The following is a 71821-nucleotide window of genomic DNA, read 5'->3' as shown; positions in this document are numbered from 1 at the left end:
ATCTGACTGCTTGCCCTTTTATAATCCAATGGCATTTGACTATTTTCCCACCGGATTGGTGGACCTAAGTGAAGCCTATGCTCACTCCAATTCAATATGCAACACCCCTCCCCTCCTGGACAAAACACAGTCCAATCAAAACACTACATTATTTACCAACATAGTCAAATAGGTAGGTGGGGCTTTGATGAGCTCTAGATGACCTGCACAGTTCAGTTGTTTTTTGGGCATTGTCCTGAGTAGTTAGATTTGTAGTTGGTTCAGTACTTGCCAATGAAATATTCGGGATTTCATCATGAGGCGTGATTGGAGTCTCTAGGCCCAGCCCATCCAGAAGTCTGCGCTGGAATCTTGGTTCTTCAGATGGGTTTTCCCACTGTACAATTGGGTTTGAGTTATTGTTAGACATTTGTTTATTTTGTAGGCTAGCATGTGTAGGAATCGACCTTGGGTCGGGTTGAACTGTCTATGGTGGTTGTAGCAGTGAGTTCTCACTGCGGCCTCAGAATTAGTCCAAGTACCGTCACTAGAATCTACCATCCTCCAGCTCAACTTTATATGAGCAAGGGCCAGATATTTCTACTATTTCTGGACGTATACTCGGGCCCCCATATTAAATGACCAAATTTTTCCCAAGTCCAAGGATTTTCTGGGCCATTGAATCAGCCGGTAGCTGTAAGCTGCCAGAAAAATAGTCCACCTGGTAATTCTGGGGGACAAGATCATAGGAGTGGGGTGGTCTCTGGTCAATAAATCCAGGTGGGGTTTATGGTCAGTGATAAGCACAAAGCCTCTGCCATACAGGTAGTCATGGAACCTCTGGACTCTGGCGACTACAGCCAGCGCTTCCCTGTCCAGCTGACTGTAGTTACGCTTGGCAGAGGACAGGGTCCTGGAGTAATAGGCAATAGGTGCCTCACAGCTATTGGGAAGTTGGTGGCTAAGGATGGCACCAACCCCATAAGAGGAAGTGTCACAGGTTAGCTTCAATGGCAGAGTCTCGCTATAGTGAACTAGCACACAGTCTGAAGACAAAAGTTTTTTTACTGCTTCAAAAGCTGAGCACATTGTAAGCCGCCCTGAGTCTTCGGAGAAGGGCAGCATATAAATCAAATAAATAAAAAAAAAGTGGCTTCAGCACAACCCCAAATGCAGGAAGCCTTTTTTCCTAACAGCCTATGCAGAGGTTCCACCACAGTTGCATTTTGAGCCAGGAACATGCTATAAAAATTAAGCAACCCCAGGAATGCTTGCAATTCCTTCTTATTCTTGGAGGTGGGTGCCTCTTTGATCACCATTACTTTGCTTTTAGTTGGGTATATCCCAGACCCGTTGATCATGTATCCCAGGAATTCTACCCTAGGCACAGCAATCTGACATTTTTTGCTTTTGACCTTAAGCCCAGCTTCTCTGAATTTACTGAGAATGGATCTCAAACAGTTGAATAGAATTGTTTTGTTGGCAGCGGACACCAGGACATTGTCAAAATAGGGTACTACCCCAGGAATACCCTGTAAAAGCCGTTCCATGACACTCTGTAATGGTCCTGGTGCCACACTCACACCAAATTATAGCCGGTGACATTTGAATGCACCTCCGTGCGTGACAATCGTTTCAGCTTTGGCTGTGCTGTCATCGACTGGCAACTGCTGGTAAGCCTGTGCCAAGTTGATCTTAGCAAATATTTTTCCTTTCCCCAATGAATGAAGCAAGTGTTGAACGATGGGAACTGGAGAGGTGCTCTGTTGTAGGCCCTTATTGATGGTGTACTTGTAGTCCACACAGACGCGGACTGATCCATTGCCCTTGATAGGTGTGACTATAGGGGTTGAGAGCAAGGGGGACCCTTCACGATTAAGCCTAATTGGGACAATTTTGGGGTCTAGGATGAAAGAAATAGGCGTTCCTTTATAGTTGCCCAGGCTGTTGCTAAATACATCTTCAAATTCTCGAATGAGGTCATTTGCATCATCGTGGTGGACAGTGTTGATTCCAGACACCCCCAGTCCCAGGGCTTTGAACCAGTCCAAGGCGAGCAGGCTTGGTAATGCTCCGACAATGACAGTTAGTTTTAGAGGGTCCGGAGAACTCCCTAAATCTGACCCAAAAGGCTTTGCTCCCCATGACAGGGATGTGGTTCCCTTTGTAGTCTTTTAGCTGTATTTTTTGGGGACATAGGTCTCTCTTTTTGAGGCCAGGCACAGCCTTCCGGATTGTCTCCTAGGACACGATTGTCAAAGATGAGCCCGTATCGATCTCCATATCACATTGTGAGTCTTCTATCTACACGGCAACCTGTATTTTCTTTGCCTTTGATGCACTTGTTTGTCTGATATTGGTTTGATACATGTCCTTTTCCTCTGTTGGCTTGTCCTCTCTATGCCTCGACTTCCAGGAAAACGGCTTTGTGCAAGGATTTTGTTGCTCTGGCCTTATCGAGTGCTATCTGTAGAGTGAGGTTAGGATTTGCTAACAGCCACCTTTGAAAGCTAATGACCCTCACTTCGCTGATGAGCTGCTCGAGCAACAGCTCTCTAAACTCATAGTAGGCTGTGGCCTTCCTCAGTGCCACTACATAATGGTTGATGGGTTTGCCTTCCTCCTGCACTCTGCTATGGAATTCATGCCAACCAAAGAACCTGGATGGCACTGGAGCATAGTTTGTTTGTAGTGCATTCTGGACATTGACCCAGGGCACCGTCTGCACAGTGGCTGTTGCAGTGAGTGCCTTCGCTGTGTTAAACACCTCGTTTCCACAATAGCTGAGAAATAATGCTCTTTTCCAATTGTCTGATAGTTCCAGGAGGTCGTTTGCTTCCATGAAACACTCAAACCTGGTCATGTATGAGTCCCAATTATCTGTGACTGGGTTGAACGGAGTTGGCGGGGCATGAGCAGTCATCGTGATAGCTGATGCAGTTCAGTCGCTGTGGTTGTAGCCTGTCGATGCCTGCCGGTGGTCCCCTCTTCCGTTGGAATTGCGATCTAATTCAGCTCTTTTTGTTCATTCCTCTTCCAATCCTACCTTTGTCTCCAGTGTTGGATTGGGTGATGGAAGAGACAGGACTCAGTGCTAACAGTAACAACAGCTCTTTATTATTAGATCGGTGCAACCCAGCAGCTGGCTCATCTGACTGCTTGCCCTTTTATAGGGAGCAGGCTGACAGGTTGGCCAATGGGGTTTGAGTATTTTCCTGCTGGACTGGTGGACCTGAGTGAAGCCTATGCTCATTGGAAAAAGAGCTGTAAATTCCTGGAGAATGACTGAAAGAAGCTTTCCATGAAATGCTGAATCAATCGGTTTCAGACTGCAGTGGTTATTTGAAGAGGTTGAATTATTCAGAGTACCTCCAATCCAGAATAATAGCAAGAAAAAAAAAACATAGAATAAAGGCTCAAACTGTAACGAATTTTCTGTTTCTGCAGCTTCATAGGTTCCTGAGAAACTTCCAACATCACAATATTTCCAGAGATGGGATTTCTTTTGATGAAAATGGAGTTCCTGTTGGTGACTTTGATATCATGCAGTGGACATCCATTTTGAACAAATCAGATGCGGGGGTGAAAATTGGGACTGTAGAAAGACAAGCCTCCTCGGAAGTCAAGATTTCTGTCAATCAAAGTGCCATCCAATGGCCAACTTTATTTAACAAAGTAGTTGAGGCTGCTTGGATTTTGCTATTTATCTCCATCTGCTCAGAAATAATTCTTATTGAGTCCAATTGAGATAACTTCCATATAAGAAAACTTAATTTATTACATATCACTTTACTTTAGAGGTTTTACAATAATCTATCATATGCTGGAACCTGTGTTGTATTGCAGGATTTGCAATTTATATTAGTAAACTGGGATATGTTGCCATAATTTATAGTACATCAAATTATCTTGTTTTCAGTAAGAGAAAATCTAGAATGTCTATGGTGATTCTCAGTCATCCAGGTTGTATCAAAGGTGCTTTTTCAAAAGGCAACTGGACTTTGTTTTCCCTTGAAGATGTTTCACTTCTCATCCAAGAAGCTTCTTCAGTTCTGGCTGAATGTTGGAGGATGGAAAGATTTGGAACTGCTGACAAGACTGTGTTGTAAACAGGATATAGATTCAGCAATTGCAGGAAGATTCAACAACTATTTGAACTATTTGCGTGACCCTGAGGGCACAGATAAATTCCAAGTGGCCTCAATAACTTTCAGAAAGACTGTTAATGACCAGATGACAGCAAGGAATATAAATCCATCCATACTTCACCATTCAGTCAGAACTGAAGAAGCTTCTGGAATGAGAAGTGGAAGATTGATCAGTTGTCTTTTGAAAAAGCACCTTTGAGAAAAAAATCCAGAATAAGAAGGGTTTAACCCACTGAATTGCATAAGAGAAAGATATCACTAAGAATGTGATGAGGGAAATGAGGGCAGCTAAAAGTGTCATTTAAATATGATGATACAATGATCAGTTGTAGGAGAGAAAGATAGGGACTGTAAACAAATCTAGATGTTGGAGGTTTCCTGAGAAAGCAAAGATGGAGAATATATATACATATACTGTACTTTTCAGAGTATAAGACACACGCCCCCAACCAATGTGTTTTTGCCCTCCCCAGCCCCCAGGAGCAATCTGCAGGCCTCCCAAACCCTCTATTCATCCCTTTTTTGGGAAAAAGAGGTCTGCTATTTGCAAAAAAAGGGATGTGCAGAGGTTTCGGGAGGCCTGCAGAGTGCCCCTATGGGACTGGGGAGGGCAAAAACTTTTTTTTCTTCTTCTTCAAAATCTTGGTGTGTCTTATAGTCCGAAAAATACGGTAAGCATTCTCATACATGCCCTAAGGAGAAACACCTTTTGCAATGGAACTACTGATGAGGAAATGAGTCTGGTTTGGGATCTACAATGGAGATTGATAGAGAAAGAGAATGACCTTTCATTTGCTCCTTGCAAGTAGAGTAATTAAACTTCATGCCACTACTTTTTGACTGATTTTGCTCAATGTCCTCCTGAGTTTCTGGAAGCCACTTGATTTCAGTAAATACTTCTAATTCATACAGTATATCACCCTGACTAATCTTTCTGTTTATGTTTAGATGGTGCCTTATTCAAGATGTACAGAAAGTTGCTCCCCAGGTTATGCCAAGCTTGTGAGAGAGGGAGCCCCAGTTTGCTGCTATGACTGTTCTCTGTGTATGGAAGGAACATTCTCTGGGCAAGAAGGTACAGTAGGTGGCTCCAAAAATAACCCGAAAAAATAAAGATACAATGAATATACTATCTTTTTTTTGGGGGGGGGGGTATTTGATCAAGAAGCAAGAAAAACATAACATTTCATGAAGGCATCCACAAACTTCAAAGACTGGGCACTATCACCAAATTCGGATGATGATGTGAGCATTAAAATAATGAAAGGTTGCTGATTTCTACTGAGTTGTTACTTTCTTGCTTGGTTTTGGGAAAGAGGACATCATCTTCAGCCTTTAAAAAGACTATTTGATTATTTTGACTAATGTTGTGTCGTATGGATATCCCTGGGGAGAAATATTATATTATTCCTTGAAAATGAAGTAACTGATTTCTGATGTGGTTTTCATGCTCCTACAGCTGCAGAAACAGATTCATGCTAACCATTTTTTTTCTCAGATGCAGCCCATTGTGAAAAGTGTCCAGATGACCAGTATTCCAATAAGAAGCGAGATCGGTGTGTCCCCAAAAATATAAGCTTCTTATCCTATCAAGAATTCTTGGGATTCATCCTGGCTTTCTTTGCCATCGCTTTGTCCCTAACCACCGCCTTTATTCTGGGAATCTTCATGAAATACCGAGACACTCCCATAGTCAAAGCCAACAACTGTGAACTCACCTACATCCTCCTGGTTTCACTCCTGCTTTCTTTCTTGACCTCCCTTCTATTCATCGGTCGCCCCGTGAAAATCACCTGTCTCCTTCGACAAACCATTTTCAGTGTTGTTTTCTCAGTTGCTGTGTCTTCCTTGCTGGCCAAGACTGTCATGGTGGTGGTGGCCTTTCTGGCCACAAAGCCAGGCAGCAGCATGAGGAAATGGCTGGGGAAGAGTCTGGCCAACTCTATTGTTTTATCCTGCTCTGGTATTCAAGTAGGCCTCTGTATGATGTGGCTGGGAGTCTTTCCCCCATTCCCAGATTCTGACTTTCATTCCCAACCAGAACACATCCTGTTGCAGTGCAATGAAGGCTCTGTCACCATGTTCTACTCTGCTCTTGGCTACATGGGTTTTTTGGCTGCCATCTGTTTCTTGGTGGCATTTCTGGCTCGAAATCTGCCAGGGGCTTTTAATGAAGCCAAACTGATCACCTTCAGCATGTTGGTTTTTTGTAGCGTTTGGATCTCCTTTGTTCCCACATATCTGAGCACCAAGGGGAAATACATGGTAGCCGTGCAGATCTTCTCCATCTTGGCCTCTGGCCTGGGTTTACTGGGCTGCATCTTTATCCCCAAATGTTACATTATTATCCTTAGACCTGCCATGAACACCAAAGAACATATGAGGATAAAAATTCATTAAGGTTCTTTGTGCTCGTGTTCATTTTTGTAGCATAACACGCAGCATAACATCACATACTTTGAAGTAATGTTTTATGTCTTGTCGCTTATCTTTCTTCATTCCATGTGAACTTTGAATTATAGTAAGTGAGTAGTAAAGTTGCTAAAAAAGAACCTCAAACTATTTGAAATAATCTTATTTATTTATTTATTTATTTATTTATTTATTTATTTATTTATTCGATTTATATGCCACCCTTCTCTGGTGACTCCGGGTGGCTTACAATGCGTTAAGCAATAGGCTTCATACTTTTGTATATTCCTGCTTAGTAGGGCTTTCGGCCCCCCCAAACGGTGTTCTTTTTTAATATACAAAGTCAGCTTATTGCCCCCACAATCCGGGTCCTCATTTTACCTACCTCAGAAGGATAGAAGGCTGCATCAATCTTGAGCCTGGTGAGATTTGAACACATAATAATTGCAGGCAGCTGGCAGCTAAGTGCTACTTAACAGCACTTTAGTCCGCTGCTCCACCAAGGCTCTTATCCACCAAGGCTCTTATAATAATTGAATATCCTTCAATTGTCCTAATCTGAATTCATATTATGACATAAATAAAATTTCTGAAACCAGGCCAGATAAACAGTTACCAGAGATGTTCTGATATGGTTTTAGGTTAAATTAAAGGCTATGGTTAATGATGATGTGTGTTGTTGTTTTTTACTATATAAGTTGGTGTGCTGGTGTTATAGTTTATTTTTTTGGTCTCTAATGGATCGATAATGTAAGATCATTCATAGTTAGATAAATGAGATAGATAAATGAAATAGAGACAGAGACAGAGACAGTAACAGAGAGAGAGAGATGGATGGATGGGAGAGATCAAGAAAGAGAAAAATAGAGAGACAGATAATATTCTATATATTAAGAATAGATAAAATATCAACATGAACATTAGAGCAACTTTAATTTTTTTCTCCATCCCTTTAAATAAATTAATGAGACAAATTATTATTTTTGACAGTCTTCAATCAAAAGAAAAATATGTACAACTCTGCATGATTTGGGGGGAGAAATCATGTAGACATGCTGTGACAATGAAGATGTGCTTATGAGTATTAAAATTGGTTCCTCTTTTTATCCATTTCCATTTCTATATACTGTACATACAGGGTCTGTGTGTCTCTGTGTGTGTCCTGCCAACCTAACAATTCAAAAGCATGTAAATACAAGAAGATAAATAGGTACCACTTCAGTGGGAAAGTAACAATGTTCCGTGCATCTTCAGTGCATAGTCATGCCAGCCAAATGACCATGGAAGGATCTTCAGATAAAGGCTCTTCATCTTCAATCTTCAATCAAAAGAAAAATATATACAACTCTGAATGCTTTGGAGGGGAAATCCTATAGGAATGATGTGACAATGAAGATGTGCTTATGAGTATTAAAATTGGTTCCTGTTTTTTATCCACAGTCTGTTACTCAAGGTCATTCTTTGTTCTTTCCACACGTACAATAAATAAATAAATAAATAAATAAATAAATAAATAAATAAATAAATAAATAAATAAATAAATAAATAAACAAACAAACAAACAAACAAACAAACAAACAAACAAACAAATAAATAAATCACCATTAAATGGCACTATGTAACTTCACAACTTATTCCATTGATATTGTCTATTTGTTCTGATTAGATCTTTCCAGTATATATTTTAAAGTCCAAAATTCATTCGTATTTCAATCTAAATTCACTCTGCCCAATCTGCTTTCCATTATTTTCCAAATCAGTTCATACTCTTTAAATCAAATGTCAGTTTGATTCTCACCGGTTCAAAGTTGACTCAGCCTTCTGTTTGTAAAAACACTTAGAGAGGGCTATAAAGCACTGTGAAGTGATATATAAGTCTGTTATTGCTATTGCTATTGTGAAGAAGTCAGTAATGGGCCATTGTTTCAGATTAATGCCCCAGGGAATTTGGACTAGATCTTCTTTGTAACCATTAAGACTGATAGTCTCTTCTACTTTTTGAAAGATACAACACATTTAAGAGAGGGCTCCAATAGCAATAACACTTAGACTTATATACCACTTCATAGTGCTTTACAGCCCTCTCTAAGCAGTTTACAGAGTTAGCATATTGCCCCCAACAATCTGTGTCCTCATTTTACCAACCTCGAAAGGATGGAAGGCTAAGTCAACCTTGAGCCTGGTGAGTTTCGATCTGACAAAAAGCTGGTAACCGGTGATCAACAGAAGTAGCATGCAGTACAGCACTTAACCACTGAGTCGCCATGGCTCATCATCAACAACAATAGGTTTTTCAATATGTCATGATCTAGGGTTAACCATTCTGGAGTATCTAACCTTCATTGAAGAAGATGGCCTCATCCACACCAGACAAAATAAGAAGGAATTATACTGGCCCACTGCCCAGTTCAAGAGTGTTGAACTGTTTATCCACATTTTAATCTTTACAATCTCAAGAATAAGTTTGGAGACTAAAAAACAATCAAATTTCTCTGAATTGTTTCTTTCTCGACTCTCAAATTAGGATTATTCTCCTGAGTCAAAGAAAACTCTTTTCTCCAATGGCACACTTTTATGGCCAGGGCTCATCCCCAATTCCCTTTCTAATTATTAAAATCATGATTATTTATTCTCCCTTGAACAATTCTCCACCATCACAATTAGTGGCCAATCAATCTGACAACAAATGGGATAGACATCTTGAGATAATCTGATTTGTAACAGTCTCCTGTGATGAGATCAGAGTTTGGGGTAAAGCTGGCAAATACTGTAGCAGTCTGAAATTGCAGATAGCTCTTCCAAATCTGAGGGCAAACTGGACCTTCTTCACTGTAGTTGTGGTCTTTTTGTGATCTCTGAGATTTAGCTCTGTGTTGAAGAAAGAACTCTAGAAAGGTTCTCCTGCAGTATACTGTATGTCAAATGTTGCTGCTGCTGCATATCCAGCTTTTTCTGCTTCAGTTTCTGTCTCAAATTCCCTGTGCCAGTACACTGATGAAATGTCCATTTAAGGTGATAATAGAAGAAAAGGAGTGGTTCCATTACTACAAGCCAGGAGACTACTGGATTACGGGAATAATGTCTGGAATTGGAGCTCTATTGTACCAATTTTCGTTCTCCAAGCCTCCAACCCACCAATTGAAAAGGTAATTGTCAGCTCATCCAAGGGTTCTGGTGTTTGATTTTACCTGCTCCAATGTCTTTTGTTTATATATATATATAATTATATATTTGTTTTCGCAGATTTTCACAGGTAGAGGTATGCAGGTTTTGGTGTATTAGGGTCTTTTCCCATGTAATATTGAGAGTGTGTTGTCTGACTACAAATTTTTGTGTCATGACAATTAAAATTTACCACCATATTCATTATTTTTATTTATTCTTATATTACTACTGATATTTAACATACTTACTCTTATAACATTTCTTGTCTTAATTTATTGGATTTTATAATGCATTGCTTTAATGTTTATTCTCCAACCATTGATAGAATAACTCCCATATATTGTAATAACCAGGTTTTTAATCGTTATGTTGCTGAGTCATCTTCTCCAACCACATACCTCAATGTCTTTTCTAGGAATGATTTTTTTCCCCCTATTCCTCACCTTGAGAAAGGCAAGTCATTATTGCTCATCCCAATTTGCTTTAAAGGAAAGGCTCCTGGGGAACCTGATGATTTTATAAAAAGTTTCTTTTTCAGTTCTTCCACAAGTGTCAGCCTCAACAATGGGTAATACTGGGCACTGCCAACACTGTCCCACGATGAATCTTGCCTGGATGGGGTTCTGCTTGCTTTCAAAATGAATACCTTGGTACTTGGTACTGTGGAGAGTCAGCAACTTATTTATTCATATCTATTTTATTTATTTATTAACAAAAGTTAAACAGTAACTCCCAGTAAAGTGATTCAATGATACCTTAGAACAGAGTGAGATTTCTTGAATTTTCTCCCTACTGTTCTTTCCCCTTCCATACATTTAATCTATAATTCCTACCACCCTCTCCACTCTTTCTTTCCACCCTTTAACACTTTTGCCACTTTTGTGGCTTCTCTATTCATTTTGGTTGAAATAAAAGGGATACTTTTTAAAAACCAAATTCAAGGAGGGGAGAGACTTTATGTGATAAGTTAATGTTTAGTCGCAGAGGAATCACATTAAATGTGGTTTACTGTAGAATATAGGACAATAACTCTAAAACCATGAATATTGTTGTTGCAAAGTCATGTCCAGCCCATTGTAACCCCAGGCCTTCCTGTCCTCTACCATCCTGTGGAGTCTATTTAAGCTCACGCTGACTGCTTCAATGAATCTATCCAGCAACCTCATTCTCTGCTGTCCCGTTCTTCTTCTGCACTCAATTGTTCCCAGCATTAGGATCTTCTCCAGTGAGTCATTCCTTCTCATTCAGTGGCCAAAGTATTTAAGTTTCATCTTCAGGATCTGGCCTTCTAAAGAGCAGTCAGGGTTGATCTTCTCTAGGACTGACCAGTTTGATCGCCTTGCAGTCCAAGGGACTCGCAGGAGTCTTCTCCAGCACCATAGTTCAAAGTCCTCACTTCTTGAGGACTGGGAAGATATGGATCGTGTATAGTTCTTCTGTGTAATTTTGCCATCTCTTGTTAATCTCTTCTGCCTCTGTTACGTCCCTGCCATTTTGGTCCTTTATCATGCCCATCTTTGCATGAAACATTTACTTCATATCTCCAATTTTCTTGAAGACATCTCTGGTCCTCCCTATTCTATTGTTTTCTTCTATTTCTTTGCACTGTTCATTTAAGAAGGTATTCTTATCTCTTCTAGCTATTCTCTGGAATTCTGCATTCAATTCGGTGTAACTTTCTCTTTCTCCCTTGCCTTTCACTTCCCTTCTTTCCTCAGCTATTTGCAAAGCTTCCTCTCACAGCCATTTTGCTTTCTTGCATTACTTTTTCTTTGGGATGAGAAAGTGTGGAGGTTTCTTATTATTGTAACCATTTTCCTTACCCGGCTACTGAACTATATGAATAATTTTTCTCATTTTTTTTTTCCCAAGTCATAATGTGGAGAAAATGTTAGGCAGAATCAGTACTGGTGATTTTGAAAGGATTTCTTTGATCCTGACATAACAAGCTTGCTATCTCTCTCTGATATTTCTTTTGGCAAGAAGCTCCTAGTGGTATCAATGAGACTGTTCTTCTCATAGAAATTTCAAAAATGTCTATCGCTTACAAAGTTCAAATAAATTGAATAATGTAATTGAAATGTCAATTTCAATTTGTCACAAAGCATCCCTGGCCTGCTCTCGAGTTGCCATAGGCAAGGGCAATGGGAAACCAACAAAACAGCACAGCAGCCAAAGACAGATGCACATTCCAGACTTATCTCTCTCAAGGCTGTATCCCAGGGTTATGGCAGTGGCTGGAGAGGAGTGATCTCTACAACCTGCGAAATTGCTCCATTGGTGAATGTGATTGATGACAAACTCTGGAAGGAGGGAGGAAACTGGGTCATGATTGGGGCGGAAATTATGTGGGGTCAGAGTTGGCTTCACTTGGGGATGTGCCAACATGAAGCTCCTAATAAATAACTGGATTTGTTTTGAAGCTTGGCTCAAGGCTCATTATTTAATTATGGCATCCGTTGGATCCCTGACATGAATAATGAGAAGTTGATTATCTTTTTAGCATTGCACTATATAGATAAAAAGCTACAGTAAATATGACATGCTTTCATGAAAATCCAAACTGAAGATATATTTCTTTCTTTATTGGAATTTGTCAAAAAAAATGAGAACAAGAATAATAGAATAAATATACAATGACAGAGACGATAGCAGTGGCAAAATTCAATTTTTTTTACTATCAGCCTGTGGGCGTGGCTTGGTGGGCGTGGTGTGGCTTGGTGGACATGGCTTGGTGGGTGTGGCAGGGGAATGATGCTGCAAAATCTACATTGGCACCCCAATCCAGGGGAAGGATACTGCAAAATCCCCATTCCCACCCTACTCTGGGGCCAGCCAGAGGTGGTAATTCTAGTTCTCTGAACTACTCAAAATTTCCACTACTAGTTCTCCAGAACCTGCTGAATTTTACCCCTGGACGATAGGCATATTAGTGCACCTCCGCATACTCCCTTTACTGACCCCTTAAAGCATGAAGTAAGGTCCACGGAAGTCAATTTGTGACTGAAACTGTGAAAATTTGTAGCTGAGACAACTTAATCAGGTAGGGCATTCCAGACTTTGACAACTCTATTAGAGAAATTTTTTAGCAGTGCTGTTACAGTGAGCTTTGGAGCAGAAATTGTCTGAGATAAGTACTCTTAGGTTCTTAACAAGGTGAGGGTCATCTGCTAGATCAATGCCACCTATCTTATACTTGACATTCTGATTACGTTTATCAATATGTAAGACAGAGCATTTGTTAATTGAAATTTGAAGTTGCCAAATAGATGACCATTCAGACACCATTCAGAAACGTAGCTGAGATCATTTTGCAAAACAACAGAATTATCTGTAGAATTGAATAATTTTATGTCATTGGCAAAAAGAACGCAATTGCTTTTAAGTTGATCACATAAATTGTTGATATAGAGCAAAAAAGATGATGAAATTTCTTATGTTTCAGTGACAATACCTTCTACCACATTCTGCCCTTCTTGTTGGCTGTTCGTGAAGTCAATCAGAATTCAAGGCTCTTACCCAACATCACCCTGGGCTACAACATCTATCAGAACTTTTTCAATGCAAGAATGACATATGAGGCCATGTTGGATGTGCTGTCTACAGGACAGGAGAACATCCCAAACTACAGATGTGGAAGACAAAAGAACCTGCTGGCGATTCTTGAAGAGATGGATTCTGAACTCTTTGATCATATTTCCAATGTCCTGAGCATCTATAAAATTCCACAGGTATAAAGCCAAATGAAATTAATTCCATGTTGTAAAATGTTCAGATTTGCCTAGAAGGCAGCACTTGTATATATTTCTCCACATAAATTGAAAGTCAGAGAGTGAATATTAGAAGAGCTGAAAGAATTTTTAATTCACAAAGTATGTTTGCGTGTATATACATATATATGGTTTTTTTTTTGTGTGTGTGTATATATATATATATATATACACACACACACACACACATACATGTATGTATGTACTACATATATATATACACACACATACACAGACACATACATGTATGTGTGTGTGTGTGTGTGTGTGTCTCTGTGTGTGTGTATGTGTGTCTATATACATACAGTGCTGGGCTGCTGCCGGTTCAGACCGGTTGTTATGAACCGGTAGTTCCGGCGATCAGTAGTCCCTGTCCCTGTCACCTGCCCCCATCCTATCCTGTCCTATACTTCCGTGTTTCTCAGCACAGCTGATTTACTGGGGCTACCCTAGAAGCTAAGCTGTAGATATTAAAATTGGTGTATTTTGAATGCTGTCCACATGCACAAAGCACACGATCACAGAAAAACACACACACACACACATATGTGGTTGGACTAGAAGACTTTCCAGCTCTATTCTGATTGTCTAATTGACTGAGTGGATGAGTGACCCACAGAGTTCTAATGTGACCAGAAGGGTGTGCTCTATGAGGACCACCAAGGAACATCACCCACAGATAATTCAGAGCTCCCTGGTTTCAAAGGGAGCATACAAGACAACAGGACAGAACATTAAGGGAACTAGCAAAATTCATGCAGTTATCATTTGAAGGGTCTCTCAGCAGTGTGGAAAGGCCCTTAGATTTACCAGCTGACTTTTATCATTAAAACTGGAAAAAGTACCAATATTTTCTTTTTCATCTTAGATCAACTATAGTTTCACTAATCAGATGGCTGAGAAAAATCATCCATTTCCTTTTTCATATCGGATGACCCCAAACCAAGAACCTCCTTACTCAGCAATCGTCAAGCTGCTCCTGCATTTCCAATGGACGTGGATCGGTCTCCTTTCTCGAGACAATGAAAAAGGAGAAAAATTCAAAAGACGCTTGGAAGTTCTCGCTCTAAAAAATGGGATTTGCATTGTCCTGTCAGGAACCGTCCCAGAAGGAAATATGCATGCAAGTGCTGGAGAAACTCTCATGCAAGAAAAAAGGAAAATGTTCTTTTCTCTTATCAACAGTCAAATACAAATTATAGTATGCCAACTGGATTTTCATGCCTCAGGAATGTTAGCAGCAATAATACAAAAAATTGATACATCCATTGTGGGAAGGGTGTGGATTGCAACAACTTTGACAGCTTTAAGTATAGATATATTTTACCTCTGGGTTGATCTCCAAAATAAATATGCTTTGTTTTCCTTCCTCATCCAGACAAAGAGAAGGACTCAGTATGATGACATTAAATCTTATGCATCCATGGTCACATTGTATGGAAAGGAAGCGTTCCAATGTTCTTATTCTAGTCCTGTGCTATCTAAGAAAGTTTGGAAAAAATGCAGAGAAAAAGAGAATTGGGAATTCCCACCCAATGATGTGATTGCAAGAATCCTGTCTCAGGATTCCTCCAGTACTTCCCAAATAATTCAAATTGTGGCCTGGGTCCTTAGTGCTGCCTCTTCCTCCCAACGGAGTAAGAGAAGAATGCAAGTTGGAGACCATCAACCAGCCCAGATTGTACAGCCATGGCAGGTAAGTCTCCTCCCTTGAGGTTCCACTGATTCTCCCCTTCCAATTCCTCAATATTAAATTAGATGTAGAAAGGGCAGTTGCCCATATTGTGGTATTTGAGAGTGAGTGTCAATCCTGAAGCTGACCTGAGCAAGGCCATTTTGATGCTTCAGTGTTGCCACATTGGAGCTGAGGGATAGAGGGGTGGGGGGAATAGAGATACTGGAGTTTTGTAGCCCAAACAAAATACTTTCTCCTGGGAACCAAGGACATTCCCACCAATGGCCAGAGGGAGGATGAGTGAAGTCACCAGGCAACTGGATGACACCTGGGTTGGACCATGTGACTGATTGTTTGGAAAGAGGAGGAAAACTTTTACTTTTAATTAGGTGAAAATTGTGGGAACATTTAGAGTCAGTTTTCACCAGCCTAGGCCTATATGATACAGTATGTCCAATAAAACTGATATTTGAGCAACCTGCTTGCCTCAGAGTCCTGTTTGCTATGGTTGTATTACTTGGAACCCTGATGGTGAGTTAGAGAGAAATGATAGAGAAAAATCTTCCAAAGTTAAACAACCTGTGCTAGTTTGGGATGCTTTTGTGACAGAAATAGCTCTATGGTGACAGCGTAATTTTCAAAACTGAACAAGCATCAGAACATTCAAGCAATCCTCAACCTTTTATTGTGATCACAAGTGATCTATTCTCTAAGCTAAGGAGTTCAGCTGGATTGTTTGTTCTGGATTAAGATTGAACTTTGCTGCCAAAAAGTTTCTAACATAGCAACAAGATATAAATCAAAGCATCTTCTGGGGTCAACAAAAGGTTCATCCACACATCTCCTGAACTAATCAATATGCTTCCATAGCTATTCTTTCAAAGAGATAACATCACTATAAAATTTTTTCACATTCCTAGCGCAATGTTAAATTCTGCTAACTTTATTTTGATCAGGACTGATGGCAAAATTGTATTCTCCCATTACAAGTTTTCCCATATTTGCAAATGGTTTTGCCTCAGTTGGTGAAGCAGCAAAACATAGAACATAAAACATAGAATAAGATTTTGAAAGGATCTCAGAGGTTTTTCTAGTAAAACCCACTATTATAGGAACCCCTGAAATATTAGAAAAGTGATATCATGTCTCCCCAGTCCTTCTTTTCCTTAGACTAGACCAGGGGTGGGTTCTAAATTTATTTACTACCGGTTCTGTAGGCGTGGCTTATTTTGTGGGTGTGGCTTGGAGGTCATGTGACTAGGTGGGTGTGGCTAGCTGGTCAGAGTCATTTCTGGAAGGTCCTCGCACTTCCGACCAGTCCTCACACTTACAACCTGACTCATTTGTTTGCTTTTAACACTGATCAGCTGTAGGACGGCCCTTTGAAGCCCCGCCACAAGAGTTTAAACAGTTTTTTTCCCTCTAGTCATCAGCTGGGACTCAGGAGGCAGCAATAGATTGGGGGTGGGACCAAATAAAAGGTAAGAATAATGTGTGGGTGGGGGGGGAGGGCGGGGGGGAGAACCGGTTCGGTGACATCATATCATTACCACTACCGGCTTGGCCGAACTGGACCGAACCGGGAGGAACCCACCACTGGACTAGACATACCAAATTCCCATAACTGTTCTTGGTATGTTTTAGCCTCCAACCCCCTAAACATTTTTTGCTCATCTCTACAGTCTTTCCAGAATTTCAATATCTTTTATATATTTTGTTGACCAGAACTAATGCAGCCTAGGAGTGCATTGGCATTTTTTCTACTGCCAGACATTGTTGGCTCATATTTAAGTGATTGTCCACTAGTATTCCAAGATCCTTCTCATGGGTACTGGTATTGAGCCAAGTTTCACATAGTCTGTATCTATACTGTTGGTTTTTCTTGCCTAAGTGTAAAACCTTACTTTAATCTATGTTGAATTTAATTCTGTTAGGTAGAGGACCATGTTCAATTTTTCAAGATCTTTTTGGATCTTGAGCTTCTCTTCTGGGGTGTTGGCTATTCCTGCCAGCTTAGTGTTATCTGCAAATTTGATGAGTTCCCCTTCAATTCCCTTGCCTACATCTTTTTTGAAGATGTTGAAGAGTACTGGGCCTAAAATGGAAGCTTGGGGTATCCCATTGCTTACTTCCCTCCTTGTGGATGAGGTTCTCTTGAGGACTATATGTTGAATATAATTTGTCAGACAGCTACAAAGACACCTGATGGTGGTGTTATCTATACTATATTTTCAAGAATGTGAGATAAATATTTGAAAAAGAACCATATTTTCCAGACTATTAGGTGCACCTGACTTTAAGACACACCTAAATTTAGAAGAGAAAAACAATACAAAAAAGTTTTTGGCCTCAGTATGCTCCATTTTTCGCCCCTTTTTTGGCCCTTTTGCAGCCATTTTGTGGCCCATGTTCAGGGCTTATTTCAGCCCATTTTGGGGTGAGGCTTCTGCAATATTAGGTCTATAAAATGCACAGACATTTTCACCCCATTTTGGGAGACAAAAAAATGTGTCGTATAGTCCGAAAAATACGGTATTTGAAAAAGAGCTGTAAATTTCTGGAGAATGACTGAAAGAAGCTTCCCATGAAATGCTGAACTGATCTGCTTCAGACTGCAGTGGTGATTTGAAGAGATGGAATTATTCAGAGTACCTCCAATCCAGAATAATAGCAAGAAAAAAAAGCATTGAATAAAGGCTCAAACTGTAATGTTTTTTCTATGTTTCTGCAGTTTCATAGGTTCCTGAGAAACGTCCAACATCACAATATTTCCAGAGATGGGATTTCTTTTGATGAAAATGGAGTTCCTGTTGGAGACTTTGATATCATGCAGTGGACATCAATTTTGAACAAATCAGATGCGGGGGTGAAAATTGGGAATGCAGAAAGACAAGCCTCCTCGGAAATCAAGATTTCTGTCAATCAAAGTGCCATCCAATGGCCAACTTTATTTAACAAAGTAGTTGAGGCTGCTTGGATTTTGCTCATCTATTTATCTCCATATGTAGAAATTTTTCTTCTCAGAAATAATTCTTATTGAGGCCTGTTGAGATAACTTCCAAATAAGAGAACTTAAAATCATTAATTTATTAGATATCATTTTACTTTAGAGGTTTTACAATAATCTATCACATGCTGAAACCTGCTGCATAGTATTGCGGGATTTGCAATCTACATTATTAAACTGGAATATATTGCCACAATTTATAGTACATCAAATTTTCTTGTTTTCAGTAAGAGAAAATCCAGAATGTCTATGGAGATTCTCAGTCATCCCAGTCATGGTTGTTTTTCAAAAGGCACCTGGACTTTGTTTTCCCTTTCACTTCTCATCAAAGAAGCTTCTGCAGTTCTGACTGAATAGTGGAGAATGGAAAGATTTGGAACCACTGAAAAGACTGTGTTGTAAACAGGATATAGATTCAGCAATTGCATGAATGTTCCACACCCATTTGATTTGATTTGATTTGATTCATTAGGTTTATATACCACCCTTCTCCCGAGGGACTCAGGGCGGTGTACAGCCATGATAAAAAGACAATAAACCATACAAAATTTAAAACCCATTTAAAACAAAATTAAACAAATCTTGGCTTTCTTAATTAAAAACCCCATAATTTAAAATACCCCATCTGAATTTTATTTAGTCAGCCAGGTCCGGCTGGTGAAATAACAAGGTCTTGAGGGCCTGGCGAAAAGCACGGAGATCGGGAATCATACATATCCCAGGGGGTAGCTCATTCCAGAGGGCGGGTGCCCCCATAGAGAAGGCTCTCCCCTTGGGGGTCACCAGCCTACATTGTTTTGCCAATGGCACCCTGAGGAGCCTCTCTCTGTGGGAGCGTGTTGGTCGGTGGGAGGCTATTGGTGGCAGAAGGTGGTCCCGTAGGTATCCGAGCCCTAAGCCATGGAGCGCTTTAAAGGTGGTGACCAACACTTTGAACCCCACCCGGAAGACCACCAGGAGCCAGTGCAGCTCGTGCAGGAGAGGTGTCACATGGGTGCATCAAGTCGCACCCATAATCACCCGCGCGGCCGCATTCTGGACCAGCTGGAACCTCCGGGTGCTCTTCAAGGGGAGCCCCATTTGCACTATTGACATGACCTTGAGGGCACAGATAAATTTTAAATGGCCTCAACAACTTTCAGAAAGATTGCTAGCCACCAAATGACTGTAAGGAATATAAATCCTTCCATACTTCACCATTCAGTCAAAATTGAAGAAGCTCCTGGAATGAGAAGCAAAACATCTTCAAAGGAAAACAAAGATCAGTTGTCTTTTGAAAAAGCACCTTTGGGAGAAAATCCAGAACATGAAGGGTTTAGCCCACTGAATTGCATAAGAGAAAGATATCACTAAGAATGCCTCTGGCTACCAGCATCCATCCGTATTTATCTGGCTAGCGTCATGTCAGTGTGTGAGAGAGTTGAGGGCTGTTTGGAAACTGAAACAGTATTTGCTGTGTGAGCAACAAGGAAGGAGCCTGGGCATGGCTTAGGTCAATTGTTGTAAAGCTGCATGCTGTGCTGATCACAGAAACTAAAACTGAAACTCCTCCCCTCTGCTTGTGTTTTCCTTGTTGCTGAAAACTCTGACAGTCCTTGCATGAACAGCCAGGTCAGCGTTAGCACATTATTGCAGCCTGATTCAGCATAAGGAACTGATTGTCAGGTGGATTGGTCTCACAGAATAATCCCAATCAGCTGTTCCAGGCTACAGGGATTGTGATAGACCATCGCCTCCTCTGTGCGTCACATTTTTGGCTACATTTGGTATATAAGATGCACTCAAATTTTCACTCTCTTTTGGGGGGGGGGGGTGCACCTTATACTCCGAAAAATATAGTAAATTATAGCATTCTTATACATGCCCTAAGGAGAAACAACTTTTGCAATGGAACTACTTTCCTTTGGAAAAAAGAATGAGGCAATGAGTCTCTTTTGGCATTACAATGGAGATTGATAGACAAAGAGAATGACCTTTCATTTGCCCCTTGCAAGTAGAATAATTAAAGTTCATGGCACTACTTCTTGGCTGATTTTGCTCAATGTGTTCCTGAGCTTCTGGAAGACACTTGATTTCAGTAAAATCTTCTAATTTTTTTTTTTAATTTTTAAATTTGATTTATATGCCGCCCTTCTCCGGAGACTCAGGGCGGCTTACAATGCATTAAGCAATAGCCTTCATTCTTTTGTATATTTTTATACAAAGTCAGCTTATTGCCCCCACAAACTGGGTCCTCATTTCACCTACCTTAGAAAGGATGGAAGGCTGAGTCAACCTTGAGCCTTGGAGAGATTCGAACCAGCAGAAATTGCAGGCAGCTGTGTTAATAACAGGGTGCATTAAACCACTGTACCATCAAGGCTAATTCATATATTGCCCTGACTAACCATCCTGTTTATGTTTAGATGGTGCCTTATTCAAGATGTACAGAAAGTTGCTCCCCAGGTTATGCCAAGCTTGTGAGAGAGGGAGCCCCAGTTTGCTGCTATGACTGTTCTCTGTGTATGGAAGGAACATTCTCTGAACAAGAAGGTACAGTAGGTGGCTCCAAAAATAACCCCAAAAAATTCAACATACAATCAATATTCTATCTTGTTTTGGGGGGGGGGTATTTGATCAAGAAGCAAGAAAAACATTACATTTCTTGAAGGCATCCACAAACTTCAAAGATTGGGCACTCTCGGCAAATTTGGATGATGATGTGAGTATTAAAAGAAATAATGAAAGGTTGCTGATTTCTATTCAGTTGTTACTTTCTTGCTTTGTTTTAGGAAATAAGATTTGAGAACTGATCATCACATTCATCTTCAGCCTTTAAAAAGACTGTTTGATTATTTTAAATAATGTTGTGTTGTATGGATATCCCTGGGGAGAAATATTATATTATTCCTTGAAAATGAAGTAATTGATTTCTGATGCGGTTTTCATGCTCCTACAGATGCCGAAACAGATTCATGCTAAGATGTTTTTTCTCAGATGCAGCCCATTGTGAAAAGTGTCCAGGTGACCAGTATTCCAATAAAAAACGAGATCAGTGTGTCCCCAAAAATATAAGCTTTTTATCCTATCAAGAATTGTTGGGACTCATCCTGGCTTTCTTTGCCATCGCTTTGTCCCTAACCACCGCCTTTATTCTGGGAATCTTCATGAAATACCGAGACACTCCCATAGTCAAAGCCAACAACTGTGAACTCACCTACATCCTCCTGGTTTCACTCCTGCTTTCTTTCTTGACTTGCCTTCTATTCATCGGTCGCCCCGTGAAAATCACCTGTCTCCTTCGACAAACCATTTTCAGTATTGTTTTCTCAGTTGCTGTGTCTTCCTTGCTGGCCAAGACTGTCATGGTGGTGGTGGCCTTTCTGGCCACAAAGCCAGGCAGCAGCATGAGGAAATGGCTGGGGAAGAGTCTGGCCAACTCTATTGTTTTATCCTGCTCTGGTATTCAAGTAGGCCTCTGTATGATGTGGCTGGGAGTCTTTCCCCCATTCCCAGATTCTGACTTTCATTCCCAACCAGAACACATCCTGCTGCAGTGCAATGAAGGCTCTGTCACCATGTTCTACTCTGCTCTTGGCTACATGGGTTTTTTGGCTGCCATCTGTTTCTTGGTGGCATTTCTGGCTCGAAATCTGCCAGGGGCCTTTAATGAAGCCAAACTGATCACCTTCAGCATGTTGGTTTTTTGTAGCGTTTGGATCTCCTTTGTTCCCACATATCTGAGCACCAAGGGGAAATACATGGTAGCTGTACAGATCTTCTCCATCTTGGCCTCTGGCCTGGGTTTACTGGGCTGCATCTTTATCCCCAAATGCTACATTATTATCCTGAGACCTGCCTTGAACACCAAAGAACATCTGATGATAAAAAATCATTAAGTTTCTTTGTGCTGGGTTTTATTTTTGTACATTTACATGCAGCATGAAATCACATACTTTGAAGTAATGTTTCATCTCTTGTTACTTATCTTTCTTCATTCCATGTGAAATTTTTATTGTAATAATTGAGTAATACAGTTGGTAAAACAACTCAAACTATTTGAAATAATCATATCCTTCAATTGTCCTAATCTGAATTCATATTATGACATTAATAAAGTTTCTGAAACCAGGCCAGATAAACTGTAACCAGAGATATTCTAATATGGTTTTAAATTAAATTAAAGACTATGGCTAATGATGATGTGTGTTTTTGTTACTATATATGTTGGTGTGCTGGTGTTATATTTTATTTTCTGGGGTGATGTTCTGACTTCGTTTTTAAAAAATAGTTAATTTCAAATATGTATATATTTGATTGATCTCTTGTGGCTCTATAATGCAAGATCATTCATAGATAAATGAGATAGATAGATAGATAGATAGATAAATAGATAGATAGGTAGGTAGGGAGAGAGAGAGAGAGAGAGAGAGAGAGAGAGAGAGAGAGAGAGAGATGGTTAGGGGAGATCAAGAAAGAGAAAAACAGAGAGACAGATAACATTCTATATATGAAGAATAGATAAAATATCAACATGAACATTGGAGCAACTTTAATTTTTTCCTCCATCCCTTTGAATAAATTAATGAGACAAATTATTATTTTTGACAATCTTCAATCAAAAGAAAAATATGTACAACTCTGAATGATTTTGGGAGGAAATCATGTAGACATGATGTGACAATGAAGATGTGCTTATGAGTATTAAAATTGGTTCCTGTTTTTTATCCATGACCAGATCCATATCCATTTCCCTTTCCATATACTGTACATACAGTGTTTGTGTGTCTATGTGTGTGTCGTGCCAACCTAGCCATTCAAAAGCATGTAAATGCAAGAAGATAAATAGGTACCACTTCAGTGGGAAAGTAACAATGTTCCATGCATCTTCAGTGCATAGTCATGCCAGCCACATGACCATGGAAGCATCTTCAAACATGGCTCAGGGCCAGGCTATCTTTGAGACCGCCTTCTACTGCATAGCTCCCATCGACTGGTAAGATCCCACAGAGTTGGTCTCCTCCGGGTCCCGTCAGCTAAACAATGTTGTTTGGCAGGCCTGTTGTGGAGGGCCTTCTCTGTAGCTGCCCCGGCTCTCTGGAACCAATAACCTCCTGAGGATCGCCCCCATCCTATTGGCCTTCTGGAAAGCGGTGAAGACCTGGCTTTTCCGGTAGGCCTGGGGCCATTGATCTCGCTGTGGCGATCTTGCGAGACCCGGCCATGGAATGGAATATATGGGTTTTGAATGTTCTTTTAAAAAATTTTTATGGGATATTGTTCACAGTGTTTTTTTTTCTTTGCTGTAAGCCACCCAGAGTCCCTAGGGAGTTGGGCGGCATAGAAATGCGACTAATAAATAATAATAATAAATAAAAAATAAATAAAGGCTCTTCATTTGTGAATCAAAGATGAGCACCGCCCCTTGGGTTGGTCATGACTAACAGGGGAAATCTTTACCTATACCCACTTAAACCTTTACCTATAAATATATAAATATGTTTTTGTGCATGTTATGTTTGTCTTTGGTTTTTTTGTCAGTCAGCCCTTCAGTGTATTACAGATTAGGAAAGCTACATCATATAAATCAGTACTTCTTTTATCTGACCTTGTCTTGGTAATGGTCTCTAAATGCCATTGCCTCTGCCTTCTACACTATCTATCTTTGGATATTGAGAAAACGTTGGAAAAGCAAAGCAATTGCAATGTATTTTTATTCACATATTGATCAGTTTCACTCATTATGTTAAATCAGGATTCTAGATTGTCCTAATTTTGATTTCTGTCATTGCAGTGTCGAATCTATCCTAGCCACTTCTAGGTTATCTGCAAAGATGAGAAACATTTCCTCCCTCCAATTGTTTACCAAATCAAAGTGTCCAGAATGCAACACTCAACAAGAATGAACTCAACAAGAATAAAATGTTATATGGTTTCCTGCCTCAGCAGGGGGTTGGATTAGAAGACCTTCAAGGTCCCTTCCAACTCTGTTATTCTATTCTATTCTATTCTATTCTATTCTATTCTGTTCTGTTCTGTTCTGTTCTGTTCTGTTCTGTTCTGTTCTATTCTATTCTATTCTATTCTATTCTATTCTACAAGCACGTTTTGTCATGTTTTTGGCACTCAGTGAGTAAAAGGTTCACCACCACTGTCGTATAGCAAAGGCCCTGGGCTCAGGTCCTCAAATTTTGTTTAGCCCTTCACCTTCAGCCATTGTGGCATTGTACTCATATAGCATCATCTCTTGGTTCCCTACTAGATACCTTATTTAAGAGACAGCAAATGTCATCACATCAAGAGGAGGAGGACGCACAGTGGTTAGAATGCAGTATTTCAGGCTATTTCTGCTGTCTTCTGGCTGTCTGCAATTTGGCAGTTTGATTCTCAGTGGTTTAAGTTTGATTCAGCCTTCCTTCCTTCTGAGGTCGGTAAAATGATGACCCAGATTTTTGGGGGCAATAAGCTGACTCTGTAAACTGCTTAGACAGGGCTGTAAAGCACTGTGAAGTGGTATATAAGTCTGCTATTGCGATTGCTATATACCACTTCATAGTATTTTACAGCCCTCTCTAAGCAGTTTACAGAGTCAGCCTATTGCCCCAAACAAACTGGGTCATCATTTTACTGACCTCGGAAGGATGGAAGGATGAGTCAACCTTGAGTTTGGTGAGATTCGATCTGACAAACTGCTGCAGCCGGTGATCAGCAGAAGTAGCCTGCAGTCCTGCACTTAACCACTGCATCACCTCGGCTCATCATCAACAACAATAGGTTGTTCAATATGTCATGATCTGGAGTCAACCATCCTGGAGTATCTAATCTTCATTGAAGAAGATAGCCTCATCCACACCAGGCAAAATAAGAAGGAATTATAATGGCCCACTGCCTACTTCAAGAGTGTTGAACTGTTTTTCCACATTTTAATCTTTATTAAATAGAATAAGTTTGGAGACTAAAAACAATCAAACTTCCCTGAATTGTTTCTTTCTCAACACTCAAATTAGGATTATTCTCCTGAGTCAAACAAAACTCTTTTCTCCAATGGCACACTTTTATGGCCAAGGCTCGTTCCCAATTCCCCTTCTAATTATTAAAATCATGGTTATTTATTCTCCTTTGAACAAGGTTTAGGGGATTTCCACCACCACAGTTAGTGGCCAATCAATATGACAACAAATGGGATAGACAGCATGTGATAATCTGATTTGTAAGAGCCTCCTGTGATGAGATTAGAGTTTGGGGTAAAGCTAGGCAAATACTCTAGCAGTCTGAAATTGCAGATAGCTCTTCCAAATCTGGGGGTAAACTGGACCTTCCTCACTGTAGTTGTGGTCTTTCTGTGATCTCTGAGATTTAACTCTGCTCCAAAGAAAGAACTCTAGGAAGGATCTCCTGCAGTATACTGTATGTCAAATGTTGCTGCTGATGCACATCCAGCTTTTTCTGCTTCAGTTTCTGTCTCAAATTCCCTGTGCCAGTACACTGATGAAATGTCCATTTAAGGTGATAATAGAAGAAAAGGAGTCGTTCCATTACTACAAGCCAGGAGATTACTGGATTACTGGAATAATGTCTGGACTCGTAGCTCTTTTGTACCCATTTTCGTTCTCCGAGCCTCCAACCCACCAATTGAAAAGGTAATTGTCAGCTCACCCAAGGATTCTAGTGATTGATTTTACCAGCTCCAATATCTTTCATATTTTTTCTCCTACCATTGATAGAATAAGTCTCATATATTATAATAATCAGATTCTTCCTTTCCTTTGATTGCAAGTGTTAATATATTCATTTCTGTACATTCTAATATTTTCTTAATCATAGTTTCATCTGTAGGGATCCCTTCACTTCCAATTTTCTTCAAATACAATTCTAGCTCTAGTTATTACATGAATAATCAAGTATCCATTTTCTTTACTATAAGCTTCTGGTAGAATCCCCAACAGGAATACTCCAGGTTTAAAATCAATATGTTGTTGCATCATCTTCTCCAACCACATACCTCCAATGTCTTTTCTAGGAATGATTTCCTTTCCCCTATTCCTCATCTTGAGAAAGGCAAGTCATTATTGCACATCCCAATTTGCTTTAGAGGAAAGGCTCCTGGGGAACCTGATGACTTTGTAAAACCTGAGTTTGCAAAGTGTCAGCCTCAACACTGGAGAACACTGGGCACTGCCAATACTGTCCTATAATGGGGCTCTGCCTGCTTTCAAAATTTTATTATTTATTTATTTATTTATTTATTTATTTATTTATTTATTTGTCATGAACGTATTTGGTAATAAGTATAAGCATGAATTGGATGCATAAAATAGGTAAAAATAAAAGAACCATTAAGAAAGGGATGGTAGGACTGTGGAGAGTCAGCAACTTATTTATTTATATCTATTGTATTTATTTATTAACAATAGTTAAACAGTAACTCCCAATAAAGTGATTGAATGATACCTTAGAAAATAGTGAGATCTCTGGTATTTCTTCCCACTGTTTCTTCCCCTTCCTTACATTTACTCTATAATTCCTACCACATTCTCCACTCTTTCTTTCCACCCTTTAACACTTTTGCCACTTTTGTGGCTTCCCTTTTCCTTTTGGTTTAAATAAAAGGGATACTTTTTAAAAACCAAATTCAAAGAGGGGATAGGCTTTATGTGATAAGTTAATATTTAGTGGCAGAGGAATCATATTAACTGTAGTTAACAGTAGAATAGAGGACAATAACTCCAAGACCATGAATGTTGTTATTAGTCATGAAGTCATGTCCAGCCCATTGCGATCCCATGGACAATGGTCCTCCATGCCTTCCTGTACTCTACCATCCCCCAGAGTACATTTAAGCTCACACTCACTACTTCAGTGACCCTATTCAGCCACCTCATTCTCTGCCATCCCCTTCTTCTTTTGTCCTCAATCGTTCCCAACACCAGGCTCTTCTGCACTGAGTCCTTCCTTCTCCTTAGGTGGCCAAAGTATTTGAGTTTCATCTTCAGGATCTGGTCTTTGAAAGAGCAGTCAGGGTTGATCTCCTCTAGAACTGACCAGTTTGATCGCCTTGCAGTCCAACTGACTCACAGAAGTCTTCTTCAGCACCATAGTTCAAAGGCCTCAATTCTTTGCCACTCAGCCTTTCTTATGGAAGCCATGAATATTTTGCAGCAAATCTCTAGGTCTAAAGAAGGCTTGGTGAAGAGATATCCATCTTCAGATAGGTAATACCACTTGCTAACCTAGCACTTGAATCCCAACTGTTAGTCCTCTCCAGGGTGATATAACAGGAAGAAATCATATCATATGATCACAACCTATACATGTACATTTGGTAGCATCCCTTATTCGCATTCTTGAGGACTGGGAAGATACGGATCTTGTATAGTTCTTCTCTGTAATTTTGCACCTCTTCTTAATCTCTTCTGCCTCTGTTGGGTCCCTGTCATTTTGGTCCTTTATCATCCCCATCTTTGCATGAAATGTTTCATTCATATCTCCCATTTTCTTGAAGAGATCTCTGGTCCTCCCGATTCTATTGTTTTCTTCTATTTCTTTGCACTGTTCATTTAAGAAGGCACTCTTATCTCTTCTAGCTATTCTCTGGAATACTGCATTCAATTTGGTGTATCTTTCTCTTTCTCCCTTGCCTTTCATTTCCTTTCTTTCCTCAGCTATTTGCAAAGCTTCCTCTGACAGCCATTTTGCTTTCTTGCATTACTTTTTCTTTGGGATGGTTTTAGTTGCTACCTCTTGTACAATGTTGCAAACCTCCATCCATAATTCTTCAGGCACTCTGTCTATCAGATCTAATTCCTTAAATCTATTTGTCACCTCTACTGTATATTCATCAGGGATATGATTTATAAAATAATCTTTATTAAATATTTACAATAAAATTAACACACAATAATGATTGAAGAGCAATATAGGAAATGAAATATAGAAACCATAAACACCGGACTAAAATGAAACAACAAACATGACTAACCGAGAGTTAAACTCACTCTCCAATTAATATTAACTAATATCATCCTAGCCAAACATTTCAATGCAATCAAGTTCTTTTTACTCACTACAAAACAATTGGCCTGTTTTTATCAAAATTATAAAGAGTTATAAAGCCTAGTGAATATCTAGTTAATCTAATTAGACGATTTTATCACCCTTCTCCTAAGTTTAACCTTCTTTTGAGCCAGAGAAAGCATCTGTCCCAACTTCTATTATATTCACATAGGACCACCAATCTATGTCTAATCCTCTAGTTTGGAGATCAGCTCTAGCTCTAAGTCTCCCGACTTCATTCAACAAGTCACCATAAACCCAGTTCCTCTTTATATTGTGCACAGTCGGAAAGGTCACTGCCTCTAACGGAGACACCCACTTAGGAATCTGTGTGTAAACCATATGGGTTTACACACAGGGATATGATTTAGTTCACACCTGAGTGGTATGATTTCAATTACATTTTATGGATTGTTGTAAATTGATATGAGTGATATATTAGCTTTGTAAATAGGTAAGTGAATAAAATAAATGCTTTGGTTTTGCAAAAAGTTTATTCTAAGCAGATTGAAACAGTTACAATAGTAAGAAACCTTCACACTTTCTTTTTGAGTAGAAGAAGGTCTGGAGGTATTTGGCAGGGGAAGAATGCCAGAATTAAAATAAAATGCTTGCAAGATACCCGGGAGAAAGGAGGATTAGGGTTACCGGACTGGAAATTGTACTATAAGGCAGCATCATTAAATTGGATTAGAGACTGGATAGATCTTAAAAATAAGAGAACATTACTTCTAGAGGGGTTCGACCTACAACGAGGCTGGCATGCATTTTTGTGGGAGGGAAGAGATAACCATCATTGAAATTTCCAACCACATATTATTAGAGGATCATTACATAGAATATGGCAAGAGATCAGAAAAACACATTACAACAAAATTCCAAGATGGTTATCGACTATGGAGGTGCTGATTTATCCTAACGCTATGGACACGGAGAAAATGAGGAACTACAAAGAACTATTGAATAATAGAGGAGAATTACAATCAAGACAAGAATTGAAAGAACAGGGTATAGACATTGACTGGTGGCCATATTTACAAATAGAATCAAGGTATAAATCAGATCAGATACAATTCAGATTTCAAAATGAACCAAATGAATTGGATAAAATTTTACAAGGAACGGACAAGAAAATGATAACCAAAATATACAATTATTTATTAAGATATAAATTAGAGGAAGAAGTGGTAAAAGAAAACATGATAATTTGGGCAAAAAAAAATGGGTATAGTATTGAATTGGACAAATGGGAGAAATTATGGACTGTAAATTATAAAATGACAATGTCTATATCCTACAAGGAAAAACAGTTCAAAATGTTCTATCGATGGCACCTCCCACTGGCGTGCCTAGCAAAAATGTTCCCAAACAACTCGCCAACTTTCTGGAAGTGTAATGCACATAAAGGAACATATTACCACTATGGTGGCCATGCCAAAAGGCAAAACAATATTGGCACAAAATAAGGAAAATGATAGAAGAAATCAAAAACCAGAAGTTGGAAATGAAGCCGGAAACCTTTCTACACAGAATAATTACAGCACAGTATGAGAAAGAAATAAAATACTTAATTATCCATATCCTAACTGCAGCTCGCATACTCTTTGCCCAAAATTGGAAACAGGAACACATACCGACAGAAAACAAAATAATTGCTAAAATCACAGAATGCGCAGAAATGGATAAACTTACAAAAGAACTACAGGAGAAAGATGATACAGAGTACTACTTAGCATGGCAAAAATGGTATAACTGGTTGGAGAAAAAGTTAGAAATATATTTATAGGGACACTAAAGAATAAGGTCAACTTTAAGACAAAACTTTGATACCAATTAAGGAAAGTAACAATCTTAAGGATGGAATGTAATGTAATTACATAATGTGGAGAAAATGAAAGGCAGAATCAGTTCTGATGATTTTGATCGGATTCCTTTGATCCTGACAAACTCGCAGAGCATCCCTGGCCTGCTCTCAAGTTGCCATAGGCAAGGGCAATGGGAAACCAACAAAACAGCACAGCAGCCAAAGACAGATGCACATTCCAGACTTATCTCTCTCAAGGCGGGATCCCAGGGTAACCACAGCAGTTGGAGAGGAGTGATCTCTAAAACCTGTGAAATTGCTCTGTTGTCGAATGTGATTAATGACACAACCTGGGGGCATGGAGGAAACAGCGTTATGATTAGGGTGTAAATTATGTGGGGTCAGAGTTAGCTTCACTTTGGAACGTGCTGACATGAAACTCCTAATAAATAACTGGATTTCTTTTGAAGCTTGGCTCAAGGCTCATGATTTAATTAGGGTATCCGTCAGAACCCTGACATGAATTCTATTGTGTACAGAAGAGTGTAAGACTTTTCTTGTGAAATACTTCTGAACCCGCTCAATTGTACTGATGTCAGATATATGGTGGGGATTCCAAACAGTTGAACAATACTCTAAGATTGGTCTGGCATAAGTTTTATAAGCAGTAATGAGCAATAAAAGGTTTTACAGAAAAAAAGCTTCGCAAAATTAAGTTTACAACTCTTAATGGTTTTTTAGCAATGCTGTTACAGTGAGGTTTGGAGCATAAATCATCCAAGATTTATGCATCCAAACCTCACTCACATCCAAGACACCTAGGTCCTTAACAAGGTGAAAATCATCTGCTAGATCAATGCCACCTATCTTATACTTGGCATTCTGACTACATTTACCAATATGTAGGACAAAGCATTTATGAATCGAAATTTGAAGTTGCCAAATAGATGACCATTCAGACACCATTCAGAAACATAGTTGAGATCACTTTGCAAAACAACAGAATTATCTGTAGAATTGAATAATTTTAGCCATCAGCAAAAAGAACGCAATTGCTTTTGAGTTGATCACATGAATCGTTAATGTAGAATAAAAAAAAGATGATGAAATTTCTTATGTTGCAGTGAGAATACCTTCAACCACATTCTGCCCTTCTTATTGGCTGTTCACGAGGTCAACCAGAATTCAAGGCTCTTACCCAACATCACCCTGGGCTACAACATCTATGAGAACTTTTTCAGTGCAAGAATGACATATGAGGCCATGCTGGATGTGCTGTCTACAGCACAGGAGAACATCCCAAACTACCGATGTGGAAGACAAAAGAACCTGCTGGCGATTCTTGAAGAGATGGATTCTGAACTCTTTGATCATATTTCCAATGTTTTGAGCATCTATAAATTTCCACAGGTATAAAGTCAAATGAAATTAATTCCGTGTTGTAAAATGTTCAGATTTGCCTAGAAGGTAGCACTTGTATATATTTCTCCAAATAAACTGAAAGTCCGAGAGTAAATATTAGAACATCTGAAAGAATATTTAATTCACAAAGTATGTTTGTGTGTCTCTATATACATATAGTGGTGGGCTGGTGCTGGTTCAGCCTGGTACTAGCGAACCAATAGTTCCGGCGATCAGTTGTGATCACCACCTGCTCCCACCCTATCCTGTCCTATATTTCCAATTTTTCAGCTCAGCTGATTTGCAGGGCATGGTGGATTTATGGCCCTCAGCTGTTTTATTTACTGGGGCTGCCTTAGAAGGTAAGCTATAGAGCTTGAAATTGGTGTATTTTGAACGCTGCGCATGCGCATAAAGCACACGCTCACAGAAACACACATACAAACACATATGTGGTTGGACTAGAAGACTTTCCAGCTCTATTCTGATTGACTAACTGACTGAGTGGATGGGTGACCCACAGGGTTCTAATGTGGACAGAAGGGTGTGCTCTATAAGGACCACCAAAGAACATCACCCACAGATAATTCAGAGCTCCCTGGTTTCAAAGGGAGCATACAAGACAACAGGACAGAACATCAAGGGAACTAGCAAAATTCAAGCAGTTATCATTTGAAGGGTCTCTCACCAGTGTGGAAAGGCCCTTAAATTTACCATCCGACTTTTATCATTAACACTGGAAAAACTACCAATACCTTCTCTTTCATCTTAGATCAACTATAGTATCACCAACCAGATGGCTGAGAAAAACCATCGTTTTCCTTTTTCATATCGGATGACCCCAAACCAAGAACCTCCTGACTCAGCTATTGTCCAGCTGCTGCTGCAGTTTCAATGGACATGGATTGGCCTTCTTTCTCGGGACAATGAAAAAGGAGAAAAATTCAAAAGACGCTTGGAACTACTCGCTCTAAAAAATGGGATTTGCATTGTCCTCTCAGGAACCGTCCCAGAAGCAAATGTGCCGACAAGTGCTGGAGAAACTCTCATGCAAGAAAAAATGAAAATCTTCTTTTCTCTTATCAAGAGTCAAATAAAAATTATAGTATGCCAACTGGATTTTCAAGCCTCAGGAATGTTAGCAGTAATGATACAAAGGATTGATATGACTAATAAGTCCATTGTGGGAAGGGTGTGGATTGCAACAACTTTGACAGCTTTAACTGTAGATAATTTTTACCTCTGGGTTGATCTCCAAAATAAATATGCTTTGTTTTCCTTCCTCATCCAGACAAAGAGAAGGACTCAGTATGATAACATTAAATCTTATGCATCTATGGTCACATTGTATGGAAAGGAAGTGTTCCAATGTTCTTATACAAGTCCTGTGTTATCTAAGAAAGTTTGGAAAAAATGCAGAGAAAAAGAGAATTGGGAATTCCCACCCCATGATGTGATTGCAAGAATCCTGTCTCAGGATTCCTCCAGTATTTCCCAAATAATTCAAATTGTGGCCTGGGTCCTCAGTGCTGCCTCCTCCTCCCAACGGAGGAAGAGGAGAATGCAAGTTGGAGACCATCAACCACCCCAGATTGTACAGCCATGGCAGGTAAGTCTTCTCCTTTGAGGTTCCATGGATTCTCCCCTTCTAATTCCTCAAAATTAAATTAGATATAGAAAGGGGTGAGATATTTCAAAGAGCAGTTGCCCAGTTGGTGGTATTTGAGAGTGAGTGTCAATCCTGAAGCTGACCTGACCGAGGCCATGTTGGAGGCTTCAGTGTTGCCACACTGGAGCTGAGGGATATGGAGGGGGGAAATAGAGATAGCTGGGATTTTGTAGCCAAGACAACATATTTTCTCCTGGGAACCAAGGACATTCCCACCAATGGCCAGAGGGAGGATGAGTGAAGTCACCAGGCAACCGGGTGACACCTTCATTGGACCATGTGACTGATTGTTTGGAAAGGGGAGTAAAACTTTTTCTTTATTTAGGTGAAAACTGGGAACAGTTAGAGTCAGTTTTCACCATCCTATGCCTATATGATATGTCCAATAAAACTGATATTTGAGGAACCTGCTTGCCTCAGAGTCCTGTTTGCTATGGGCGTATTACTTGGAACCCTGACGGTGAGTTAGAGAGAGATGATAGAGAAAAATCTTCCAAAATTGAACAACCTGTGCTAGTTTGGGATGCTTTTGTAACAGAAATAGCTCTATGGTGACAATGTAATTTTCAAAACTAAACAAGCATCAGAATATTCAAGCAATCCTCAACCTTTTATTGTGATCACAAAATGATCTCCAAGCTAAGGAGTTCAACTGGATTGTTTGTTCTGGATTAAGATTGAACTTTGCTGACTAAAAGTTTCTAACATAGCAACAAGATATTAATCAAAGCATCTTCTGGGGGCAACAAAAGGTTCATCCACACATCTCCTGAACTAATGGATATGCTTCCGTAGCTATTCTTTGAAAGAGATAACATCACTATGCAACTTTTGTCACATTCCTAGCCCAAAGTTACACTCCGCTAACTTCATCTTGATCAGGACTAATGGCAAAATTGTATTCTCCATCTTCTCCCATTACAAGTTTTCCCATATCTGCAAATGGTCTTGCCTCAGATGGGCTGTGATGGTGAAGCAGCAAAACATAGAACATAAAACAGAAAAATAAGAGTTTGAAGGAATCTCAGATGTTTTCTAATCCAACCCACTACTTGAGTAGGAGACCCTATACCATTTCAGACAATGTCGTAATCTGGGGCTCTGTAACAAAGTAAGAATCGAAATGTGGTATTTAAGGACAGGTCACAGACGATGGTCTCAGGAAGAGCAAGTTTGTGTGTAACTTGAATATTTTTTAGATGTAGGGACTTTTGTAGAAGATAGCAACAGCATCTCCTCTACGGATTTCACGATCTGACCGGTAAACATGATAGTCTCTTACTGTAGTAATGGAGTCAGGGAGGGATTCCGGGTGCGCTTCAAGGTGTTGGTGACCACCTTTAAAGCGCTCCATGGCTTAGGGCCGGGGTATTTACAAGACCGTCTTCTGCCACCAATAGCCTCCCACCGGCCAGTACGCTCACACAGAGTGGGCCTCCTCAGGGTGCCGTCCACCAGACAATGTCGGCTGGCGACCCCCAGGGGGAGAGCCTTCTCTGTGGTGGCGCCCACCCTCTGGAACAACCTCCCCCCAGAGATACGTACAATAACAGACCTCCAGATTTTTCATCGGGCCCTGAAAACCTATTTATTTCAACGAGCTGGGCTGGCTTGAGTTAAATTTTAAATTGATTTTAAATTGGATTGTTTTAATTTACGGCCAAAATATTTAATTATTTTAAACTGTTTTTTAAATTTTGTATGTTCTGTTTTTTACTTCAGCTGTTCACCGCCCTGAGTCCTATTTGGAGAAGGGCGGTATAGAAATGGAAACAAATAAATAAATAAATAAATAAATAAATAAATAAATAAATAAATAAATGTACTCAGCCAAGTTTCACAGACAAATATAATGTCAAATATAGCCGTATTTAGTAAGAGGAGGAATTCAGGTATTTTATTTACAAGGCTTCTTGCATTAAGTAGCTTGCATTTAAGGTCAGTAGTAGTTGTTATAGAGGAAGTTTGGGGTGTGTGTTCCTAGTTTTGGATGATGGGGGATTGGATGGAGAAGGATTGGGTGTTAGGATGTGGGTTTGGGGACTTTCTTTTGATACAGTCGGCACGGTAGTCAATGTATAAGTCAGTATGTTATTTTCACGTATGGTGGACCTGCCCCAAGGTAATTGTGTTTTGGAGACTTATACAGGGATGGATATTAGAAATCATTGGATATAAATTACAATTGAAATCAGAATACTATCTATTAAATATCAGGCCAGATAAGATAGGCACGAATATATGGTGTCTGATTGTATATATCACAACTGCAGCAAGAATATGTTTTGCTCAATATTGGAAGGGGAAAGACCTACCGGCTGAAGATTTGATTTTGGGAAAAATTATTGAATATGCGGAAGCTGATAGGTTAACAAAAATTTTGAGAGATCAAAAGGATTCCGCATATTTTCAATGCTGGGACCAATGGTATGCTTGGTTGAATAACAGAATAAAAAGAAGATAAGGTTAGTGTAGATTTTATATCTTATTTGTATACTTTGAAGTTAATATATTGTGTAAAGCTCTATTCTGTATGTGAATAAATACTTTGTTAAAAAAAAAAAGATTCGTAGTTGTCATCCAGGCCAAATAAAATAGCATTTGGACATTTTTGTTCATGTTCAATGGCGTCTTTGAGAAGTAAGAATATATTATTTGGTGGGTTTGAATTATTTGCTGGGTTGATGGTTACTTGTGGTTGAGATTGAGGTGGCTGTTGTTGAGTTGAGGTAATATTTTGAGGTAATGGTTGTTGAATTGGGGTAGTATTTTGAGCATTTAGATATTTATTTATCATTTCTATATTTTTTTTCAAGAGATGTTAGACATGCTTGTAAACTTGCTTGTAAACTTGTTTGTAAAATTGTTTCTACAGTAAATGTGTTACTAAGCTTGCATCTATGGCATCAATGAATGTAGATGGGACATTTTGAATGTCTAGCTTAGGGAAACATGATGGACATTGACAAACAAATGTTTTTGATGCTTGTATGAGATTTGCTATTTGTTTGGTTAATTTTAAGCAGGTAAGATGGGCATAATTGTCACATGCATGGCATTTAATGATATCTTTATTATTATTGATAGTTGCAGAACATTGAAAGCATGTACAGGAGTCATTGAGGTTGTTATTGGTAGAGAAGTATTTGAGGCATTTTTGGCCCGTTTTCTAGACTTTTCTTTGCTCATTTTCTCAACCCATTTTCTCAGTCTATTTTCTAGGATTTTCTCAGTCCGTTTTCGAGACTTTTTTCAGCCCATTTTCTAGGCTTTGTGTTGGATCAGGTGATGGAAGAGACAGGACTCAGTGCTAACAGTAACAACAGCTCTTTATTAGTAGATCAGTACAACCCAGCAGCTGGATCATCTGACTGCTTGCCCTTTTATAGGGAGCTGTCAGACAGGTTGGCTAATGGCATTTGACTATTTTCCCACCGGATTGGTGGACCTAAGTGAAGCCTATGCTCACTCCAATTCAATATGCAACACCCCTCCCCTCCTGGACAAAACACAGTCCAATCAAAACACTACATTATTTACCAACATAGTCAAATAGGTAGGTGGGGCTTTGATGAGCCCTAGATGACCTGCACAGTTCAGTTGTTTTTTGGGCATTGGCCTGAGTAGTTAGATTTGTAGTTGGTTCAGTACTTGCCAATGAAATCTTCGGGATTTCATCATGAGGCGTGAGTGGAGTCTCTAGGCCCAGCCCATCCGGAAGTCTGCGCTGGAATCTTGGTTCTTCAGATGGGTTTTCCCACTGTACAATTGGGTTTGAGTTATTGTTAGACATTTGTTTATTTTGTAGGCTAGCATGTGTAGGAATCGACCTTGGGTCGGGTTGAACTGTCTATGGTGGTTGTAGCAGTGAGTTCTCAAGGCGGCCTCAGAATTAGTCCAAGTGCCGTCACTAGAATCTACCATCCTCCTTTGTACAAGCAAGGGCCAGATATTTCTACTATTTCTGGACGTATACTCGGGCCCCCATATTAAATGACCGAATTTTTCCCAAGTCCAAGGATTTTCTGGGCCGTTGAATCAGCCAGTAGCTGTAAGCTGCCAGAAAAATAGTCCACCTGGTAATTCTAGGGGACAAGTTCATAGGAATGGGGTGGTCTCTGGCCAATAAACCCAGGTGGGGTTTATGGTCCGTGATAAGCACAAAGTCTCTGCCATACAGGTAGTCATGGAACCTCTGGACTCTGGCGACTACAGCCAGCGCTTCCCTGTCCAGCTGACTGTAGTTACGCTTGGCAGAGGACAGAGTCCTGGAGTAATAGGCAATAGGTGCCTCACAGCTATTGGGAAGTTGGTGGCTAAGGATGGCACCAACCCCGTAAGGAAAAGTGTCACAGGTTAGCATCAATGGCAGAGTCTCGCTATAGTGAACTAGCACACAGTCTGAAGACAAAAGTTTTTTTACTGCTTCAAAAGCAGTGGCTTCAGCACAACCCCAAATGCAGGAAGCCTTTTTTCCTAACAGCCTATGCAGAGGTTCCACCACAGTTGCATTTTGAGCCAGGAACATGCTATAAAAATTAAGCAACCCCAGGAATGCTTGCAATTCCTTCTTATTCTTGGGGGTGGGTGCCTCTTTGATCACCATTACTTTGCTTTTAGTTGGGTATATCCCAGACCCGTTGATCATGTATCCCAGGAATTCTACCCTAGGCACAGCAATCTGACATTTTTTGCTTTTGACCTTAAGCCCAGCTTCTCTGAATTTACTGAGAATGGATCTCAAACAGTTGAATAGAATTGTTTTGTTGGCAGCGGACACCAGGACATTGTCAAAATAGGGTACTACCCCAGGAATACCCTGTAAAAGCCGTTCCATGACACTCTGGAATGGTCCTGGTGCCACACTCACACCAAATTATAGCCGGTGACATTTGAATGCACCTCCGTGCGTGACAATCGTTTCAGCTTTGGCTGTGCTGTCATCGACTGGCAACTGCTGGTAAGCCTGTGCCAAGTTGATCTTAGCAAATGTTTTTCCTTTCCCCAATGAATGAAGCAAGTGTTGAACGATGGGAACTGGATAGGTGCTCTGTTGTAGGCCCTTATTGATGGTGTACTTGTAGTCCACACAGACGCGGACTGATCCATTGCCCTTGATAGGTGTGACTATAGGGGTTGAGAGCAAGGGGGACCCTTCACGATTAAGCCTAATTGGGGCAATTTTGGGGTCTAGGATGAAAGAAATAGGCGTTCCTTTATAGTTGCCCAGGCTGTTCAAATTCTCGAATGAGGTCATTTGCATCATCGTGGTGGACAGTGTTGATTCCAGACACCCCCAGTCCCAGGGCTTTGAACCAGTCCAAGTCGAGCAGGCTTGGTAATGCTCCGACAATGACAGTTAGTTTTAGAGGGTCCGGAGAACTCCCTAAATCTGACCCAAAAGGCTTTGCTCCCCATGACAGGGATGTGGTTCCCTTGGTAGTCTTTTAGCTGTATTTTTTGGGGACATAGGTCTCTCTTTTTGAGGCCAGGCACAGCCTTCCGGATTGTCTCCTAGGACACGATTGTCAAAGATGAGCCCGTATCGATCTCCATATCACATTGTGAGTCTTCTATCTACACGGCAACCTGTATTTTCTTTGCCTTTGATGCACTTGTTTGTCTGATATTGGTTTGATACATGTCCTTTTCCTCTGTTGGCTTGTCCTCTCTGTGCCTCGACTTCCAGGAAAACGGCTTTGTGCAAGGATTTTGTTGCTCTGGCCTTATCGAGTGCTATCTGTAGAGTGAGGTTAGGATTTGCTAACAGCCACCTTTGAAAGCTAATGACCCTCACTTCGCTGATGAGCTGCTCGAGCAACAGCTCTCTAAACTCATAGTAGGCTGTGGCCTTCCTCAGTGCCACTACATAATGGTTGATGGGTTTGCCTTCCTCCTGCACTCTGCTATGGAATTCATGCCAACGAAAGAACCTGGATGGCACTGGAGCATAGTTTGTTTGTAGTGCATTCTGGACATTGACCCAGGGCACCGTCTGCACAGCGGCTGTTGCAGTGAGTGCCTTCGCTGTGTTAAACACCTCGTTAACACAATAGCTGAGAAATAATGCTCTTTTCCAATTGTCTGATAGTCCCAGGAGGTCGTTTGCTTCCATGAAACATTCAAACCTGGTCATGTATGAGTCCCAATTATCTGTGACTGGGTTGAACGGAGTTGGCGGGGCATGAGCAGTCATCATGATAGCTGATACAGTTCAGTCGCTGTGGTTGTAGCCTGTCGATGCCTGCCGGTGGTCCCCTCTTCCGTTGGAACTGCGATCTAATTCAGCTCTTTTTGTTCACTCCTCTTCCAATCCTACCTTTGTCTCCAGTGTTGGATTGGGTGATGGAAGAGACAGGACTCAGTGCTAACAGTAACAACAGCTCTTTATTATTAAATCGGTGCAACCCAGCAGCTGGCTCATCTGACTGCTTGCCCTTTTATAGGGAGCAGGCTGATAGGTTGGCCAATGGGGTTTGAGTATTTTCCTGCTGGACTGGTGCACCTGAGTGAAGTCTATGCTCATTTGAAAAAGAGCTGTAAATTCCTGGAGAATGACTGAAAGAAGCTTCCCATGAAATGCTGAACTGATCTGCTTCAGACTGCAGTGGTGATTTGAAGAGATGGAATTATTCAGAGTACCTCCAATCAAGAATAATAGCAAGAAAAAAACAACAACATTGAATAAAGGCTCAAACTGTAACATTTTTTCTATGTTTCTGCAGCTTCATAGGTTCCTGAGAAACTTCCAACATCACAATATTTCGAGAGATGGGATTTCTTTTGATGAAAATGGAGTTCCTGTTGGTGACTTTGATATCATGCAGTGGACATCCATTTTGAACAAATCAGATGCGGGGGTGAAAATTGGGACTGTAGAAAGACAAGCCTCCTCGGAAGTCAAGATTTCTGTCAATCAAAGTGCCATCCAATGGCCAACTTTATTTAACAAAGTAGTTGAGGCTGCTTGGATTTTGCTATTTATCTCCATCTGCTCAGAAATAATTCTTATTGAGTCCAATTGAGATAACTTCCATATAAGAAAACTTAATTTATTAGATATCATTTTACTTTAGAGGTTTTACAATAATCTATCACATGCTGGAACCTGTTTTGTATTGCAGGATTTGCAATTTATATTAGTAAACTGGGATATGTTGCCATAATTTATAGTACATCAAATTATCTTGTTTTCAGTAAGAGAAAATCAAGAATGTCTATGGTGATTCTCAGTCATCCAGGTTGTGGCAAAGGTGCTTTTTCAAAAGGCACCTGGACTTTGTTTTCCCTTGAAGATGTTTCACTTCTCATCCAAGAAGCTTCTTCAGTTCTGACTGAATGGTGGAGGATGGAAAGATTTGGAACCACTTAAAAGACTGTGTTGTAAACAGGATATAGATTCAGCAATTGCAGGAATGTTCCACACCCATTTGATTTGATTTGATTCATTAGATTTATATACCGCCCTTCTCCCGAGGGACTCAGGGCGGTGTACAGCCATGATAAAAAGACAATAAACCATACAAAATTTAAAACCCATTTAAAACAAAATTAAACAAATCTTGGCTTTCTTAATTAAAAACCCCATAATTTAAAATACCCCATCCGAATTTTATTTAATCAGCAAGGTCCGCCTGGTGAAATAACAAGGTCTTGAGGGCCTGGCGAAAAGCACGGAGATCGGGAATCATACAGATCCCAGGGGGTAGCTCATTCCAGAGGGCGGGAGAGAAGGCTCTCCCCCTGGGGGTCGCCAGCCTACATTGTTTTGCCGATGGCACCCTGAGGAGCCTCTCTCTGTGGGAGCGTGTTGGTCGGTGGGAGGCTATTGGTGGCAGAAGGCGGTCCCATAGGTATCCGAGCCCTAAGCCATGGAGCGCTTTAAAGGTGGTGACCAACACTTTGAACCGCACCCAGAAGACCACCGGGAGCCAGTGCAGCTCGCGCAGGAGAGGTGTCACATGGGTGCGTGAAGTCGCACCCATAATCACCCACGCGGCCGCATTCTGGACCAGCTGGAACCTCCGGGTGCTCTTCAAGGGGAGCCCCATTTGCACTATTGACATGACCTTGAGGGCACAGATAAATTTTAAATGGCCTCAACAACTTTCAGAAAGATTGCTAGCCACCAAATGACTGTAAGGAATATAAACCCTTCCATACTTCACCATTCAGTCAAAATTGAAAAAGCTCCTGGAATGAGAAGCAAAACATCTTCAAGGGAAAACAAAGATCAGTTGTCTTTTGAAAAAGCACCTTTGGGAGAAAATCCAGAACATGAAGGGTTTAGCCCACTGAATTGCATAAGAGAAAGATATCACTAAGAATGTGGTGAAGGAAATGTGGGCAGCTAAAAAAGTAATTTACATATGATGATACAATGATCAGTTGTTGGAGAGAAAGATAGGGACTCTAGAGAAAGCTAGATATTGGAGCTGAGAAAGCAAAGATGGAGAAAAAATATATACCATATTTTTCGGAGTATAAGATCTTTTTTGGGTGGAGGAAAATAAGAAAAAAAAATCTGCCTCTGGCTACCAGCATCCATCTGTATTCATCTGGATAGCATCCTGTAGGTGTGTGAGAAAGTTGAGGGCTGTTTGGAAACTGAAACAGTATTTGCTGTGTGAGCAATAAGGAAGGAGCCTGGGCGTAGGTTAGGGTCAATTGTTGTAAAGCTGCATGCTGTGCTGATCACAGAAACTAAAACTGAAACTCCTCCCCTCTGCTTGTGTTTTCCTTGTTGCTGAAAACTCTGACAGTCCTTGCATGAACAGCCAGGTCAGCGTTAACACATTAGTGCAGCCTGATTCAGCATAAGGAACTGATTGTCAGGTAGATTGGTCTCAAAGAATAATCCCAATCAGCTGTTCCAGGCTACAGGGATTGTGATAGACCATCGCCTCCTCTGTCCATCACATTTTTGGCTACATTTGGTATATAAGATGCACTCAAATTTTCACTCTCTTTTGGGGGGGGTGCACCTTATACTCCGAAAAATATAGTAAATTATAGCATTCTTATACATGCCCTAAGGAGAAACAACTTTTGCAATGGAACTACTTTCCTTTGGAAAAAAGAATGAGGCAATGAGTCTGTTTTGGGATATACAATGTAGACTGATAGAGAAAGAGAATGACCTTTCATTTTCCCCTTGCAAGTAGAGTAATTAAAGTTCATGCCACTACTTCTTGACTGATTTTGCTCAATGTGCTCCTGAACTTCTGGAAGCCACTTGATTACAGGTAATCCTTCTAATTCATATTTTACCCTGACTAATCTTTCTGTTTATGTTTAGATGGTGCCTTATTCAAGATGTACAGAAAGTTGCTCCCCAGGTTATGCCAAGCTTGTGAGAGAGGGAGCCCCAGTTTGCTGCTACGACTGTTCTCTGTGTATGGAAGGAACATTCTCTGAACAAGAAGGTACAGTAGGTGGCTCCAAAAATAACCCCCAAAAATTAAAGATACAATCAATATTCTATCTTGTTTGGGGGTGGGGTATTTGATCAAGAAGCAAGAAAAACATTACATTTCTTGAAGGCATCCACAAACTTGAAAGATTGGGCCTATTGCCAAATTTGGATGATGATGTGAGTATTAAAATAAATAATGAAAGGTTGCTGATTTCTATTCAGTTGTTACTTTCTTGCTTTGTTTTAGGAAAGAAGATTTGAGAACTGATCATCACATTCATCTTCAGTCTTTAAAAAGACAGTTTGATTATTTTAACTAATGTTGTGTCATATGAATATCCCCGGGGAGAAATATTATATTATTCCTTGAAAATGAAGTAATTGATTTCTGATGCGGTTTTCATGCTCCTACAGCTGCCGAAACAGATTCATGCTAAGATTTTTTTTCTCAGATGCAGCCCATTGTGAAAAGTGTCCAGTTGACCAGTATTCCAATAAGAAGCGAGATCAGTGTGTTCCCAAAAATATAAGCTTCTTATCCTATCAAGAATTGTTGGGATTCATCCTGGCTTTCTTTGCCATCGCTTTGTCCCTAACCACCGCCTTTATTCTGGGAATCTTCATGAAATACCGAGACACTCCCATAGTCAAAGCCAACAACTGTGAACTCACCTACATCCTCCTGGTTTCACTCCTGCTTTCTTTCTTGACTTCCCTTCTATTCATCGGTCGCCCCGTGAAAATGACCTGTCTCCTCCGACAAACCATTTTCAGTGTTGTTTTCTCAGTTGCTGTGTCTTCCTTGCTGGCAAAAACTGTCATGGTGGTGGTGGCCTTTCTGGCCACAAAGCCAGGCAGCAGCATGAGGAAATGGCTGGGGAAGAGTCTGGCCAACTCTATTGTTTTATCCTGCTCTGGTATTCAAGTAGGCCTCTGTATGATGTGGCTGGGAGTCTTTCCCCCATTCCCAGATTCTGACTTTCATTCCCAACCAGAACACATCCTGCTGCAGTGCAATGAAGGCTCTGTCACCATGTTCTACTCTGCTCTTGGCTACATGGGTTTTTTGGCTGCCATCTGTTTCTTGGTGGCATTTCTGGCTCGAAATCTGCCAGGGGCTTTTAATGAAGCCAAACTGATCACCTTCAGCATGTTGGTTTTTTGTAGCGTTTGGATCTCCTTTGTTCCCACATACCTGAGCACCAAGGGGAAATACATGGTAGCCGTGCAGATCTTCTCCATCCTGGCCTCTGGCCTGGGTTTATTGGGCTGCATCTTTATCCCCAAATGCTACATTATTATCCTGAGACCTGCCATGAACACCAAAGAACATCTGATGATAAAAAATCATTAAGGTTCCTTGTGTTGGTGTTTATTTTTCTACAGTTTACATGCAGCATAAAATCACATACTTTAAAGTAATGTTTTATGTCTTGTTACTTATCTTTCTTCATTCCATGTGAAATTTTTATTATAATAATTGAGTAATAAAGTTGGTAAAACAACTCAAACTATTTGAAATAATCATATCCTTCAATTGTCCTAATCTGAATTCATATTATGACATTAATAAAATTTCTGAAACCAGGCCAGATAAACTGTAACCAGAGATATTCTAATATGGTTTTAGATTAAATTAAAGACTATGGCTAATGATTATGTGTGTTTTTGTTACTATATAGGTTGGTGTGCTGGTGTTATATTTTATTTTCTGAGGTGATGTTTGTTTTTAAAAAATAGTTAATTTCAAATATGTATATATTTGATTGATTTCTGCCCCTATAATGCAAGATCATTCATAGATAAATGAGATAGATAGATAGATAGATAGATAGATAGATAGATAGATAGATAGATAGAGACAGAGAAAGAGAGATATGGTTAGGGGTGATCAAGAAAGAGAAAAACAGAGAGAAAGATAACATTCTATATATGAAGAATAGATAAAATATCAACATGAACATTGGAGCAACTTTAATTTTTTCCTCCATCCCTTTGAATAAATTAATGAGACAAATTATTATTTTTGACAATCTTCAATCAAAAGAAAAATATATACAACTCTGAATGATTTTGGGAGGAAATCATGTAGACATGATGTGACAATGAAGATGTGCTTATGAGTATTAAAATTGGTTCCTGTTTTTTATCCATGACCAGATCCATATCTATTTCCATTTCCATATACTGTACATACAGTGTCTGTGTGTCTATGTGTGTGTCCTGCCAACCTAACAATTCAAAAGCATGTAAATATGCAAGAAGATAAATAGGTATCACTTCAGTGGGAAAGTAACAATGTTCCGTGCATCTTCAGTGCATAGTCATGCCAGCCACATGACCATGGAAGCATCTTCAAACATGGCTCAGGGCCAGGCTATCTTTGAGACCGCCTTCTACCACATAGCTCCCATCGACTGGTAAGATCCCACAGAGTTGGTCTCCTCCGGGTCCCGTCAGCTAAACAATGTTGTTTGGCAGGCCTGTGGGGGAGGGCCTTCTCTGTGGCTGCCCCGGCTCTCTGGAACCAATAACCTCCTGAGGATTGCCCCCATCCTATTGGCCTTCTGGAAAGCGGTGAAGACCTGGCTTTTCCGGCAGGCCTGGGGCCATTGATATCGCTGTGGCGATCTTGCGAGAACCGGCCATGGAATGGAGTATATAGGTTTTGAATGTTCCTTTAAAAAATTTTTACGGAATATTGTCCACATTGGGTTTTTTTGCTGTAAGCCACCCAGAGTCCCTAGGGAGTTGGGCGGCATAGAAATGTGACTAATAAATAATAATAATAAATAAAAAAATGAATAAAGTCTCTTCATTTCTGAATCAAAGATTAGTACTGCCCCTTGGGTTGGTCATGACTAACAGGGGAAATCTTTACCTATACCCACTTAAACCTTTACCTATAAATATATAAATACGTTTTTGTGCATGTTATGTTTGTCTTTGTTTTTTTGTCAGTCAGCCCTTCAGTGTATTAGAGATTAGGAAAGCTACATCATATAAATCAGTACTTCTTTTATCTGACCTTGTCTTGGTAATGGTCTCTCAATGCCATTACCTCTGCCCTCTACACTATCTCTCTTTGGATATTGAGAAAGCATTGGAAAAGCAAAGCAATTGCAATGTATTTTTTTTCACATACTGATCAGTTTCACTCATTATGTTAAATCAGGATTCTAGATTGTCCTAATTTTGATTTCTGTCATTGCAGTGTCGATTCTATCCTAGCCACTTCTAGGTTATCTGCAAAGATAGGAAACATTTCCTCGCTCCAATTATTTACCAAATCAAAGTGTCCAGAATGCAGCACTCAACAAGAATGAACTCAACAAGAATAAAATGTTATATGGTTTCCTGCCTAAGCAGGGGGTTGGATTAGAAAACCTTCAAGGTCCCTTCCAACTCTGTTATTCTATTCTATTCTATTCTATTCTATTCTATTCTATTCTATTCTATTCTATTCTATTCTATTCTATTCTATTCTATTCTATTCTATTCATCAAGCACGTTTTGTCATGTTTTGGCACTTGGTGAGTAAAAGGTTCACCATCACTGTCGTATAGCAAAGGCCCTGGGCTCAGGTCCTCAAATTTTGTTTAGCCCTTCACCTTCAGCCATTGTGGGATTGTACTCATACAGCATCATCTCTTGGTTCCCTACTAGATACCTTATTTAAGAGACAGCAAATGTCATCACATCAGGAAGAGGAGGACACACAGTGGTTAGAACGCAGTATTTCAGGCTATTTCTGCTGCCTTCTGGCTGCCTGCAATTTGGCAGTTTGATTCTCAGTGGTTTAAGTTTGACTCAGCCTTCCTTCCTTCCAACAACCTATTGTTGTTGATGAGCTGCGGTGCTGCAGTGGTTGAGTGCAGTACTGCAGGCTACTTCTGCTGATCACCAGCTGCCAGCAGTTTGTCAGATCGAATCTCACCACGCTCAAGATTGACTCATCCTTCCATCCTTCCGAGGTCGGTAAAATGATGACCCAGATTGTTGGGGGCAATAAGCTGACTCTGTAAACTGCTTAGATAGGGCTGTAAAATCACTGTGATAAGTATGGTATTGTAAGTACTATATAAGTACCATATAAGTATGGTATTGTGATTGCTATCATGAAGGAGTCAGTAATGGGCCATTGTTTCAGATTAATGCCCCAAAGAATTTGAATAGTTCCTCTTTGTTACCATTAAGACTGATAGTCTCTTCTACATTTTAAAAGATACAAGATATATAAATAGGGGGTGCAATAGCAATAGCACTTAGACTTATATACCACTTCATAGTATTTTACAGCCCTCTCTAAGCAGTTTACAAAGTCAGCATATTGCCCCCAACAATCTGGGTCCTCATTTTACCAAACTGGGAAGGATGGAAAGCTGAGTCAACCTTGAGCCTGGTGAGATTCTATCTGCCAAACTGCTGGCATCGGTGATCAGCAGAAGTAGCCTGCAGTACTGCACTCAACCACTGCAGCACCGCAACTCATCATCAACAACAATAGGTTGTTCAATATGTCATGATCTGGAGTCAACCATCCTGGAGTATCTAACTTTCATTGAAGAAGATGGCCTCATCCACACCAGACAAAATAGGAAGGAATTATAATGACCCACTGCCTAGTTCAAGAGTGTTGAACTGTTTTTTCCACATTTTAATCTTTATTAAATAGAACAAGTTTGGAGACTAAAAACTATCAAACTTCCCTGAATTGTTTCTTTCTCGACTCTCAAATTAAGATTATTCTCCTGAGTCAAACAAAACTCTTTTCTCCAAAGTACACTTTTATGGCCAAGGCTCATTCCCAATTCCCTTTCTAATTATTAAAATCATGATTATTTATTCTCCTTTGAACAAGGTTTATGGGATTTCCACCACCACAATTAGTTGCCAATCAAAGTAACAACAAATGGGATAGATAGCATGTGATAATCTGATTTGTAACAGCCTCCTGTGATGAGATCAGAGTTTGGGGTAAATCTGGGCAAATACTCTAGCAGTCTGAAATTGCAGATAGCTCTTCCAAATCTGGGGGTAAACTGGATCTTCTTCACTGTAGTTGTGGTCTTTTTGCGATCTCTGAGATTTAGTTCTGTGCTGAAGAAAGAACTCTAGGAAGGATCTCCTGCAGTATACTGTATGTCAAATGTTGCTGCTGCTGCATATACAGCTTTTTCTGCTTCAGTTTCTCTCTCAAATTCCCTGTGCCAGTACGCTGATGAAATGTCCATTTAAGGTGATCATAGAAGAAAAGGAGTGGTTCCATTACTACAAGCCAGGAGACTACTGGATTACGGGAATAATGTCTGGAATCATAGCTCTATTGTACCAATTTTCATTTTCCAAGCCTCCAACCCACCAACTGAAAAGGTAATTGTTAACTCATCCAAGGATTCTGGTGATTGATTTTACGTGCTCCAATGTCTTTTCTTTATATATATATATATTTATAACATTTCTCTTCTTAATTTATTTGCCTTTATAAGACATAACAGAGAAATGCATAGAGGAGAGAACCAATATACATTTTATTCACACCCACATCAATCCTGGTCCAGGATTGATATGGTTTGGATGACAGCTGAAAGACGGACAGTATTGGAAGAAGTAGAAATAGGAGTAAATGAATGGATAGACCATAACCCAATAACTATAAAATGTAAAGGACAAAAAAGATTTAAAAGATGGACATTGAATCAAAATATATGTAAAGACAAAGAATACAAACAGATGTTGGAAAGTGAGTTTTCTCCTTTGCCTTTCTCCCTTGCCTTTTGCTTCCCTTTTTCCTCAGCTATTTACAAAGCTTCCTCTGACAGCCATTTTGCTTTCTTGGATTACTTTTTTTGGGGATGGTTTTAGCTGCTACCTCTTGTACAATGTTCTGAACCTCCATCCATAGTTCTTCAGGCACTCTGTCTGTCAGATCTAATTCCTTAAATCTATTTGTCACCTCCTCTGTATATTCATCAGGGATATGATTTAGTTCACACCTGAGTGGTATGATTTTAATTACATTTTATGGATTGTTGTGAATTGATATGAGTGATATATTAGCTTTGTAAACAGGTAAGTGAATAAAATAAATGCTTTTGGTTTTGCAAAACGTTTATTCTAAGCAGATTGAAACAGTTACTGTTAGGATATGGTTTGAGCCTAACAAGTTGTCCAGGCAATATATGTGTTCTGTGACTTTAATATGAATATGTATTGTGTGACTTTAAAGTTTTCCTGCTGATTCGTTGTAATGCTGAGTCATGCTGTAATTAGTTGTGAACGTATTTAAGAAAGGTACTGTAACGTATTCAGTTGATGATAAGCTACCATTGTGTGAGGAGTGCTATCCATTGTGCTATCATCGTTGGATGGATTTGCTACCATCGTGGTTTGTGAACCAGAGTGAGTTTGTTATTCTAACCAACTACTGTTTGTGTGGTAGAAGATATCTGTATCACTGGACTGATTTAACTGGCAAAGACTTGGATTGATTTAAAGACTATGAGATTGCTTTTTCACTATAAAGTAAACTTTTGATAAACCAGTTTGCACATCTCTTATTCATTGCTCTCAGCAACATTTCTATGTGCTCTACACTCTGTTGGTTGGTAACACAACAACAATATCCTTAACATTGGTTATGGGCTCAGAGCCAACCAGAACTAACTAGGATTGTTAAGAGCTAAACTGAGAGTTAATGTGAATAGTACAAACTGTGTTTGTGATATACAATCCAAGTGAAGATGGCACTAGAACAAGCAACAAATTTCTCCATGATAACCTGGCTGGATGGAACAAACTATGTGTCCTGGTCTACAAAATGTAATCTACTTTTGCGTAGAGAAGGACTGTGGGACATAGTTAATAATCCACTGGATGTAACAGCATGGAATCCTGCTGATGAGGAAGATGCAAAGAAATTAGCCAAGTTTAACAGAGACAATGAATGAGCTCTTTGCATTATTGGACTAACACTGGGTGTCCATATTCGTGGCGAAAGTCTGCTGCTAGGTGTTGGACCAACAACACCTAGTTGTTGGTCCAAGAGACTATATGTTCGTGACTCTCTGGGTGCTCATATTTATCTCACACAGAGATTATTTAAACAACATCTTCTTAAAGGTGGAGATATGATGGCTCATTTGGAATCCATGACCAGAATTTTCCAGGAGCTGTATGAAAAGGAACTTGTTTTCTCAGAACTACAACAAGTTTATATAATTCTTTCTTCTTTAGACGATAGTTATGATGACTATGTTTCTTCATTAGAGGTTTTGTCCAGAGATGAACTGACATTGGCTGGCATAACTGGTAGGTTATTGGAAGAATACAAAGAAGACAAGAAAGGGATCAGTTGAGAGTGCAACAACCAAAAGAAGAAAAAACGTATTCAACTGCCTATTTTGTAAAACGCTGTTTTGCTTGTGGGGCTAAAGGGCATATAGCTAAATATTGTAAGAATAAGAAAATGTCTGTTAGGGACAATACTAGACCCAAGAAGGGTTGTAATTTAGCTATATCCAGTTCAACTACTGATGTTAACCAGGATTGTTGGGTTGTTGACAGTGGTGCTTCTCAATCTATTTCTAGAAATAGAATTTTTTTTTTGTTAAAATGGAGAAGAGTAACCAACATGTTAAACGAGCAAATGGCTGGAAGGTTAAGGTAGCTGGAGAGGGTGTTGCTCGTTGGTCATTTAGTAATGAACCATTGCCTATGTTATATATTCCTGGGTTAAAATTCAATTTATTATCTGTTAAATCATTATTGCAATTTGGGTTTACAGTAACATTTAAAAATGCTAAGTGTTTTACTGAGAAAGATGGCAAGGTTGTTACTGCAAGTTTAGAAAATGATTTATTTATTTTAAGGGATAACCCAGTATTGGTGGCTAAGTCTAAGTCTGTTTATAAGAATGTTAAACCACATGATGAATGTATTCATCTGTTACACCGGAGACTTGGGCATTTAAATTTCAGGATGTTAAAGAAAACAGTTCAGTTATCTGAAGAGATAAAACTACAAGCATGTAGTAAATATCTGAATTGCAATGCCTGTAGTCAGCAAAATAGTAGGGTAACACCAGCAAACTGTGTTAATGGTTTTAAAACCAAAAAGCCATTAGAGGTAGTGTTTGTAGACCTAATTGGACCCAAAAAACCCAGCATAGGAGGTGCCTGCTATATTCTAAGCATTGTAGACCAGTATTCAAGATACGGATTCTGTTATCTTATGAAAACAAAAAGTGAAACATTTCAGCATATTAACAACTGGCTGCGTTTTGTGGAAAGGAAACAGAAATTTAAGGTTAAATGCTTAGTGACTGATAATGGTACAGAATTTACCAACCAAAGGTTGGAAAAGTTTTTTCAGGATGCAGGGAACCAGCATAAAAGGTCTGCTCTGTACAGACTACAACACAATTAGTATATCGAGAGAAGAGGTCAAACATTACAAGCCATGACTAGAACTATGTTGGCAGATTCTGGTTTGCCTAAAAATTTATGGGGTGAGGCTGTTATGTGTGCTAACCATGTGTTAAACAATGTGGTTCATTCCTCAATAGTAAGAAACCTTCACACTTTCTTTTTGAGTAGAAGAAAGCATGGAGGTTTCTTACTATTGTAACTGTTTCAGCCAAAGACAGATGCACATTCCAGACTTATCTCTTTCAAGGCTGTATATCAGCATTATCACAGTGGCTGGAGAGGAGTGCTCTCTACAACCCGCAAAATTGCTCCATTGGCAAATGTGATTGATGACACACCCTGGGGGGAGGGAGGAAACAGGGTCATGATTGGGGCATAAATTATGTGGGGTCAGAGTTGGCTTCACTTGGGAACATGCCGACATGAAGCTCCTAATAAATAACTGGATTTCTTTTGAAGCTTGGCTGAAGGCTCGTGATTTAATTAGGGAATCTGTTGGATCCCTGAATTGAATAATAAGAAGTTGATTATCTTTTTGGCATTGCACTATATAGATATAAAGCTACAGTAAATATGACATGCTTTCATGAAAATCCAAACTGAAGATTTATTTACTTCTTTATTGGAATTTGTCAAAGAAAAATGAGAACAAGAATAATAGAATAAATATACAATGACAGGGATGATAGCAGTTGTGAAATTCATTTTTTTTTTACTTAATCCAAACTGAGAATTCCGAGCCTAGTAGCATAGGGAATTCTATTGTGTACAGAAGAGTGCACAACTTTTCTCATGAAATACTTCTGAACCCGCTCGATTGTACTGATGTCAGATATATGGTGGGGATTCCAAACATACTCTAAAATTGGTCTAGCATAAGTTTTATAAGCTGTAATGAGCAATACAATGTTCCCAGAAAAAAAGCTTCGCAAAATTAAATTAACAACTCTTAATGCTTTTTTAGCAATGCTGTTACAGTGAGCTTTGGAGCATAAATCCTCAGAGATAAGTACACCTAGGTCTTTAACAAGGTGAGGGTCATCTCCTAGATCAATGCCACCTATCTTATACTTGGTATTCTGACTACGTTTACCAATATCTAAGACAGAGCATTTGTTAATCAAAATTTGAACTTGCCCAATAGATGACCATTCAGACACATAACCACTTTCAAAACAAAGGAATTATCTGTAGAATTGAATAATTTTATGTCATTGGCAAAAAGAACGCAATTGCTTTTAAGTTGATCACATAAATCATTGATATAGAGCAAAAAAAGATGATGAAATTTCTTATGTTGCAGTGAGAACGCTTTCTACCACATTCTACCCTTCTTGTTGGCTGTTCATGAGGTCAACCAGAATTCAAGGCTCTTACCCAACATCACCCTGGGCTACAACATCTATCAGAACTTTTTCAATGCAAGAATGACATATGAGGCCATGCTGGATGTGCTGTCTACAGGACAGGAGAACATCCCAAACTACAGATGTGGAAGACAAAAGAACCTGCTGGCAATTCTTGAAGAGATGGATTCTGAACTCTTTGATCATATTTCCAATGTCTTGAGCATCTATAAATTTCCACAGGTATAAAGCCAAATGAAATTAATTCCGTGTTGTAAATTGTTCAGATTTGCCTAGAAGGCAGCAGTTATATATATTTCTCCAAATAAATTGAAAGTCAGAGAGTAAATATTAGAAGAGCTGAAAGAATTTTTAATTCACAAAGTATGTGTGTGTGTATATACATATATATGTTTTTGTGTGTGTGTGTGTCTATATACATACAGTGCTGGGCTGCTGCCAGTTCAGACCGGTTCTAGTGAACCGGTAGTTGCGGCGATCAGTTGTCCTTGCCCACCTGCCCCCATCCTATACTGTCCCATATTTCCATGTTTCTCAGCTCAGCTGATTTGACTGGCATGGTGGATTTCTGTGCCTCAGCTCTTTTACTTACTGGGGCTGCCCTAGAAGGTAAGCTGTAGATGTTAAAATTGGTGTATTTTGAATGCTGTGCATGTGCACAAAGCACGTGGTTACAGAAACACACACACACACACACACACACACACACACACACACACACACACACATGGTTGGATTAGAAGACTTTCCAGCTCTATTCTGATGGACTAATTGACTGAGTGGATGAGTGACCCACAGAGTTATAATGTGACCAGAAGGGTGTGCTCTTTAAAGACAACCAACGAACATCACCCACAGATAATTCAGAGCTCCCTGGTTTGAAAGGGAGCATACAAGAAAAACAGGACAGAACAACAAGGGAACCAGCAAAATTCATGCAGTTATCATTTGAAGTGTCTCTCAGCAGTGTGGAAAGGCCCTTAAATTTACCATCTAACTTTTATCATTAAAGCTCGCACAAACTACCACTATTTTCTCTTTCATCTTAGATCAACTATAGTATCACCAACCAGATGGCTGAGCAAAATCATCGTTTTCCTTTTTCATATCGGATGACCCCAAACCAAGAACCTCCTGACTTAGCTATTGTCCAGCTGCTCCTGCAGTTCCAATGGACGTGGATCGGCCTCCTTTCTCAGGACAATGAAAGAGGAGAAAAATTCAAAAGACGCTTGGAAGTTCTCGCTCTAAAAAATGGGATTTGCATTGTCCTCTCAGGAACCGTCCCAGAAGGAAATATGCAGACAAGTGCTGGAGAAACTCTCATGCAAGAAAAATGGAAAATGTTCTTTTCTCTTATCAAGAGTCAAATAAAAATTCTAGTATGCCAACTGGATTTTCAGGCCTCGGGAATATTAGCAAAAATAATACAAACAATTGATACGACTAATACATCAATTGTGGGAAGGGTGTGGATTGCAACAACTTTGACAGCTTTAAGTATAGATATATTTTACCTCTGGGTTGATCTCCAAAATAAATATGCTTTGTTTTCCTTCCTCATCCAGACAAAGAGAAGGACTCAGTATGATGACATTAAATCTTATGCATCCATGGTCACATTGTATGGAAAGGAAGCGTTCCAATGTTCTTATTCTAGTCCTGTGCTATCTAAGAAAGTTTGGAAAAAATGCAGAGAAAAAGAGAATTGGGAATTCCCACCCCCTGATGTGATTGCAAGAATCCTGTCTCTGGATTCCTCCGGTATTTCCCAAATAGTTCAAATCGTGGCCTGGGTCCTCAGTGCTGCCTCCTCCTCCCAATGGAGTAAGAGGAGAATGAAAGTTGGAGACCATCAACCCCCCCAAATTGTACAGCCATGGCAGGTAAGTCTCTTCCTTTGAGGTTCCATTGATTCTCCCCTTCTAATTCCTCAATATTAAATTAGATGTAGAAAGGGGCGAGATATTCCAAAGAGCAGTTGCCCAGTTGGTGGTATTTGAGAGTGGGTGTCAACCCTGAAACTTATCTCACCGAGGCCATGTTGGAGGCTTCAGTGTTGCCACACTGGAGCTGAGGGATATGGAGGGGGAAATAGAGATAGCTGGGATTTTGTAGCCAAAACAAAATATTTTCTCCTGGGAACCAAGGACATTCCCACCGATGGCCAGAGGGAAGATGAGTGGCGTCACCAGGCAACCGGATGACACCTTGGTCGGACCATGTGACTGATTGTTTGGAAAGAGGAGGAAAACTTTTACTTTTAATTATGTGAAAACTGTGGGAACATTTAGAGTCAGTTTTCAGCAGCCTAGGCCTATATGATATGCCCAATAAAACTGATATTTGAGGAACCTGCTTGCCTATTACTTGGAACCCTGACATTAAACCGACTCTAAATGTTTATTTCTTTTTTTCATGTTTTTAATTTTTTAATTTTTTAGAAACATATCAATGCGTGAACAGTGTGGCACCTGACTGACTTACATTTTCATACCAATAAAATAATATTCATCATATTTACTACAATTGACAAGTTTATATAGTTCTGGTAATATTACACATATCTTGTTGAATTATAATCTTCCATTATTTAATTATTCAATATTTCAATATGTTATTTTTATGCCAATCACCATATAATTCAAACATTTTAAATGCTACCGTCATTCATGTTCTGATTTCCCCTCTTATTATTACTTCACCTTATTAGATAAAGATATTTATTCCATTAATCCCCCTCTCTCTAGTTTCCATCCCCTTTCTAACTTTTAATTTTGCCACTATTATATTGAAAAATATTCATATTTCATCCATATTTTAGTGAAGATTTAGAGTCAGTTTTCAGCAGCCTATGCCTATATGATACGTCCAATAAAACTGATATTTGAGGAACCTACTTGCCTCAGAGTCCTGTTTGCTATGGGTGTATTACTTGGCACCCTGATGGTGAGTTAGGGAGAGATGATAGAGAAAAATCTTCCAAAGTTAAACAACCTGTGCAAGTTTGGGATGCTTTTGTGACAGAAATAGCTCTATGGTGTCAACGTAATTTTCAAAACTAAACAAGCATCAGAATATTCAAGCAATCCTCAACCTCTTATTGCGATCAGATCTAGTCTCCAAGCTAAGGAGTTCAGCTGGATCGTTTGTTCTGTATTAAGATTGAATTTTGCTGGCTAAAAGTTTCTAACATAGCAACATAAACTCCGCTAACTTCATCTTGATCAGGACTGATGGCAAAATTGTATTCTCCATCTTCTCCCATTACAAGTTTTTCCATATCTGCAATTGGTTTTGCCTCAGATGGGCTGTGATATTAAAGCAAGAAAATACAGAACATTAAACAGAATAAGAATTCGCCAGATGGAGAGAGGATCAAAAACTGGTATTTTGCAGCAGGATGAGAATTTGTTAAAGCAAATAAGAGATAAAGGTCAAATGCATATTAAAAGGTTGTATAATGTATTAGTGGAAATAGATTCGGAAACAGAGCTAGTCAAGGATTGTATGATAAAATGGGCACAAAACATAGGGGAACCAATAATGTTGGATACATGGGAAAAGTTATGGGTTACAAATGTAAGATTCACACAAGCTCAAAACTTAAGAGAGAACTTTTACAAAATGTTTTATAGATGGCATTTAGACCCAAAAAAACTAGCCTGCATGTATCCAAATTTACAACCCAAGTGTTGGCGATGTTAGTGTGAAGATGCTACATATTTTCATATATGGTGGACATGTAAAAAAATTAAGGCTTTTTGGATAAAAATATGGTGGATTATTCAAAATATTTTAAGGAAAAAAATTAAATTTACACCACAGGTTTTTTTTTTTTTTTGTTGGGAATAGTCACGGATTGTACTGTAATAGAGACTAAGTTGGTTTTGAATTTAATAACAGCTGCCAGGTTACTGGTGGCACAGTACTGGATTAAGGAAGATCCACCTACCATTGAGGAATGGACATTAAAAGTTGTGCATCTGGCTGAGATGGCAAAAATTTCATCATATCTTAAAGATCATTCAAATGAAAGATACATATCAGAATGGAGAAGATGGATTGACTATATGCAAAAAAAGTATCCGAACAAGAAGATTCATATAGCTTATGAATGAAATATTTTTAAGTAGTTTATGTTTATAGTTCTTGAGTTATAAGGTGTTAAAGATTTAGGGAGAATATGAATGCAATAATTTGTTAGCATATTTTAGCTTTATGTTTGTGAATGCTATACCCTGTGCCTTTTCTGGGAAGTCTAGGGAGTGGGGTGGGGGGGGGAAGGGGGGAGGGGGAAAGGGTGGGGGGAGAAAATATTTGTATTTCTTATAAAACTTTTTAATAAAAAAAAACAGAATAAGAATTTGAAAGAACCTCAGAGGTTTTTCTAGTCCAACCCACTAATCAAGCAGAAGACCCTATACCATTTCAGACAAATGGTTGCCCGTGTCTCTTTTTGAAAGCTTCCAATGATGGAGCATTCACAACTTCTGAAGGCAAGCTATTCCATTGGTTGATTGCTTTCACATTAGGAAATTTCTCTTTAGTTCTAGGTTGCTTCTCTCCTTCATTAGTTTCCAACCATTGTTTCTTCTCTTGGCTAATGGTGCTTTGGGAAATGTTTTGACCCCCTCATCTTTGTAGGAGCCCCTCAAATGTTAGAAAAGTGGTATCATTTCTCCCCAGTCCTTCATTTCCTTAGACTAGACCAGGGGTGGGGTCTACTTACCTTTACTACTGGTTCACAGTGGGGCCGTGTGCATGCGCTTGAGCTTGATATTTAGCTTGTCTTCTGGGGGTGTTGCCTATTCCTGCCAGCTTAGTCTTGTCTTCAAATTTGATCAGTTCCCCTTCAATTCCCTCACCTAGATCTTTTTTGAAAATATTTAAGAGTGCTGGGTCTAAAATGGAAGCTTGGGATACCCCATTGCTTTCTTCCCTCCATGATGATGTGGGTCCCCAGAGGACTTCATATTGAATATAATTTGTCAGCAAGTTACAAAGCTACCTGATGGTGGTGTGATCTATACCATGTTTTCATAAATGCGAGATAAATACCTTATTTTTTGGACTATAAGACGCACATTAATTTAGAAGAGGAAAACAAAAAAAAATGTTTTTGACATTTGCACTCTCCAATCTTGGCCCTTTTTTGGCCCTTTTCCAGCCTTTTTCCAGCCCATTTTTGAGGCTTTTTTTAAGCCCCTCCCCAAAAAAAAGGCCAAAGAACAGCCTCAAAAACCGCCTGAAAAAAGCACCAAATTTGGGCTAAAAAAGGCCTGAAGAAGGCCAAATAAAGGCTGATAATAGGGTGTGCAGAGACCCAAAAATGACCAGTGGGTGGGCGAGGCTTCAGCAATATTTGATCTAGAAGACGCACAGACATTTTCATCCCCTTTTGGAAGACAAAAATGTGCATCTTATACTCCGAAATATATGGTATTTGAAAAAGAGCTGTAAATTTCTGGAGAATGACTGAAAGAAGCTTCCCATGAAATGTTGAATCAATCTGTTTCAGACTGCAGTGATGATTTGAAGAGGTTGAAATATTCAGAGTACCTCCAATCCAGAATAATAGCAAGAAAAAAAACATTGAATAAAGGCTCAAATTGGGATGGTTTTTTTTCTGTGTCTGCAGCTTCATAGGCTCCTGAGAAACTTCCAATATCACAATATTTCCAGAGATGGGATTTCTTTTGATGAAAATGGAGTTCCTGTTGGTGACTTTGATATCATGCAGTGGACATACGTTTTGAACAAATCAGATGCAGGAGTGAAAATTGGGAATGTAGAAAGACAAGCCTCCTCAGAAGTCAAAATTTCTGTCAATCAAAGTGCCGTCCAATGGCCAACTTTATTTAACAAAGTAGTTGAGGCTGCTTGGATTTTGCTCATCTATTTATCTCCATCTGCTCAGAAATAATTCTTATTGAGGCCACTTGAGATAACTTCCAAATAAGAGAATTTAAAGCCTCATTAATTTATTAGATATTATTTTACTTTAGAGGTTTTACGATAATCTATCACATGCTAAAACATACTGCATTGTATTGCGGGATTTTCATTATTAAACTGGGATATGTTGCCATAATTTATAGTACATCAAATTATCTTGTTTTCAGCAAGAGAAAATCCAGAATGTCTATGCTCAGAATGTCTCAGTCATCCAGGTCACTATTGTGGCAAGGGTGCTTTTTCAAAAGGCACCTGGACTTTGTTTTCCCTTGAAGATGTTTCACTTCTCATCCAAGAAGCTTCTTCAGTTCGGACTGAATGGTGGAGGATAGAAAGATTTGGAACTGTTGAAAAGACTGTGTTGTAAACAGGATATAGATTCAGCAATTGCAGAAGAATTCCACACCCATTTGCACGATTCACGTGACCCTGAGGGCACAGATAAATTCCAAGAGGCCTCAACAACTTTCAGAAAGACTGCTAACAACCAGATGACTGGAAAGAATATAAATCCTTCCATACTTCACCATTCAGTCAGAATTGAAGAAGCTTCTGGAATGAGAAGCAAAACATCTTCAAGGGAAAACAAAGATCAGTTGTCTTTTGAAAATCCAGAACAGTGGGTTTAGCCCACTGAATTGCATAAGAGAAAGATATCACTAAGAATGTGGTGAAGGAAATGTTGGTAGCTAAAAAAGTCATTTACATATTATGATACAATGATCAGTTGTAGGAGAGAAAGATAGGGACTCTAGAGAAAGCTAGATATTGGAGCTGAGAAAGCAAAGATGGAGAAAAAATATATACCATATTTTTCGGAGTATAAGACACACCTTAGTTTTGGAGGAGGAAAATAAGAAAAAAAATCTGCCTCTTGCTACCAGTATTCATCCGTATTCATCTGGATAGCGTCTTGTTGGTGTGTTAAGAGTTGACGGCTGTTTGGAAACTGAAACAGTATTTGCTGTGTGAGCAACAAGGAAGGAGCCTCTGCATGGCTTATAGTAGGTCAATTGTTCTAAAGCTGCATGCTGTGCTGATCTCTGAAACTGAAACTCTTCTCCTCTGCTTGTGTTTTCCTTTGCTGCTCCATGCCTCATGTTTTTAACTACGTTCAGTGTATAAGACGCACTCAAATTTTCACCCTCTTTTAGGGGGGGAGTGTATTTTATACTCTGAAAAATTCTGTACGTTATAGCATTCTCATACATGCCCTAAGGCGAAACACCTTTTGCAATGGAACTACTTTCCTTTGGAAAAAAGAATGAGGCAATGAGTCTGTTTTGAGATCTACAATGGAGATTGATAGAGAAAGAGAATGGCCTTTCATTGACCCCTTGCAAGTAGAGTAATTAAAGTTCATGCCACTACTTCTTGACTGATTTTGCTCAATGTGCTCCTGGAGCCACTGGAAGACACTTGATTTCAGTAAATCCTTCTAATTCATATATTACCCTGAGTAACCTTCTTGTTTATGTTTAGATGGTGCCTTATTCAAGATGTACAAAAAGTTGCTCCCCAGGTTATGCCAAGCTTGTGAGAGAGGGAGCCCCAGTTTGCTGCTACGACTGTTCTCTGTGTATGGAAGGAACATTCTCTACGCAAAAAGGTACAGTAGGTGGCTCCCCCCCCCAAAAAAAAATCAGGATACAATGAATATACTATTTTGTTTTTTTGGCAGAGTGTTTGATAAATAAGTAAGAAAAACATTAAATTCCTTGAAGGCATCCACAAACATCAAAGATTGGGCACTATCGCATCCACATGATGATGTGAGCATTAAAACAAATAATGAAAGGTTGCTGATTTCTACTGAGTTGTTACTTTCTTGCTTTGTTTTAGGAAAGAAGATTTGAGAACTGATCATCACATTCATCTTCAGCCTTTAAAAAGAGTGTTAACTAATGTTGTGTCATATGGATATCCCTGGGGAGAAATATTATATTATTCCTTGAAAATAAAGTAATTGATTTCTGATGCGGTTTTTATGCTCCTACAGCTGCAGAAACAGATTCATGCTAACCATTTTTTTTCTCAGATGCAGCCCATTGTGAAAAGTGTCCAGATGACCAGTATTCCAATAAGAAGCGAGATCAGTGTGTCCCCAAAAATATAAGCTTCTTATCCTATCAAGAATTGTTGGGACTCATCCTGGCTTTCTTTGCCATCGCTTTGTCCCTAACCACCGCCTTTATTCTGGGAATCTTCATGAAATACCGAGACACTCCCATAGTCAAAGCCAACAACTGTGAACTCACCTACATCCTCCTGGTTTCACTCCTGCTTTCTTTCTTGACTTGCCTTCTATTCATCGGTCGCCCCGTGAAAATGACCTGTCTCCTTCGACAAACCGTTTTCAGTATTGTTTTCTCAGTTGCTGTGTCTTCCTTGCTGGCCAAGACTGTCATGGTGGTGGTGGCCTTTCTGGCCACAAAGCCAGGCAGTAGCATGAGGAAATGGCTGGGGAAGAGTCTGGCCAACTCTATTGTTTTATCCTGCTCTGGTATTCAAGTAGGCCTCTGTATGATGTGGCTGGGAGTCTTTCCCCCATTCCCAGATTCTGACTTTCATTCCCAACCAGAACACGTCCTGCTGCAGTGCAATGAAGGCTCTGTCACCATGTTCTACTCTGCTCTTGGCTACATGGGTTTTTTGGCTGCCATCTGTTTCTTGGTGGCCTTTCTGGCTCGAAATCTGCCAGGGGCTTTTAATGAAGCCAAACTGATCACCTTCAGCATGTTGGTTTTTTGTAGCGTTTGGATCTCCTTTGTTCCCACTTATCTGAGCACCAAGGGGAAATACATGGTAGCCGTGCAGATTTTCTCCATCCTGGCCTCTGGCCTGGGTTTACTGGGCTGCATCTTTATCCCCAAATGCTACATTATTATCCTGAGACCTGCCATGAACACCAAAGAACATCTCATGATAAAAATTCATTAATTTTCTTTGTGTTGGTGTTTATTTTGGTACAGTTTACATGCATAATAAAATCACATACTTTGAAGTTATGTTTTATGTCTTGTCACTTATCTTTCTTCATTCCATGTGAATTTTGAATTATAGTAATTGAGTAGTAAAGTTATTAAAAAAACTTCAAGCTATTTGAAATAATCATATCCTTCAATTGTCCTAATCTGAATTCATATTATGACATTTATAAAATTTCTGAAGCCAGGCCAGATAAACTGTGACCAGAGATGTTCTGATATGGTTTTAGATTAAATTAAAGGTTATGGCTAATGACGACGTGTGTTTTTGTTACTATATAGGTTGGTGTCCTGGTGTTATATTTTATTTTCTGGGATGATGTTGTGACTTTGTTTAAAAAAATAGTTAATTTCAAATATTATATATATTTGATTGATCTCTTCTGGCTTGATAATGTAAGATCATTCATAGATAAATGAGATAGATAGATAGATAGATAGATAGATAGATAGATAGATAGGAGAGATGAAGAAAGAGAAAAATAGAGAGACAGATAATATTCTATAGATTAAGAATAGATAAAATGTCAACATGAACATTGGAGCAACTTTAATTTTTTTCTCCATCCCTTTGAATAAATTAATGAGACAAATTATTATACAGCTCTGAATGATTTTTTTTGGGGGGGGAACCATGTAGACACCTAATGTGACAATGAAGATGTGCTTAGGAGTATTAAAATTGGTTCATCTTTTTATCCATATCTAGATCCATTTCCATTTCTATATACTGTACATACAGTGACTGTGTATCTGTGTGTGTGTCCAGCCAACCTAACAAGTCAAAAGCATGTAAATGCAAGAAGATAAATAGGTACCACTTCAGTGGGAAAGTAACAATGTTCCGTGCATCTTCAGTGCATAGTCATGCCAGCCAAATGACCATGGAAGCACCTTCAGATAAAGGCTCTTCATTTGTGAATCAAAGATGAGCACCACCCCTTGGGTTGGTCATGACTGACAGGGGAAATCTTTACCTATACCCACCTAAACCTTTACCAATAATAATAATAATAATAATAATAATAATAATAATAATAATAATAATAATAATTTTATTTCTATTTTATTCTATAAATATGTAAATTTATTTTTGTGCATGTGTCTTTTCTTTGTCTTTGTCTTTTTGTCAGTCAGCCCTTCAATAAATAAATAAATAAATAAATAATTTTATTTCTATACCGCCCTTCTCCCGAAGGACTCAGGGCGGTGTACAGCCAATTTAAAAACACAACACACAACAATAATTAAAAATTAAAATAATTACATAGAATGTATTACAGATTAGGAAAGATATATCACATAAGTCAGTACTACTTTTATCTGACCTTGTTTTGGTAATGGTTTCTCAATGCCTTTACCTCTCCCTTCTAAACTATCTCTCTTTGGATATTGAGAAAGTATTGGAAAAGCAAAGCAATTGCAATGTATTTTTATTCACATACTGATCAGTTTCACTCATTATGCTAAATCAGGATTCTAGATTGTCCTAATTTTGATTTCTGTCATTGTAGTGTCGAATCTATCCTAGTCACTTCTAGATTATCTGCAAAGATAGGAAAGATTTCCTCCCTCCAATTGTTCAATAGATCAAATGGTCCAGAACCCAGTACTCAACAAGAATGAACTCAACAAAAATAAAATGGTATACAGAACTCCTAGGTCCCTTCCAACATTGTTATTCTATTCTATTCTATTCTATTCTATTCTATTCTATTCTATTCTATTCTATTCTATTCTATTCATTAAGCATGTTTTGGCATGTTTTGGCACGATGAGTAAAAGGTTCACCACCACTGTCATTTAGCAAAGGCCCTTGGCTCAGATCCTCAAATTTTGTTTAGCCCTTCACCTTCAACCATTGTGGCATTGTACTCATATAGCAACATCTCTTGGTTCCCTACTAGATACCTTATGTAAGAGACAGCAAATGTCATCACATCAGGAGGAGGAGGACGCACAGTGGTTAGAACGCAGTATTGCAGGCTATTTCTGCTGTCTTCTGGCTGCCTGCAATTTGGCAGTTTGATTCTCAGTGGTTTAAGTTTGACTCAGCCTTTTGTCCTTCCGAGGTCAGTAAAACGAGGACCCAGATTGTTGGGGGCAATAAACTGACTCTGTAAACTGCTTAGATAGGGTTGTAAAATCACTGTGATAAGTATGGTATTGTAGTACTATATAAGTACCATATAAGTATGGTATTGTGATTGCTATAATGAAGGAGTCAGTAATGGGCCATTGTTTCAGATTAATGCCCCAAAGAATTTGAATAGTTCCTCTTTGTTACCATTAAGACTGATAGTCTCTTCTACATTTTAAAAGATACAAGATATATATATAGGGGGTGCAATAGCAATAGCACTTAGACTTATATACCACTTCATAGTATTTTACAGCCCTCTCTAAACAGTCAGCATATTGCCCCCAACAATCTGGGTCCTCATTTTACCGAACTGGGAAGGATGGAAAGCTGAGTCAACCTTGAGCCTGGTGAGATTCGATCTGCCAAACTGCTGGCATCAGTGATCAGCAGGAGTAGCCTGCAGTACTGCACTTAACTACTGCGTCACCGCAGCTCATCATCAACAACAATAGGTTGTTCAATATGTCATGATCTGGAGTTAACCATTCTGGAGTATCAAACCTTCATTGAAGAAGATGGCCTCATCCACACCAGACAAAAAAAAAAGTTATTATAATGGCCCACTGCCTAGTTCAAGAGTGTTGAACTGTTTTTCCACATTTTAATCTTTAGAATCTCAAGAATAAGTTTGGAGACTAAAAAACAATCAAATTTCCCTGAATTGTTCCTTTCTCGACTCTCAAATTAGGATTATTCTCCTGAGTGAAACAAAACGCTTTTCTCCAATGGCACACTTTTATGGCCAAGGCTCATTCCCAATTCCCCTTCTAATTACTAAAATCATGATTATTTATTCTCCTTTGAACAAGGTTTATCAGATTCCACCACCACAATTAGTGGCCAATCAATGTGACAACAAACGGGATGGACAGCATGTGATAATCTGATTGGTAACAGCCTCCTGTGATGAGATCAGAGTTTGGGGTAAAGCTGGGCAAATACTTTGGCAGTCTGAAATTGCAGATAGCTCTTCCAAATCTGGGGGCAAACTGGACCTTCTTCACTGTAGTTGTGATCTTTTTGTGATCTCTGAGATTTAGCTCTGTGCTGAAGAAAGAACTCTAGGAAGGATCTCCTGCAGTATACTGTATGTCGAATGTTGCTGCTGCTGCATATACAGCTTTTTCTGCTTCAGTTTCTGTCTCAAATTCCCTGTGCCAGTACACTGATGAAATGTCCATTTAAGGTGATAATAGAAGAAAAGGAGTGGTTCCATTACTTCAAGCCAGGAGATTACTGGATTACTGGAATAATGTCTGAACTTGTAGGTCTGTTGTACCAATTTTCGTTCTCCAAGCCTCCAACCCACCAACTGAAAAGGTAATTGTCAGTTCGCCCAAGGATTCTAGTGATTGATTTTACCAGCTCCAATGTCTTTCATATTTTTTCTCCTACGATTGATAGAATAACTCCCATATATTATAATAATCAGATTCTTCCTTTCCTTTGATTGCAAGTATTAATCTATTCATTTCTGCACATTCTAATATTTTCTTAATCATACTTTCATCTGTAGGAATTCCTTCACTTTTCCAATTTTCTTCAAATACAATTCTAGCTGCAGTTATTACATGAATAATCAAGTATACATTTTACTTACTATAAGCTTCTGGTATTATCCACAACAGGAATACTCCAGGTTTAAAATCGATATGTTGTTGCATCATCTTCTCCAACCACATACCTCCAATGTCTTTTCTAGGAGTGATTTCCTTTCCCCTATTCCTCACCTTGAGAAAGGCAAGTCATTATTGCACATCCCAATTTGCTTTAGAGGAAAGGCTCCTGGGCAACCTGATGACTTTGTAAAACCTGAGTTTGCAAAGTGTCAGCCTCAACCCTGGGGAGAACTGGGCACTGCCAACACTGTCCTATGATGGGGCTCTGCGTGCTTTCAAAATTTTATTATTTTATTATTTATTTATTTTATTATTTATTTATTTATTTATTTATTTATTTATTTGTCATGAACGTATTTGGTAATAAGTATAAGCATGAATTGGATGCATAAAATGGGTAAAAATAAAAGAACCATTAAGAAAGGGATGGTAGAACTGTGGAGAGTCAGCAACTTATTTATTTATATCTATTGTATTTATTTATTAACAATAGTTAAACAGTAACTCCCAATAAAATGATTGAAAATCACTTAGAAAATAGTGAGATCTCTGGTATTTCTTCCCACTGTTTCTTCCCCTTCCTTACATTTATTCTATAATTCCTACCACCTTCTCCACTCTTTCTTTCCACTCTTTAACACTTTTGCCACTTTCGTGGCTTCCCTGTTCCTTTTGGTTTAAATAAAAGGGATACTTTTAAAAAACCAAATTCAAGGAGGGGATAGGCTTTATGTGATAAGTTAATATTTAGTGGAAGAGGAATCATATTAACTGTAGTTAACTGTAGAATAGAGGACAATAACTCCAAGACCATGAATGTTGTTGTTATTCATGAAGTTGTGTCCAGCCCATTGCGACCCCATGGACAACGGTCCTCCATGCCTTCCTGTCCTCTACCATCCCCCAGAGTACATTTAAACTCACACTCACTGCTTCAGTGACTCCATCCAGCCACCTCATTCTCTGCCGTCCCCTTCTTCTTTTGCCCTCAATTGTTCCCAGCACTAGGCTCTTCTGCACTGAGTCCTTCCTTCTCCTTAGGTGGCCAAAGTATTTGAGTTTCATCTTCAGGATCTGGTCTTCTAAAGAGCAGTCAGGGTTGATCTCCTCTAGGACTGACCGGTTTGATCATCTTGCAGTCCAACGGACTCAGAAGTCTTCTTCAGCACCATAGTTCAAAGGCCTCAATTCTTTGGCGCTCAGCCTTTCTTATGGAAGCCATGAATATATTGCAGCAAATCTCTAGGTCTAAAGAAGGCTTGGTGAAGAAATATCCACTTTCAGATAAGTAATACCACTTTCTAACCTAGCACTTGAATCCAACCCTTAGTCCTCTCCTGGGTGATATAACAGGAAGAAATCATATCATATGATCACAACCTATACATGTACATTGGTAGCATCCCTTATTCACATTCTTGAGGACTGGGAAGATACAGATCTTGTATAGTTCTTCTGTGTAATTTTGCACCTCTTCTTAATCTCTTCTGCCTCTGTTAGGTCCCTGTCATTTTGGTCCTTTATCATTCCCATCTTTGCATGAAATGTTTCATTCATATCTCCCATTTTCTTGAAGAGATCTCTGGTCCTCCCGATTCTATTGTTTTCTTCTATTTCTTTGCACTGTTCATTTAAGAAGGCACTCTTATCTCTTCTAGCTATTCTCTGGAATACTGCATTCAATTCGGTGTAACTTTCTCTTTCTCACTTGCCTTTCATTTCCTTTCTTTCCTCAGCTATTTGCAAAGCTTCCTCTGACAGCCATTTTGCTTTCTTGCATTACTTTTTCTTTGGGATGGTTTTAGTTGCTACCTCTTGTACAATGTTGCGAACCTCCATCCATAATTCTTCAGACACTCTATCTATCAGATCTAATTCCTTAAATCTATTTGTCACCTCTACTGTATATTCATCAGGGATATGATTTATAAAATAATCTTTATTAAATATTTACAATAAAATTAACACACAATAATGATTGAAAAGCAATATAGGAAATGAAATATAGAAACCCATAAACACAGGACTAAAATGAAACAACAAACATGACTAACCGAGAGTTAAACTCACTCTCCAATTAATATTAACTAATATCATCCTAGCCAAACATTTCAATGCAATCAAGTTCTTTTTACTCACTACAAAACAATTGGCCTGTTTTTATCAAAATTATAAAGAGTTATAAAGCCTAGTGAATATCTAGTTAATCTAATTAGACGATCTTATCACCCTTCTCCTAAGTTTAACCTTCTTTTGAGCCAGAGAAAGCATCTGTCCCAACTTCTATTATATTCACATAGGACAACCAATCTATGTCTAATCCTCTAGTTTGGAGATCAGCTCTAGCTCTAAGTCTCCCGACTTCATTCAACAAGTCACCATAAACCCAGTTCCTCTTTATATTGTGCACAGTCGGAAGGGTCATTGCCTCTAACGGAGACACCCACATAGGAATCTGTGTGTAAACCATATGGGTTTACACACAGGGATATGATTTAGTTCACACCTGAGTGGTATGATTTCAATTACATTTTATGGATTGTTGTAAATTGATATGAGTGATATATTAGCTTTGTAAATAGGTAAGTGAATAAAATAAATGCTTTGGTTTTGCAAAAAGTTTATTCTAAGCAGATTGAAACAGTTACAATAGTAAGAAACCTTCACACTTTCTTTTTGAGTAGAAGAAGGTCTGGAGGTATTTGGCAGGGGAAGAATGCCAGAATTAAAATAAAATGCTTGCAAGATACCCGGGAGAAAGGAGGATTAGGATTACCGGACTGGAAATTGTACTATAAGGCAGCATCATTAAATTGGATTAGAGACTGGATAGATCTTAAAAATAAGAGAACATTACTTCTAGAAGGGTTCAACCTACAACGAGGCTGGCATGCATTTTTGTGGGAGGGAAGAGATAACCATCATCGACATTTCCAACCACATATTATTAGAGGATCATTACATAGAATATGGCAAGAGATCAGAAAAACACATTACAACAAAATTCCAAGATGGTTATCGACTATGGAGGTGCTGATTTATCCTAACGCTATGGACACAGAGAAAATGAGGAACTACAAAGAACTATTGAATAATAGAGGAGAATTACAATCGAGACAAGAATTGAAAGAACAGGGTATAGACATTGACTGGTGGCCATATTTACAAATAGAATCAAGGTATAAATCAGATCAGATACAATTCGGATTTCAAAATGAACCAAATGAATTGGATAAAATTTTACAAGGAACGGACGAGAAAATAATAACCAAAATATACAATTATTTATTAAGATATAAATTAGAGGAAGAAGTGGTAAAAGAAAACATGATAATTTGGGCAAAAAAAAATGTGTATAGTATTGAATTGGACAAACAGGAGAAATTATGGACTGTAAATTATAAAATGACAATGTCTATATCCTACAAGGAAAATCAGTTCTATTGATGTTCTATCGATGGCACCTCCCAGCAGCGCACCTAGCAAAAATGTTCCCAAACACCTCGCCAATTTGCTGGAAGTGTAATGCACATAAAGGAACATATTACCACTATGGTGGCCATGCCAAAAGGCGAAACAATATTGGCACGAAATAAGGAAAATGATAGAAGAAATCAAAAACCAGAAGTTGGAAATGAAGCCGGAAACCTTTCTACACAGAATAATTAGAGCACAGTATGAGAAAGAAATAAAATACTTAATTATCCATATCCTAACTGCAGCTCGCATACTCTTTGCCCAAAATTGGAAACAGGAACACATACCGACAGAAAACAAAATAATTGCTAAAATCACAGAATGCACAGAAATGGATAAACTTACAAAAGAACTACAGGAGAAAGATGATACAGAGTACTACTTAGCATGGGAAAAATGGTATAACTGGTTGGAGAAAAAGTTAGAAATATATTTATAGGGACACTAAAGAATAAGTTCAACTTTAAGACAAAACTTTGATACCAATTAAGGAAAGTAACAATCTTAAGGATGGAATGTATATTAATGTTTTACATGTAATTTACATGTTTTACATGTAAATAGGTAAATATATAGATATATAGATAAATACGGAAAAATAGTCTACTAATGTGACAACTTTAAGAGTAAGTCGTAAGACTTGATTGATGTTCATTTGTTTTGTATGTTGTATTGTCGTGTTTATGATTGTTTGTACTTTTTAAATAATAAAATTTTATTTAAAAAAAGAAGAATAATTTTCCTCATTTTTTCCTCCCAAATCATAATGTGGAGAAAATGAAAGGCAGAATCAATTCTGCTGATTTTGATCGGATTCCTTTGATCCTGACAAACTCGCAGAGCATCCCTGGCCTGCTCTCAAGTTGCCATAGGCAAGGGCAATGGGAAACCAACAAAACAGCACAGCAGCCAAAGACAGATGCACATTCCAGACTTATGTCTCTCAAGGCGGGATCCCAGGGTAACCACAGCAGTTGGAGAGGAGTGATCTCTAAAACCTGTGAAATTGCTCTGTTGTCGAATGTGATTAATGACACAACCTGGGGGCATGGAGGAAACAGCATTATGATTAGGGTGTAAATTATGTGGGGTCAGAGTTGGCTTCACTTTGGAACGTGCTGACATGAAACTCCTAATAAATAACTGGATTTCTTTTGAAGCTTGGCTCAAGGCTCATGATTTAATTAGGGTATCCGTCAGAACCCTGACATGAATTCTATTGTGTACAGAAGAGTGTAAGACTTTTCTTGTGAAATACTTCTGAACCCGCTCAATTGTACTGATGTCAGATATATGGTGGGGATTCCAAACAGTTGAACAATACTCTAAGATTGGTCTGGCATAAGTTTTATAAGCAGTAATGAGCAATAAAATGTTTTACAGAAAAAAAGCTTCGCAAAATTAAGTTTACAACTCTTAATGGTTTTTTAGCAATGCTGTTACAGTGAGGTTTGGAGCATAAATCATCCAAGATTTATGCATCCAAACCTCACTCACATCCAAGACACCTAGGTCCTTAACAAGGTGAGAATCATCGGCTAGATCAATGCCACCTATCTTATACTTGGCATTCTGACTACATTTACCAATATGTAGGACAAAGCATTTATGAATCGAAATTTGAAGTTGCCAAATAGATGACCATTCAGACACCATTCAGAAACATAGTTGAGATCACTTTGCAAAACAACAGAATTATCTGTAGAATTGAATAATTTTAGCCATCAGCAAAAAGAACGCAATTGCTTTTGAGTTGATCACATGAATCGTTAATGTAGAATAAAAAAAAGATGATGAAATTTCTTATGTTGCAGTGAGAACACCTTCGACCACATTCTGCCCTTCTTATTGGCTGTTCATGAGGTCAACCAGAATTCAAGGCTCTTACCCAACATCACCCTGGGCTACAACATCTATGAGAACTTTTTCAATGCAAGAATGACATATGAGGCCATGCTGGATGTGCTGTCTACAGGACAGGAGAACATCCCAAACTACAGATGTGGAAGACAAAAGAACCTGCTGGCGATTCTTGAAGAGATGGATTCTGAACTCTTTGATCATATTTCCAATGTTTTGAGCATCTATAAATTTCCACAGGTATAAAGTCAAATGAAATTAATTCCGTGTTGTAAAATGTTCAGATTTGCCTAGAAGGCAGCACTTGTATATATTTCTCCAAATAAACTGAAAGTCTGAGAGTAGATATTAGAACATCTGAAAGAATGTTTAATTCACAAAGTATGTTTGTGTGTCTCTATATACATATAGTGGTGGGCTGGTGCTGGTTCGGCCTGGTTCTAGCGAACCAATAGTTCCGGCGATCAGTTGTGATCACCACCTGCTCCCACCCTATCCTGTCCTATATTTCCACATTTCTCAGCTCAGCTGATTTGCGGGGCATGGTGGATTTCCGGCCCTCAGCTGTTTTATTTACTGAGGCTGCCTTAGAAGGTAAGCTATAGAGCTTGAAATTGGTGTATTTTGAACGCTGCGCATGTGCACAAAGAACATGCTCACAGAAACACACATACACAAACACATATGTGGTTGGACTAGAAGACTTTCCAGCTCTATTCTGATTGACTAATTGATTGAGTGGATGGGTGACCCACAGGGTTCTAATGTGGACAGAAGGGTGAGCTCTATGAGGACCACCAAAGAACATCACCAACAGATAATTCAGAGCTCCTTGGTTTCAAAGGGAGCATACAAGACAACAGGACAGAACACCAAGGGAACTAGCAAAATTCATGCAGTTATCATTTGAAGTGTCTCTCAGCAGTGCGGAAAGGCCCTTAGATTTACCATCTGACTTTTATCATTAAAACTGGAAAAACTACCAATACCTTCTCTTTCATCTTAGATCAACTATAGTATCACCAACCAGATGGCTGAGAAAAAACATCGTTTTCCTTTTTCATATCGGATGACCCCAAACCAAGAACCTCCTGACTCAGCTATTGTCCAGCTGCTGCTGCAGTTTCAATGGATGTGGATCGGCCTCCTTTCTCGGGACAATGAAAAAGGAGAAAAATTCAAAAGACGCTTGGAACTTCTCGCTCTAAAAAATGGGATTTGCATTGTCCTCTCAGGAACCGTCCTAGAAGCAAATATGCAGACAAGTGCTGGAGAAACTCTCATGCAAGAAAAAATGAAAATCTTCTTTTCTCTTATCAAGAGTCAAATAAAAATTATAGTATGCCAACTGGATTTTCAGGCCTCAGGAATGTTAGCAGTAATAATACAAAGGATTGATACGACTAATACATCCATTGTGGGAAGGGTGTGGATTGCAACAACATTGACAGCTTTAAGTGTAGATACTTTTTACCTCTGGGTTGATCTCCAAAATAAATATGCT

At 39.1% G+C, this 71821-nt stretch overlaps 5 protein-coding genes across 5 annotated transcripts in view; all 5 read left to right on the top strand.

Annotated features, from left to right (window-relative positions):
* Positions 1–2946: 2946 nt before the first annotated feature.
* LOC139310121 (vomeronasal type-2 receptor 26-like) lies at positions 2947–6527 on the top strand. Its single transcript, XM_070934278.1, has 4 exons — positions 2947–3180; positions 3427–3654; positions 5076–5202; positions 5626–6527. Exons 1-4 carry the CDS (start codon positions 2947–2949, stop codon positions 6525–6527), a joined length of 1491 nt encoding a protein of 496 aa, XP_070790379.1.
* Positions 6528–12675: 6148 nt separating this feature from the next.
* LOC139310120 (vomeronasal type-2 receptor 26-like) lies at positions 12676–22034 on the top strand. Its single transcript, XM_070934277.1, has 6 exons — positions 12676–12680; positions 13150–13435; positions 14343–15170; positions 17881–18108; positions 20562–20688; positions 21133–22034. The coding sequence occupies exons 1-6, from the start codon at positions 12676–12678 to the stop codon at positions 22032–22034; spliced, it is 2376 nt and encodes a 791-aa protein (XP_070790378.1).
* Positions 22035–29084: 7050 nt separating this feature from the next.
* On the top strand, positions 29085–43831 carry LOC139310119 (vomeronasal type-2 receptor 26-like). Its single transcript, XM_070934276.1, has 6 exons — positions 29085–29239; positions 31117–31402; positions 32166–33002; positions 39788–40015; positions 42361–42487; positions 42930–43831. Exons 1-6 carry the CDS (start codon positions 29085–29087, stop codon positions 43829–43831), a joined length of 2535 nt encoding a protein of 844 aa, XP_070790377.1.
* Positions 43832–47698: 3867 nt separating this feature from the next.
* On the top strand, positions 47699–61171 carry LOC139310116 (vomeronasal type-2 receptor 26-like). The gene is made up of 6 exons (XM_070934273.1): positions 47699–47850; positions 52210–52495; positions 53323–53655; positions 57915–58064; positions 59714–59840; positions 60270–61171. Exons 1-6 carry the CDS (start codon positions 47699–47701, stop codon positions 61169–61171), a joined length of 1950 nt encoding a protein of 649 aa, XP_070790374.1.
* A 6833-nt stretch (positions 61172–68004) lies between these two features.
* LOC139310115 (vomeronasal type-2 receptor 26-like) overlaps positions 68005–71821 on the top strand; it is a 15117-nt gene continuing 11300 nt past the window's right edge. Inside the window, exons 1-3 of the mRNA XM_070934272.1 lie at positions 68005–68159; positions 70272–70557; positions 71324–71821. The exon at positions 71324–71821 is cut by the window's right edge and continues 339 nt beyond it. Of these exons, the coding sequence (XP_070790373.1) occupies positions 68005–68159; positions 70272–70557; positions 71324–71821 (939 nt within the window). The remainder of the gene's footprint in view (positions 68160–70271; positions 70558–71323) is intronic.

This window comes from Pituophis catenifer, unplaced genomic scaffold, assembly GCF_029215685.1.
Source record: "Pituophis catenifer annectens isolate HBS135680 unplaced genomic scaffold, rPitCat1.0.hap2 SCAF_2, whole genome shotgun sequence".
In the NCBI taxonomy this organism is placed as follows: Eukaryota; Metazoa; Chordata; class Lepidosauria; order Squamata; family Colubridae; genus Pituophis; species Pituophis catenifer.
This window is presented reverse-complemented; position numbering and strand designations above follow the sequence as displayed.

Excerpts from the sequence above, each read along its gene's own strand:
- LOC139310121 (XM_070934278.1), top strand. The coding sequence starts at position 2,947 with ATGCCTGCCGGTGGTCCCCTCTTCCGTTGGAATTGCGATCTAATTCAG. Across the intron at positions 3,655-5,075 it reads GGCCAACTTTATTTAACAAA|ATGGTGCCTTATTCAAGATG; the intron begins GTAGTTGAGGCT and ends GTTTATGTTTAG. Across the intron at positions 5,203-5,625 it reads AACATTCTCTGGGCAAGAAG|ATGCAGCCCATTGTGAAAAG; the intron begins GTACAGTAGGTG and ends TTTTTTTCTCAG.
- LOC139310120 (XM_070934277.1), top strand. Across the intron at positions 18,109-20,561 it reads GGCCAACTTTATTTAACAAA|ATGGTGCCTTATTCAAGATG; the intron begins GTAGTTGAGGCT and ends GTTTATGTTTAG. Across the intron at positions 20,689-21,132 it reads AACATTCTCTGAACAAGAAG|ATGCAGCCCATTGTGAAAAG; the intron begins GTACAGTAGGTG and ends GTTTTTTCTCAG.
- LOC139310119 (XM_070934276.1), top strand. The coding sequence starts at position 29,085 with ATGGAGGTGCTGATTTATCCTAACGCTATGGACACGGAGAAAATGAGG. Across the intron at positions 40,016-42,360 it reads GGCCAACTTTATTTAACAAA|ATGGTGCCTTATTCAAGATG; the intron begins GTAGTTGAGGCT and ends GTTTATGTTTAG. Across the intron at positions 42,488-42,929 it reads AACATTCTCTGAACAAGAAG|ATGCAGCCCATTGTGAAAAG; the intron begins GTACAGTAGGTG and ends TTTTTTTCTCAG.
- LOC139310116 (XM_070934273.1), top strand. The coding sequence starts at position 47,699 with ATGAAATGTCCATTTAAGGTGATCATAGAAGAAAAGGAGTGGTTCCAT. Across the intron at positions 53,656-57,914 it reads AGAGTCAAATAAAAATTCTA|CTTCATAGGCTCCTGAGAAA; the intron begins GTATGCCAACTG and ends CTGTGTCTGCAG. Across the intron at positions 59,841-60,269 it reads AACATTCTCTACGCAAAAAG|ATGCAGCCCATTGTGAAAAG; the intron begins GTACAGTAGGTG and ends TTTTTTTCTCAG.